Source organism: Spinacia oleracea, chromosome 3, assembly GCF_020520425.1.
Source record: "Spinacia oleracea cultivar Varoflay chromosome 3, BTI_SOV_V1, whole genome shotgun sequence".
Lineage (NCBI taxonomy): Eukaryota > Viridiplantae > Streptophyta > Magnoliopsida > Caryophyllales > Amaranthaceae > Spinacia > Spinacia oleracea.
This window is the reverse complement of record NC_079489.1, coordinates 122,082,199-122,154,287: the sequence shown is the minus strand read 5'-3', so window position 1 is coordinate 122,154,287 and position 72,089 is coordinate 122,082,199. Positions and strand designations below refer to the sequence as shown.

The 72,089-nt window shown below is 38.8% G+C and overlaps 2 protein-coding genes across 2 annotated transcripts; both read left to right on the top strand.

The window, feature by feature from the left end:
• The first annotated feature begins 43,754 nt into the window (after positions 1-43,754).
• LOC130470036 (protein MAINTENANCE OF MERISTEMS-like) lies at positions 43,755-53,313 on the top strand. The gene is made up of 3 exons (XM_056839594.1): positions 43,755-44,315; positions 44,399-44,480; positions 53,258-53,313. The coding sequence occupies exons 1-3, from the start codon at positions 43,806-43,808 to the stop codon at positions 53,311-53,313; spliced, it is 648 nt and encodes a 215-aa protein (XP_056695572.1). The 5' UTR covers positions 43,755-43,805.
• A 152-nt stretch (positions 53,314-53,465) lies between these two features.
• Positions 53,466-61,088, top strand: LOC110786262 (serine/arginine-rich splicing factor SR30-like). The gene is made up of 9 exons (XM_021990795.2): positions 53,466-53,477; positions 59,144-59,222; positions 59,321-59,423; positions 59,502-59,550; positions 59,702-59,765; positions 60,364-60,407; positions 60,501-60,557; positions 60,638-60,738; positions 60,821-61,088. The coding sequence occupies exons 1-9, from the start codon at positions 53,466-53,468 to the stop codon at positions 60,948-60,950; spliced, it is 639 nt and encodes a 212-aa protein (XP_021846487.1). The 3' UTR covers positions 60,951-61,088.
• The last annotated feature ends 11,001 nt before the right edge of the window (positions 61,089-72,089 follow it).

Sequence of the window (72,089 nt, the reverse complement as noted above, 5' to 3'; positions counted from 1 at the left end):
TAGAATTTAAGTTTATTAAGAGAAACTGTGAATGGTTATTTATTTGTTTATTCTTTTCAATTGTAGTTTTTAATATGGCAAACAACAATTCATTCAACATTCGATCAATTCTCGAAAAGGAGAAGTTGAACGGGAAAAACTTCCTTGACTGGCAAAGGAACTTGCAAATAGTTCTTATGCAGGAAGAAAAGGAGTATGTCCTAGATGAGGCGATGCCCGAAGCTGCAGGCGACGGGGTCACTCAGGTAGCCCTCAATCGTTGGATTGATGCCAACAAGGATGTGAAATGTCTAATGCTCGCCACCATGAGTGCGGATCTGCAGAAAACGTTCATAAACTCAGATGCTTTCACAATCATCAGTGAGTTGAAGAACATGTTCCAAGATCTGGCTCGAGTCGAAAGATTCGAGACTCATAGGCAAATTCTTGAGACCAAGCTTAAGAAAGGCGAGCCCGTAAGTCCACATGTTCTCAAAATGATTGGACTCATTGAGAATATGATTCGGCTGGATCAGCAATTTTCTCAGGAAATGGCTATAGACACCATCCTCCATTCTCTTCATAGCGGGTATGATCAGTTCAAACTGAACTACAGTATGAATAGTCTGGACAAAACGCTCACTGAGCTTCACGGTATGCTGAAGACCGCTGAAAAGACGCTCAAAAGTGATAAGCAGGATGTGCTTATGGTGCGTGGGGGCAAGTTCAAGAAATCTGGAAAGAAGAGGAATGCTAAGAAAGGTGGCAACAAGACCAGCCCAACTAAGCAAACTGGCGCCAAATCTGCAAAGAGGAAGGTCAGTCAACCCACTTCTGAATCCGAATGCTTCTACTGCAAGAAGAAGGGGCATTGGAAGAGAGATTGCTTGAAGCTAAAGGAAGATCAGAAGAACGGAACAGTCGTTCCATCTTCAGGTATTTTCGTTATAGACTGTATACTTGCTAATTCAACTTCTTGGGTATTAGATACAGGTTGTGGCTCACACTTATGTTCCAATCCACAGGGACTAAGAAGAAGTAGAAAGTTAAGCAAGGGTGAATTCGACCTACGAGTGGGAAATGGAGCACGGATTGCTGCATTAGCCGTAGGAACTTACTATTTGTCGTTGCCCTCCGGGCTAGTTTTGGAACTGGAAGAATGTTTCCATGTTCCAAGTCTTACTAAAAACATCATTTCAGTTTCTTGCTTAGATGCTAAGGGATTTTCCTTTTTAATCAAAGACAATAGTTGTTCGTTTTATTTTAAAGAGATGTTTTATGGATCTGCTAGATTAGTCAATGGACTTTATTTATTAGATCACGACAAACAAGTATATAACATAAATACCAAAAAGGCCAAAAAGGATGATTCAGATCTCACCTATCTGTGGCATTGTCGATTAGGCCATATAAACTTGAAACGCTTAGAAAGACTTCAAAAGGAAGGAATTCTAGAACCATTTGACTTAGAGGATTATGGTAAATGCGAATCATGTTTACTTGGCAAAATGACAAAGCAACCTTTCTCTAAAGTTGGAGAAAGAGCAAATGAACTATTGGGTTTAATCCATACAGATGTATGTGGACCAATGAGTACAAATGCTAGAGGTGGTTTCAGCTACTTTATCACTTTCACTGATGACTTCAGTAGGTATGGTTATGTCTACCTAATGAAACATAAGTCTGAATCTTTTGACAAATTCAAGGAATTTCAGAGTGAAGTAGAGAATCAATTAGGCAAGAAGATTAAGGCACTGCGGTCTGATAGAGGCGGTGAATATCTGAGCTATGAATTTGATGACCATCTGAAAGAATGTGGAATTCTATCAGAATTGACTCCTCCTGGAACACCACAATGGAACGGTGTGTCGGAACGGAGGAACAGAACCTTGCTAGACATGGTCAGGTCAATGATGGGTCAGGCCGAACTTCCATTAGAATTTTGGGGACATGCACTAAATACAGCTGCACTCACTATAAATAGAGCTCCGTCTAAAGCTGTCGAAAAGACTCCATACGAATTATGGTTTGGAAAGCCTCCAAATGTGTCTTTTCTTAAGATTTGGGGATGTGAAGTATACGTCAAACGATTAATTTCAGACAAACTTCATCCAAAATCTGACAAATGTATCCTTGTGGGCTATCCAAAGGAAACAAAGGGGTATTACTTCTACAATACATCTGAGAACAAGGTGTTTGTTGCTCGAGATGGTGTCTTTTTGGAGAAGGATCACATTTCCAAAATGACAAGTGGGAGAAAAGTAGACCTCGAAGAAATTCGAGTCGAACAACAAACTCTAGAGAATGCTCAAGATGACATTCAGGATGAAACTCAGAGATCTTTAGAAGAATCTGGTGAGAATCATGGTCAATCTAGAAATGTTACCCCGCGTAGATCGCAAAGATATAGATCTCAACCGGAAAGATACTTAGGTATTTTGACGAACGAGAGCTATGACGTTCTATTACTTGAAAGTGATGAACCTGCGACTTACAAGCAAGCTATGACGAGCCCTAGCTCCAAGCAGTGGCAAGAAGCCATGCAATCTGAATTAGACTCCATGTCTGAAAACCAAGTATGGGATTTGGTCGATTTGCCAGATGGCTACCAAGCCATTGGAAGCAAATGGGTTTTCAAACTGAAAAAGGACAAGGATGGGAAACTTGAAGTTTTCAAAGCTAGATTGGTCGCAAAAGGTTACAGGCAAGTCCACGGTGTGGATTACGATGAAACCTTTTCACCAGTTGCAATGCTAAAGTCTATTCGGATAATGTTAGCAATCGCTGCATATTACGATTACGAAATATGGCAGATGGATGTCAAAACTGCTTTCTTAAACGACGTTTTAACAGAAACTGTGTTTATGACACAGCCTGAAGGTTTTGAGGATCCAAAGAATGTTAAAAAGGTATGCAAGCTAAAGAAGTCAATCTACGGATTGAAGCAGGCATCCAGGAGCTGGAATATACGTTTTGATGAAGCAGTCAGTGACTTTGGTTTCATCAAGAACGCGGACGAATCTTGTGTATACAAGAAGGTCAGTGGGAGCAAAATTGCTTTCCTAGTATTATATGTCGACGACATATTGCTTATCAGAAATGACATTCCTATGTTGAACTCTGTCAAGATTTGGCTTGGGAAATGTTTTTCGATGAAGGATCTAGGAGAAGCACAGTACATATTGGGCATCAAGATTTACAGAGATAGATCTAAAAAGATGATTGGACTTAGTCAAAGCACTTATATCAATAAGGTGCTTGATAGGTTCAAGATGGCGGACTCCAAGCGAGGCTACCTACCCATGTCTCATGGAATGACTCTAAGCAAGACTCAGTGCCCAAAAACACTTGATGAGCGTAGACGAATGAATGGGATTCCATATGCATCATTGATTGGTTCAATAATGTATGCTATGATATGTACACGCCCGGATGTTGCGTACGCACTCAGTGCTACGAGCAGATACCAGTCAGACCCAGGAGAGGCGCATTGGACTGCTGCCAAGAACATTCTGAAGTACCTGAAAAGGCACAAAGATGACTTCCTGGTCTATGGTGGAGATGATGAATTAATTGTTAAAGGCTATACGGACGCAAGTTTCCAAACCGACAAAGATGATTTTAGATCACAGTCTGGGTTTGTCTTCTGCCTCAACTGCGGAGCAGTAAGCTGGAAAAGTGCTAAGCAAAGCACCCTTGCGGATTCTACAACTGAAGCGGAGTACATTGCTGCACATGAAGCAGCAAAGGAAGCTATATGGCTAAGGAAGTTCATAGGAGAACTTGGTGTAGTCCCCTCCATTAAAGGACCAATAGCCCTGTATTGTGATAATAACGGAGCTGTTGCACAGGCAAAAGAGCCTAGACACCACCAGAGAGTCAAGCATGTACTTCGTAGATTTCACCTTCTACGAGAGTTCGTTGAAACAAAAGAAGTCGAGATAAGCAAAATTGGAACTGATGACAACATATCAGATCCATTAACTAAACCTCTGCCGCAAGCGAAGCACAACTCGCACACTGCAGCTATGGGAATCAAGCATATTGGAGAATGGCTTTGATGTCTCTGTTTAATGTTTTAAAGTTTTAGAGTTTAAATCTTTGTAAAACATTATTGGTTAATCATTCACAATAAATGAAAAGAATTCATTTTTCCATTTAATTTGTGGTTTATTAAATGATGAGTCCCTTCAATTTGACGATATATTCAAGATAGACTGTCAGGACCAGTCCTGTGACTAAGAAATGTCTATCAAGTGAACTTGAATGTCAAAGGTTGAAAATGGTCCCTAATCGGAGTTTTCCATAAAATTGGACGCATAGAAAACGTTAGACGATTAGAATGCAAGATGACTAGTAGTTCTGTTTCTTGAACTATGTGGACATGGCAATGTCATAATCATTTGCGTAGATACTTACTTTGGGAAGACTAGTATCGGACAAGACCTATGAAACTTTACTGTAAGAGATGAAAATCTGTCATAAGTAAATTTCATTAAATTATTAGACACTAAATCCTCAATACCTGAGTGATTTGAGATTACTTGTTTGAGAACTGGTTGCTTTGACGTTGACCAACCGTCGCACCGTAAAAGGAGGCTATAAAGGCAACGCTCAGGTAATCACCTATCAAACGAAGTCTAATCTCAAGATCGCAAGATTGGGATTGTCCTCCCATAAATCGGGATGAGATGCTTAAAAGTTGTACAAGGCCACTCGGAGAGCTAGAAACTGTGAAATGCATGGCCGTGCTCGGATGAATCATAGGCTATGATTATCTGTTTATTTGATCAGTTGAACTCTAAAACCGAGGAACACCTCTGGACGTAATAAGGATGACAACTCTTACCTTATGTTCAAGAGCAAGCATCGAGCGACAAAGGAATTAGGAAATGCACACTTGTCCCTAAGGACAAGTGGGAGACTGAAGGAAATAATGCCCTTGGTCCAAGTATGCATTCTATGTTAAGTCTAATAAATGCGGTTCCGTATTAATTAACAAGTTAATAAATTCAGTGAGATCAAGTGAGCTGAATGCCTAGCTAGAGGCCGCTTCAGTTCAAGTGGAATTAATGATATTAATCCACAGCTTACTCTTGACTGAACCCGTAGGGTCACATAAATAGTACGTAAACGGATCAAGTATTTAAAAGGCATTAAATACTCCATCTATGAATATTCGGAACCGACGGATCTTGGTTTCAGTGGGAGCTAAGATCGTCACAGGCAAGAAATGAATACTCCGGAAACGATGATATTGCCGGAAACGGAAATATGGATCGTATCGGAAATATAAATATTATCCAAGTCGTAGATGTTGCCGGAAACGGAAACATGGTACGTATCGGAAAATATTATCGGAAATGGAAATATTGCCAGAATCGGAAATATTGCCGGAAACGGAAATATTGTCAGAATCGGAAATATTACCGGAATCGGAAAATAATTCCGGAAACGGAAATATTAAATATTTGTTCGAAACGGAAATTAATTCCGGAATCGGAAATATTAAATATTGTTCGTATCGGAAATGAATTCCGGAATCGGAAAATTCAATCGGAAGCGCATCGTACGAATAAGCATCGGACGAGGCCTGCCGGACGAGGCCCAGCACGAAGCCAGGCCATCGCCCAGCAAGCCAAGCGCGCCGCACAAACAGCCACGCCAGGCCCAGCGCAAGGCCAGGCCCAGCAGGCTGCGCAGCGCGCACAGCACGCGCAGCGCGCGCGGGCGCTGCGTGGGCTGCTGCTCGCGCGCACGCATGGGGCCCATCGTGGCTGCCGTGCGTGTGTGTGTGCAAGTGTTTGTGTTCGTGCACGTTTCCTAAAACATGCAGAGTTCGGTTAATGATTAAATTCCTAATTCTATTTGATGAATTAATTAAATTAGAGTTCTTGTAGGATTCTAGGTTTAATTAATTTGTATCTGAATAGGATTTCGATTCCCTTTCAATACCCCTATAAATATGAGGCTAGGGCTCACAATTTAAAACAAGTTTCAAAGTATTCAAAGTGAGTTTTTGAGAGAAAAATTCAGTCACACATTTGCCTATAAAGTGCCGAAAATAATAGTACCTTAAGGGCGATTCTAGTTGGTCAATCTTAAGGCGGATCCGGACGTGCTGTGGACTATCTACGGAGGGACGACACTTGGAGTCCTAAAGACTTGTTCTTGTTCGGTTCGGGCGCAGCTAGGGAAGGCACGCAACAAAGAGTATGCATCTAAACTATGCTAAATGATTATGTGTAAATAATATGTTTTCCTGGCTTTATGGTTTTTCCGCATGATTTATGAATTGTCATATGTATCATAACCTAACACTTAGAGGCATGAATCAATTTTGTTTGCAGTAGATCTTCCTTTCCTCACCTTTTTTTCGTATTTTCCGCAAATTAGGGTTTTGTTTTCGAAATGACTATATCTCAAAATTTGCGGATTTGACTGTTAATTTCCTATTTCCGATATGAAATTGCGAATTTTCTCACTATTTTCCCGTTGAACTTTGAGTTTCTTTAGTATATGTGACGCCTTGAAGGGGTTCAAATTGGTTAGCTTCTTTATTTTTTTCATATTCAATTTTTTTTTTGATTTATTGAATTAGGCATAGTATTCTAGATTGATTAAATTGGTCATAGTAAGGTTGACTATGTTAAATTCTTGTCGACCTTCATGATATTCAGTTTATCTATAAAATATGATGTAGATATATTTGGGAACTCACTGACTAGTATGGCAATAAAAAGGCATGGAGTATTCTTTTGTCTAAGTACATGTCATTGTATAGTACGTTAGAGCTCGACTATGTCATTATTGCAGGGGCGTTATCTATTTTATCGTTAACGTGACAATGGGAATTTTACAATTGGCTGGTATTCATCTTGCAGACTAAACCAGAATACGACAGGGAATGTAAGGTCTGTACAAGGCCTTTTACCGTTTTCTGCTGGAGACCAGGTCAAGATGCAAGGTATAAGACTTTGCCTTGGATTTATTTAGTTGTACAATACGCTTTGCCTTAGATTTATTTAGTTGTATCTACAACCAACTTAGCCAGCTTGTGATTATCGACTTATCGTGGTCCGATGCAACATATTTGACTATTATATGTTTTTCTCCAGTTCTTTATGGGATGGGAAAAGGGATAATACAACAAGTTTTCAGCTTTACAAGTTCTCGATCCACTCTATAAGTTTTTGTGTTCATTTCTCAGCATCCGTGGTTAAACTTTTAGTCCCTCTCACTCTGAGTTTGAAGATTTGGTTGTTATGGATTATAGATTGTCATCATAATGAATTTTCTTAGTGATGCAAATTGGAATTGTCCTGCTTGTAGATTTTATTTTTTCTTATGACTGATGATTAAGTGACAACTTTTTAGATTTTGGAGTTGAAAAGCAATAAGCCATTACATTGCTGCTCATTTGAGCAACTTGGATTGAATTGTCTATGATGTTGCTGAGCCAGTACTAGGTAATGTGCTTAATATAGGCCTTCTTTTTCTCTGATGTTATCTGGTGGATCATGAATTTTTGTTTTGTTAGCTAATTTTCTTAATCACTCTATTCTTGCTGAAGATCACAAATAATCCGTGTCAACAATGTTTCCCAAATTATTCGTCTCAAAAATTTATCATCTCAACCGAATTCTCTCTCCTCACGCTTAGTAATGTATATGAATATTTGGGTCAATTACATGGTTATATCCCAGGTAATTTAACAATTTCTCTAACTTTTTTAGTCATGCAAGTTCTTTGGCATTTCTTCAAAATTAAGAAATTTTTCAGCAATTTTTTTTTAATTTCTAAACCACTTAGTATTCTGAACTTGCTTAATTTCAACTAGGGTTTCATAGAAATCTCCTTTTTCCCGATTTTGGGTTTAATATTCCTGGATTTTGTAGAATTTATTAATCTTTTTGCCAATGGAAATGGATGAGTCGGAGCGGGTTCTTCCTTTTCAATTTCAATTTGACAAACCGGCGCATCTAAGTTTCTCTATCCTCTTACTATTTTTGAGATTTTGACAAATTTATATTCTTGACTTAGGTTATTCATGTATTTAATTAATCGCGAAAAAATTAACACTATGTTGTTTAAGAATTTGATTATCTTTATCCTTTTGATTAGATAATATTAGCGGAGTGGAACCCGGAGCAATATTTATTGGCAATCGTTACGGAGGCTCAAAAATTTTACTACACCGCTCCAATCGGCAATGATCGTGGAAAATTTCACATGGTATGTGTGATTACTTTTTTTTCCCTATTTTGAATAAGGGCATTTCTCTGTCTAGTACTTCACATTCTATAAAAATAAAGTTACGGCCATTGCCTTTTTGTTTTAGTTGTATGCTTGTTTTAAGGGAAGGGGAGAGTTCACGATGGAACAAGGGTTAAGGAAGAATGCCTTTTTGTGAGGTTTCGTAGGTGATTGCTCGGTATTATTCCCTTGAAAATCTGGGTGAATCTTGGTGAAGGACAGAACAAGCTTCCTGTTAAAAATTAAAAATTTGTTGCATTGTGTTGAAATAATGTTGAACAAGCATTTTGAGTTGATGCAATCAAACTAGTTCGTCTATTTTGGAGTCAAAATAAGTGAGAAAATGTTAAGAGATGTAGACCCATTATATTTTGGAATGGCAAGGTATTAAGAAACTAAACTGCAAATTACCTCAGATTTTGATTTGGTGTAGTTAGAGGTTTAGAGCTTCTCAGTTTCATAAAGAAAATTGTGGTTGCCTCTATCAATGCTTTGATCTTTAAGATTGGCAAAATAGAAAAACTCATTGTGGAATGGTTGTATAGAAATTATAGGTATTTTTGTAAGGAAGTTAAAGAGGTAAAATCTGGAGATATATGTGTAGAGATGGGTGTTATTTGTTACAGGCCACAGCTTTTTACTGTTCGCACCAAGGGATTATCGCCAAAGTGGACATCGCCAAAGTCTGTTGGTAATCCATGTAACTCTGTGTGATGATCTCTTATTGTTTTTAAATGACTCCTTGGTAAAATGTTTTAGTAGAAAATAAAATGAAATGTTAGTTCCACCCTCTTTTTTTTTCTGCTAAAAAAATACAATATTTGCAGACCAAACATGCATACTGGGTTTTCAACACTACATTGTAATGCTTGGAACAACTATCTTGATCACCAACTCCGTTGTCCCTTTAATGGGCGGTAATCGTGTAAGTTTACTTCACCTTTCTACTTTTGGTTTAAAATGGATGCTGATGGTATATTGTGCTGAACTTATTTTGTTGTTGCATTGAACTTTTATATCTTTTTTCTGTTCATTATATTGGGGGGATAAAGCCCGTGTGATCCAAGGCATGCTCTTTATGTCGGGAATCAACACACTTATTCAAACCTTGATCGGGTCTAGACTCCCTATGGTGATGGGTCCATCATATGTGTACCTCATACCCATTATGAGCATCATCAGTAGCAATAATACAGGAAATTATGATAGTGAACACCATGTAGGAAGTTATGAACCTCTATTTTTATTTTTTATTTCTTGCTTCTATATTTAAACCATATGATTATTAGAAGTGTTCTGCTTTGTACTTTTCAAACATATCTGTAAGAATGTTTCTGCTTGATTTAGTCCGTCTGTTGGATATATTGGAGCTACTTTTGAGTAGGGCATTGCTGCTAGTATGGGAATGACTTGACTACCAAACAATATTGTTATGATGTTGCTCTTAGCTATTAGTAAAAGTGACCTTTTCAACATACACTTATAAAGACATTATTTTCTAAAATGAATAATGAAAAACTTTAACAAATAAAAGGCATTTAAGTGATGTAATAAGAAATATCAGGAATGTAATTAACAGATTACATTTAAATGAAAATAGTGGTTGTGCTTGATATATTGGCAATACATATTTTGGATCTAAGTTAGCGGGTGATCCGGCATTTGATAGGCTAACTCATCTTTGTTTTTCTCTATGTAAAGAAGGCACATCTTGTGCTTATAAGGTACAACTGATAAAAACTTGAGTGCAGTGTTTTTCATGTTAGGCATCTGTGTTTATCGACTGTTCTGTACATATAATTAGTTCGTAACTGGATGTTCCATTCAGAGCAGGCTTCTGTTTAATTATTTAGATGATTTATACTTGAGCAATCTACATTCTACGTAAGTAAAGATGCTGAGGACTCTTAGGTTGGTTTTTGTAGAGATTTGTTCACAATATAAGGACTATCCAAGGATCTTTGATAGTTTCATCTTTTGTCAGCATCATTCTTGGAATTTAGCAAAGCATGGGGAAATTTCACGAGGTACAGAATGGTCTTCCTGTGAAAATACCTTTCTATTCTAATCTACTGATATGATGCTTTTAATTCGTAAAATCAATGGAGGCGCATACCAAAAGCTTTAATTCAGTTCTTTAGCCAAGATAACTTGTATTCATCTCTTTTTTCATAATAATACTATTGGCAGGCTCTTTAGTCCAGTTGTCATCGTGCCTATAGTTTCTCTGGTCGAACTTGGTCTGTTTGCGAGGGGCTTTTCACTAGTATTGTCCTCTTTTTATGGTTCAGAAACATTTATCTGAGTTCTTAGCTGTCAAATGTGGCTGATGAGATCTTTTGCTTCATCATCTTTGTCACAACTTGCAAACTGTGTGGAACTGGGCCTACCAATGCTAGTTTTGCTAGTTCTCGTGCAACAGGCAATTTCCATTTTGACTGGTATCACTCTCTTTCATCATTGAGGAGGACTGATTTTAAAGACATAAGTTTGTGTATGTTGGTTTTTCAGTATGCAAAGCGGCTCCACTCAAGAGCACACTCTATTTTGGAAAGATACGCGTTGCTTCTTTGCCTGGGATTAATCTGGGCTTTTGCAGCCATCCTGACTGCTGGTGGTGTCTATAATAGAGTCAAAGAGCAGACTAAGATGAGTTGCCGCAATAATCATGAGCAATCTTTTAGAGGTTTGCGCGTTGTACTAAAGGAATTGATGAATGACTAGTATCAGGTGCAACAATCGTGCTGTTATTATTCCTATAAATCATTTCCTTTCATTTAGTTTAAGATGATAAGATTAATACGGAGTACATACTTTGTATATGCTAACATCGATCATTTTTCTTGATGTCACAACATTTGAAGGCGTAACATGATCCATTAATATAATGTCTTGTTGATGACATCGAGAAAATGATAGCTCAAGGTCAAAAGGATTTGCCACTCGGTTTATGTTTTGCTGCTGCAAGAGGAAATGATATTAAATACGTCCTTCTATCAAGTCTGTGCTCAAGTTGTGTTTTGCCAACGATGCCGTATAACTAGTCATGTAAAGTCATAAACCTTGCAGTGTAGGTTGATTATGGCATACATGTTACTGCCTCCTGTATGAAAATGTTCTTCTACTTCATTTTTCACTGTAATCTGCCATCTTCTTATCACAATTATTAGTGAAAATTTCTGTCAGCTGGGAGGTGTGGAGGAAATATAATTCATAGTGGAAATGTTTGCGTTGTGGATGATTGTTACCAATTTTTGTAAACTACATTGTTGTTACGGTTTTTTCATGAAATACCCCTGAGGTTTGCAAAAACGCATCAAATACCCTCGCGTCTTTTGAATCACATAATATACCCCTATTTTTGCGTACTGTTCATGAGATACACCTTTGAGTTAACGGCGTTAGTCTGCCGTTAGTCGCGTTTTACTATTTTGCCCTTAAAACATGTTTTTTGACAAAATTCCCAAAGAAATCTCAACCATTTTCTCTATCTTTTTCTCTCTCCTCTCCGATGTTCTTCCTCCGGCTCTCTGGTCGTCGGCGGCATCCGATCTCCGCTCTTTTTTCGCCGGCGGAGGCCGATCTCTGGTCGCCGGCAAGCCTAACCCACGATTTTGAAGTATAGTGGCTACTACAAATGGGGGCAAGATGTTGGTGATCCTCGTGACCAGATTCCAAACCCAACAGCCTCACTTGCATCATCCTCGTGACCAGATTCCAAACCCAAATTATTTTCTCTCTCCTTATCAAGTAAAGCTCTACAAAGCTTCTTCTCTTTCCTTTGATAATTATAATTGCCCAGTAGAAGGAAGTTTCTCATTGGGTTTGAATTAGGGATGGGTTTCGGGTCTTCTGGCAAGGGATCGACAAATTTCGCCGGATTTTGATCGGTGGTTTGGTTGTGATTCTTGGGTTTGTTGTTGATTAGTTCTTTTGATTACAAATTGGCGTTTGATTTCTAGGCGTTTTTTATTTGGTTTGATTCGCCTGTTGAATGTGATGTGGTTATTGCAGTGCCTGATTCTGGGGTTGTTGCTGCTCTTGGGGATGCTGAGAAAGCTGGTGTGCCCTTTCAAAAGGGTTTGATTAGGTCCCATTATGTGGGGAGAACCTTTATCGAGCCTTCACAGAGGATTAGGGACTTTGGTGTGAAGCTTAAGTTGGCGCCGGTGAAGGCTGTTTTAGAGGGGAAGAGGGTTGTGATTTTGTCGACGATGGCTTGACTGGAGTTATTGCCCCCATTGATGGTGCTTGGGTTCAAGGCCCTAGGTATCGTAAAGCAGATGAAGTTGCTGGTCATTTGTAGTAGCCATTTCAGATAACAACTTGATGATGATGATTTCTACAGTTTTGATTTCTATATACTCTTTGGTTGTGCTTTCTAGTTGAAATTGGTTATATTTCACCCTTGAATTCATCATGACAGTCATGTTCCTTTCTTTTTCTTGTAATTTTGATCTCATTTTATTAGAGTGAGCTAAAGTCAGTTGATTATTAGCACTTCCCTGCTAAGTTGTTGCCCCACCTTGCTGTATCTATGGGATATGAAACTAGTCGGTTATTGTTTTTCTGTGAATTCAAGCCCAGAGGTGATGGTGAACTAATATAGAAATGAACCACTATGATTTGGTTTTCCGATTAATGTTTGTGGGTGGTGATTGTGTAGACGCCCCCCTTTTATTTCCATTGCTGGTCAAACAAAGTGTGATATTTTAGGTGAAAGATTTGAGTGACAATATTTTCTATTATTAATTGCATATCCTCAATCCCCATATTAGGTGAACGATTTATGGAAATCAAATTCTGCGGTTTAAAAATATTTTGGGTATTTGGTGCAACTTAGTTTATAAATAGGGGTATTCTGTGAATTATAAACACGACTTAACGGAGGCTTAACGGAAGGTCGGTTTAGGGGTATTTGGTGCAAACTTGGGAAAAAATAGGGGTATATTATGTGATTCAAAAGACGCGAGGGTATTTGGTGCGTTTTTGCAAACCTCAGGGGCATTTCATGAAAAAACCGTTGTTGTTAATTAGTATAAATGAGATGAGTTTTGTTTTTTTATGATATAATGTAGTGCATTAATATTTAAAATTTATTGTTCATTATATCTGATTAATATATATTTTTGGAGATAAATTCCATCATGGTATTAGTTTATTTTATTATTGTGCAAAGGAATGAAGAACAATGGTTTGCAATTGTGACGCTTAGAAGGGTCTAAATTTGTTTGGCGGTAAAAACATAGTATCAAATTGTGACCCTTATAAGGGTCTAGATTTGAGGGAATGAAAATGTAAACACGAGAAATGACGGAGCAAAGGGTCGTAAGCTGCATATGTATTGCGCGAAAGTGGAGTAAATAGCGACACAATAGAGAGTCGAAATATTTTGACCAAAAAAAGTGTCAATATATGGAAAATAGTGACTAAGGAAGGCGTCCAAAAAGTAGCAAATAGCGGCGCTCTAAAGCGTCAAAATATTTCGACCATGAATATTTCGACGCTTTGTAGAAGCGTCGATATACAGATTTTCGACGCTTTAAAGCGACGAAAAATGACCAAAAAAGCGTCGAAAAGTGTCTTGTTTTTCCGTAGTGCATCAAATCGAATTTAATCACAACATCAACATGAATTTCCCTATAATTTCCCCAAATTCATTCCCAAGCCTTCAACCCTAACCTCTAGACTAAGACTACTCAGTTAGCATGATTAATATCAAAATTAAACTAAAAATAATCCTAATCATGAAACTAATTGAATTAATGAAACTAATTAAATTAACAAAAATCAGAAAATTCAAATATCAAAATTGGGGGAAAAATCAAGAACATTCAAAATATGAAACTAATTCTAGAATTCAACAATGAAATCAAAGCTTAAACGAAATTAATGAAGCAATTAAAGAATGAAAGAACAAATTAAAGAGAAAAGTAGAATTATACCTTGAATTGTTGAAATTGCATCAAAATTGAAGAACAAAATTGAAGAACAAAACTCAAATGAAAGAGAAAAGAAATCTAAAATTTAGAGTTTTGAAGCTAAGAATCCTAATCCTAACCTCTAATCTAAGCCCTAATCTAATTCTCTCTCTAGAATTCTAAGCTAATTCTAAAATATGAAAATCTAAAAATGAAATTACATAAAATCTAATTTTTTTTCCGAACAATGCTGCGATTTTCTATTTATATTAGCAATCCCTCGTAGCTGTGCGATCGAACAAAGGGTATGTTCTGTCGCACAACTATACGTGTTCGGTCGCACAACATTCCTTGTTCGGTCGCACAACAAAACAGAAGCTACTGAATTTCAAATGGCAGTCTTGTGCGCTCGAGTTCTGTACCACGCCCGCATAGCAGGTCTTGTGCGAACGCACAACCTAGCTGTTCGATCGCACAGAACCATAGCTGCCAGTTCTTCTCGTGCTGATGCTGCGCTGTTCTGTTGTGCTGTTGCTGCGCTGATCTGCTGCACTATTCTGCTCGTTGCTGCTTGCACTGTGATGCTGCTGTGAAAGTTGCTATTAAGGTAATGCAAGGGAGCTAAGGTGAGCACAAGAGGCTGCTCGTGCTGTAGCTGCTCAAGTGCTGCTGTTCTGCTCGTGTGTGGCTGCTCAAGTACTCGTGCACAACTGCTGTTCTTGCCTTGCTAACTGTGTTGTTCGTGCACTTTGTGGGCAGCCAAGAGGATTGCTTCGTCGCTGCAAAGAGAAATTGTAGAGCATATTATTAAATCGCAAAGCACGTTATTAAAAATAGAAAATCGTGTTATTAATTCGCATCGCAATTTTCCAAATCGTAAAATCATTTTAAACATCGTCAAGCATAATGACACAATATTAACACGTCAGCACTGAAAACGACCCTTACGCAATGAGAATGTGCACAAAAGGCACGTTTAGAGCAAAAACGACTAAGGTATACGCAAGACGAGAAAATGTTACGATAAATGCAAAAATGCAATAAACGAACTAAAAACGATAAAACTAAGAAAAAATAATAATAAAATGCTAATAAAATGAACTAAAATCCTAATCTAAGAGCGACATAAATGTCGCTCATCAAAAGCCGACCAAATAATTATCCGATTCAAGCCCAAAATTACCTACTACAAATCCGGCTCAAACTCGACTCGAAAAGACCGGAACACTAAATTGTACCCAACCCGAATATGACTCGATCCGAACCCGACATGTACCTAAATTGAAAAGCCAACACGACTTGACCTGATCGGGTACCTGACCTAAACCTGATTGACAGAGTAACCCGAAAAGACCTGGCCTGATCATGATCAGAGATGACCCGACTCGAGTAACTGATTTGATAACTCTAATTGAGATGTTCGAGTTTAGGTACATTCTCCATGTTGGTGTAGGCTCCATTTTATTTGACTTATTTTGTCTGAACTTATTTTATTTGAAATAAACTTATTTGTGCGTGAAAATGTCTGAAAAAATCTCATTTTTTCGGAATTTATATTATCTGAAATTATTTGAACTTAACTGAACTTATCTAAACTTATTTTGTCTGAAATAAGTCAAAATAAGTCGAATATAACAGAGCCTTATTTGTGTCAAATTGAGAGCATGCATATTTTAAGACCTCAAGCCTCCTCATGTCTCAACAAGGTGTTTTTTCTTAAGTTAAATACACATACTAACATACAGAGTAGAGCTGTAAAAAAATGACTCGATCCAAGAAACCGACTTGAACCGACCTGTATTCGTAAAGAACCGGACCTGACACGAGATCCGAAATGTTGTTAAAATAGAAACCTATAACTCAACAGTATCCACACGTTAAAACCGACGATCGATTTTGACCCGTTAATGCATGACCCGATCCGGAACCCGACCGGAATATAACCGATAACAGAACTGATCCGACAATGACCCGAGCCGGATTCAACACCCGACCCGATGTCAACCCGAAACCGGTTATAACCCGATGAAACATGTTATTGACCCGAACCGTTACCTGATTTTACCCGACCTGTTGACAACCGACTTGTCATTGACCTCACCAAATAGTAACTTAAATCAAGTTTATATTATTTTTTATAATTACCTAATCTAGAACAAGTGAAAAATGTTAAACCAAATTTAACCCAAGATTAATACTCCCTCCGTTCCAAAAGGAAGATGATACACATACAACGGGTGTATGTGGTCCCAACATACAGAATCAGCCATAACTGTAACAACCCGCTATTTCGAGCTGAACACTTAACTTTAGTGATCACAATTAACTCTTAACACGCGACGAAACTTAGTCTTACAAACTCTGATCCTATACCTGTGGGTTATGGGCTCACAAATAACCTTATATAACCTTGAATGAATAATCCTTAAAATAAATATAAACCTTTAATTCACATTCAAACTTATCATAAACTATCTCACACATGAACACAACCTCAATTTATAACACACAATTTGCAATCACTTAAATAAAACCAAGCTCCATTTGAATTCCCACTTGAGCTTTCCATTCATTTTCGATGTTTTGTTTTTCTCTGTCTTTTCTTTGTAAAGCAATAAAATGAATTCTTTCAATAAAGTTTCACAAAACGATTTGTTATAAGGAACGGCGAAATGATTTTGAATTAACAACTAAACTATGGCGTTTTGAAACTAGTTAATCTATAAAAAAATCAATAGCTATTTTCTTACTCAATAAAGATTGTTTTAATATAAAGAATTGTTTAATAGTTTTATAAAATACATTTCAGGCACATTATGCTCACTTAGTAAACTAAATAGGTAAGGATAAAATAATGAATTCGGATTCGAGGGAAGTATATATAATCTATTAATAAGCTTAGAATATTAAATGAGCATCACTCACTAGCCATCAATCATTAGTCAATGGTCTACGAGTATAACCAAGGATAAGGAGTGGTTCTAGTTAAGGGGAACGTAACTAAATCGCAGTGCAAGTCTAATTGATATTTCCACTTAATGGAAAATGATATTGTTTCTAAGAAGTTTAATCTGGGAACTTGAGAAGAGTGTCTATGTGTTAACTTGGTTACTATGGTTGGAGCAGTGTAAGAACAAGTCTTGAGAATGATTAATCAAGATAAAGAACTATGTTGGGTTATGAAGACTTGGGAAACCCTAAGGCATACATTAGAGTCTAAATCGATGAGTGTAGACCGATGAAACTTCTTTAATGGATATTCATGGCTAAGTGAGAAGTATAGTGTCTTTGAGTGAAATAAAAGCAGATTGTCCAATAAGTGCTTAATAAAATACCACCTCATATGTTACCAAAATTAGCGGAAAGAAGTTGTGTATGTGTTGCGTGGTGCTCATATACATCCGTGATGAACAAACGGTGTGGAGCATGATGCTCAATTACTGCTAACGGGTTTAGTCCCAGTTTGTATGAGGGCTTAGTCCAATTTGTATGAGGGCTTAACCCCGGTCCGTATGAGGGCTTAGTCTCGATCTGTTAATGGGATTAGTCCCGCTTTGTATGAGGGCATATCCTTGGTTAAGTCTTGCAAGCATATATTTAAAGGAGGGTGACTACCCCCGCTAAGATAGTGGGATGAGGTTTTGGAAAACCATCCTTATCTGTGTTCTCTTTTCACCAAATGAATCTATGTTAAATATGAAGTAATAAGAACATTTGTTCTGGAATGTTATGTGAAAATACGATAAAGTAAAATTATATGACCTTGAAATATTGTTGTTATGGCTTTCGCCTCGAGTTATGAATTTCTTATGAATATGTTTTATGTAGTTGAATTGTGTTTGCGAGGATATTAGAAAGCAAAGTTATATGACTTTGGAAATGTTGTGGCAATGACTTTTGCATTGAGTTATATATATATATATATATATATATATATATATATATATATATATATATATATATATATATATATATATATATGTATGTATATATATATATATATATGTATATATATATATATATTTACACTGGAGAAATATTTGGTCTACCGTTATGAGTAAATGTTAGATGAAGTTATGATCGGAAGTAATCAAGAGTATGCAAATAACTAGGAGAGTCATAAGTTGTGATACTGACTTTTGATGTGATTGTGAATTGGGGAGTTTTGTGAGAAAGATTACGATAATATGGATGTATCGTATCTATCTATCTATACTATATATTAAAAGGCGTTTGTAAAAAAATCTATCAGCCATTTTGTTCTCTCCTCCTTCAATACACATGTTATCCACATACATTCTAAAATCTCAAAAATTTGAAACACGTACATGTATAGTTTATACAAGATTCGAACCCATGACCACTTGATTCAAATGTGAATGACTTATCTACTTGTCTATGTCATGCTACATGTTATTTCTTTGCAATTGAAATGTAATAAGTGATGATAAAATCAATAATTTAATAAGAGTAGCAGTTAATTATGATTGTTTTTTTTTTTTTTGCAAAAGACATAATTAAAGTTATCCAAGTAATAACTCGGGGCATCACACGAGCCCAAAAACTAGTTTTAAATTATTGTTTGAATGATAATGTCTTTGCAAAATAAATTTCAAAGAAATAAGTACGCTTTTAGCAAATAATATTTTTCTAAGTGATTTGAATAAGTGAAGTACTTTTCAAAATGGAACATAAAAACAGAAACAAAAACTATTTTGAGCCACCTATCAAAATAGGTTGGATAATGTGTACTCAGATTTCCGCTGACTTTGTTCTTTGAACCTGTCCTAGTGAGGGCAGAGTCATATTTTGTCGGATTAGATGATCCAGTTTAAATTAATGGCTAACGATGCTTGGTTGTTAATGGGCTCCTTATCTGCTTCAAGGTGGAAGTAACTTAGAAGATGTGTTTTGCCTTATTGTTTAAACTTCATTTTTAAGATGAGTGTAATTTATATTCTTTTAAGGGGCCATGTGTTGTATTATTGTGGTTTCAGGTGTAACACATACTTAGGTTGTGAGTTGGTTGTTTGAGTTAAATTCCTTTTGATGTGGGAAATTTTGTTGGTATTGACGTGTCACCCTTTTCCGCGGACGTATCAGGTATGCGCTAGCACAGTCTTCTTACAACCTGCAAGAATATTCCCGTAGTAATATTTCTTTCGATGCCTAAGTAAGTATTTGATAGGGAGAGAAAATGTTTTAGAGAGAAGTTAGATCAGAATAATTAAGGTAGGTGAGAATGAATTGATTTTCCCCTTTTTTCCTTGGGATCTGAGCTATTTATCAGGTTAGGGTTTTGGTATTTGTTCCAAAAACCTAGCTATCTGATTGGTTAACCTTGGAGATGAGGACATGTGTCCTTATTAGATATATATGGAGGTAGAGGACCTGGATGGCCCGTTAGTATTTTAGCCTCTTATTGCCTTAGGCCATTATTATCTTGTAATCCATTTACAAAGTTTATAACATATCCAAAGTGTATGACACTGGGTATGGAAGGTGCCACATGTCGCTTACGATTGGTCCAAGGTGGACAATTTCTTTTAGCCACATCATTTTCCCCTTAAGAAGGATGCTCTGTACCGTTAGTGCATTTTTCTTGACGTTTGCTGACTTGCATGAGCACCACGTGTTGATATCTGTCACACTTTAGATTTTCTTTATAAATCGGGATAGGGATTCATTCTACTCTTTCATTTCCTTTTGATAACTTTTGAGAGCTAGAGAGATTTTTGAGAGGATTCTTCTGTTCTTGCCAAAGATCAAATTGTTCTTCGTGCATTCTTGTTCATTGCCTTTTCTTCGCATCATATTCATGGGAGCCAAAATTTAGCAGTTACCTTTCCTATTTTTTTTATCGTCATAGGTACCCCTTTTTTTTCACTTCTTTGTTTTTAATTTTTCTTTTCTTTCCTATGCATTCTTATCAAATTTGGGGGAGGCGTAGTACCATGGATGTGTTCCTCGACCATTTTATTTGACGAGGCTTCCACTGCCTTACTTCCCTTTTAAGTCAGACGCCATGATCCTTATGTAGGAAGTCATCGCTCGAATTAAGAAAACGGCCAATGTGGGTGCATGGGAGGCACCCCGGGGAGACCCATGTTTCCTTTTTGAATCTTCCTCACGCAGCGAGGAGGGGGGCATAATCTTCACGGAGCCCAGAGAGAGGAGGTACTATAATGACCCATCCTCCAAGGAGACGCAAGAGCATAGTCGTCGTCCAGTTTTGAGAGAGGAATTTGAGGATGATTCGTCTAGCTCCTTGGATAGTGAGGTAACTAGGGACCTCCTCCCATGATCTCTGGGAGAGAGGATTCAGATCTTCTACCGTCTGACATTTTTTCTAGTGGGAGATGGCTTCGATACTTGGCTGAGCAGGGGCGCAAATTTCCGCAATTTCTTTTCTTGCCTTGCGGCTTCAGCTTCAAATGTCCTAATACTCGTAGCACTGTGGACCGTCTATTCCCGGGCGAAGTCGTCGTTTATACTGCTGCCTTTAGACTTGGACTTAGGTTTCCCTTACATCCTTTCGTGCTCGATGTTTTGAAGGGTTATGACATCGGCCTGGCCCAACTAACTCCTAACTCCTAGGCCAACATATTTGGCTTTATAGCCAAATGTGAGTTAAGTGACGTTGTCCCGTCTTTCCCGTCATTCGTTAGACTGGTGGACATTGTGCCTTCCACTCGTTTACCACATGGATGATGGATGGTTCACCCTTTATAGTCGAAAAGGCTTCAAAACAGTGGTAGGGAAGTCGTCCAGTGATATATGCGTTTTATATAGAATTTTTAGCCCCGTCCCTTAGTACTTTTCTATGTTAAATGAGCTCTTATGAGCCATTTTTAGTACTAATATGTGGTATTGAGTGTGCCTTGAGTTTCAGGTTTGTTTAATGGGAAATTGGCCTTTTTAGGCTCGTTTCGTGTTATTATGGGCCACTACATGATCCCGAGTGGGCTCGAGACGATTATTGTCAACTCTTGGGACCTAGGACGTTCATGATCGAGCCCTAAGGGTTAGAACTGGTGTTATTGCTGATGTTGGATGTGTCGGGCTAGCCGCCCTACGACCGGAGGTCGAATGGAGACCAATCGGGCGAGCAAAAAGGAGATTTACCCCTTCAGCACGCGCCCGATCGGACGCCTGTCGCCCGGTGCCTATCGGGCGCCCATCCTACAGCAGTTGTTGAAGACTTTTCATCCGCCCGATCGGGCGGGTGCCTGCCTGATCGACTTGTTTACGAGCTGTTCACCCGATCGGGCGACCCATTGCCCGATCGGGTGACGACAACCTATGGGGGCGTTTACTTAGTTTATTTTCCGTTTTTCTCCTTTATTTTTGGCAAGACTATAAATATAAGCCCTTAGTTTTTATTTCAGCATCTTATTCTCTACCTTTTAAGCATTTAGTTTATTTTGCACTTAGTTATTTTGCTCTCAAATTATCAAACACTTTCATTTTATTACAATTAAAGTTCCAACCTTTTAGTTCTTCATTCGTTCTTCGTTTAGGTAATAATTCAATTCTTAGCTTGTTTATTCAATTTCAATCCATTTACTTGCCTTATTAATTGTTCCTAATTATGTTGTTTCCATTTTGCTTATTTCAAATATGTGTGAGTAGTTTTATTCTAGGGTTTGGGAATCCATGAACTAATATGAAGGGATGATTGAATATTGTTGATGGTTGGTATTGTTGGTATTGTTGGTTAATTCCCATTGATTGCTTTCATTTACTATGCGATTGGATTTGCGCAGGTCTAATTATATTAGTCTAGCAATATCAAGTTAAGATTCGACAGATGCAATTTGAAGTTTAGGCTTGTTTCAATAGGTAGAATTGGGATTAATACATAGCGAGAGCCTGTTAACTCTGAGTCTATGATTAGTATCGATTCGAGAGAGCATGCTAGTCTAATTAACTGCTTTATTGATTATTCGTTTTTTTTATCATCCTGGATTATTTTTCATTGGTGAACCTATGCCCTAGACCTTTTATTGTCTGACTTATTCCCTTTTTATTATCGTTGTAGTTTTAACATACAAACCAAACCAATTTGATTGTTTCCCGATAGTCTAGACCTTATTTTAATAGTAGAAAGAACGTTGTTTCCCTATGGATACGATCCTGACTTCCCTTGCTACCTTGTTAGTGGAATTAGGTTTATCTTTGATTAGGTGATACGACTTTAGCCTGTCACCCAGCTGGGTGTGGTGGAGGATAAAATGGTCCATTATCCATGTGGAGGACGCCACCCTTTGTAGGCGTCTTAACCGTTGAAACATTAGGCCGAGCTTCATCTCAAACAATGAGAGTCGAGGGAGTGGAGGTTGGTGAGGCCTTTGTTTCAAGCGGAGGTGTACATGATGTCTCCCAATCATTATGCATGGGTGCCAAATAGTTGGCTTCCTCACATAGCTCAGTTTACTAATAGAGTATTTCTCTCGGCCACTGGCCTGTGTCCATATATGCCTAGAGGTAGCATAGTCTTGTGTTCTATTATGATTTTTAAAGCTCTCTTTTCTTCTTTCCTTCTCTTACTGTTCTCATTGGGTTGTGCAGAGCTAGCCATGAGTCGATTTTCCCCAGAAGACAAGGGGTAAGTTGACGTACCTGAGTGGTTGTCTCAGGTAGGTATATGCTGACGAGGTCCTCCGTGTCGTTGCGTCCAAGAAGAAAGTGACCTCAAAAAAGAGTGATGAGGTTGCCCCAGGTGATCTTCCCAAGGTATTTCAGATGCCATTTGCATATTTATGTTTGGTTGATTATAAATTCGACGGTATGCTACACTTAATCTTTTGTTTTCTTTTGTAGGGGTCTGCGACGTCCGCCTCCATGAGACGACCGGGTTCTACCCTGGCACCGCATCAGGCAAAGCGGCCTTCTTTCAAAAAGGAGGTACTCAAAGCATTAGGGCGACTGATGCCACTCTGACGGCACCACCCGCCGTTGTGGACTTGGGGAATTCTTCGCCCGAGAAAGGGAGTCTTTCTGTTACTAAAGCGGTTTGGGATATCAATCCGGCTGTGGTGGAAGAGAAAGGCGAGGTGTCCCTGGCGGGTAGCGTGGACGTCAAGTAGGCGTCTGCCGAGGCGAAGGTAGAGGCCAAGTTGATTGCTGGTGCAACCAATGAAGCGGTGGATGACAAGGACGTTGGCTAGTCTTCCAAGGGAGGGGAAGGCCCTCACCAGGAAGAGGGCAAACCGGTGCCCCGTTCTCCCTCTACCCCTCAAGCGACGACTCAATGCGGTAAGTCTCCTTAAGAAAAACGTTTTTTCCGTGGTTAGTAAATGTTTACTAATAGTGGTTTCTTACTTTTGTGCAGGTGGGTTCGATCCTTAGAGGATGAGAAAGGCTGAGACTGCAGAGATCCCGCCTTCCGGTGGTTTTAGCTCGGTGGAGAAGAATACAATTATTTCCTCCGTGTATGCTTTAATCCCCAAGGAGTATGTGGAGTCTCTTCCTGGAATAGAGAACGCCTACTTTGGGGCCATGCAGTTTTGTGTTGGACGTGATTTTTCAATTATATTATTTAATATTTGTTGTCCCGACTCCGTACTAATAGTCCTCCCAATACATTAGTTTATCAGGCTTGCGGAGGCTAGGAGGTACCGTGGGGACATGCACCTTGAGCTGCTCAAGCATAAAGATACAATAGAGAACCATGAGAAGTATGCTGAAAACAAGGTTGAGGAGATCCGTTCCGATATGCAAGTAACTATCAACGCAGAAGCGTCCGCTCTATGCCTCGCTGAGGCCAACGCCAAGGAATACGAGGATAATCTCAAGGATCATGAGGATAGGCTAATTACTCCAGATCTGAGTATACGGACGTCTCCACTCGAGTTGCCAATTTTGTGAAGAAGGTGGACGCCCTCGAGAAGAAAGTGCAAGAAACTCAAGAGGAGGTGGGCACTATTCGGCGAGAGGCAGCCAGCTCTTTTAAGCTCGACGAAGAGGCCATGATGGAGGGTGCTCAGCGAGCTTGGGACCAAGAGATGGAGGGTACAAATTTCCAGTGGTTTCAGGCTCGAATCTCACATCAGATCACCGTTTTGGTGGCCCAACATCTTGGTGTGGACCCCCCTAAGTTCCTTTCTGATGGTGAAGAAGAGGAAGTGAACTCCCCGACCGAGCAGGACGCCCAGGATGGTAACTCGACCGCCCATGTCTTTAGTTTATGCTTGTTTTTATGGTTTTCTGCGCTTTGAGCGCATGTATTAGCATTGGTGCCTTATGAGCACTCTTTATTTGGTTTTCCTGCGCCGTGAGTAGGGATGTCAATGGGTAGGATCTGGACCGGATCCTACTGGATCCATATCCAGATTCATTTTCCACACATGGATTCAGATCCAGATCCGAATCTACGGGTCTAAAATTCTTGGATCTAGATCCAGATACGCATGTAGGATCTGGATCCACATGTAATTTTTTTTCTTCAAAAAATATTATTTTTATGCTACTTTTTCCAAAAAAACAAAATTAAAATTATGCATTCACCCTATGATGTAAAATATATTCTAACAGAATAAAGAAAATAAATATTAAAATTATGAAAAATATAATTAAATTCATATTATTTTATACATATTTTTTTTATTGAATTTTTTTTTTTTAAAAATGGATCCAAGGGCAGGATCTGGACCGGATCTGGATCTCAAAAACGGGATCCAGATCCATATCCTATCTGCCAGAAACGGATCCGGATCCAGATCCGCAGGGTCCAAATTTTGAAGATCCAGATATTGTAAAACGGATCTGGATCCATCGGATCTGGACAGGGTCCAAATCCATTGCCATCTCTAGCCGTGAGCGCGTGTAATAACATTGGTGCCTTTTGAGCACCCTTTGAATGTTTATTTGTATGTTTCTGTTTTATGACGTGTTCGTCTATAGTTCCAATAATATGATTGACTGAATTAGTTACCCATAGATGGGTACGTCAACTAAGGTTTATGTATGCGGCCCTCTAGCGGCTTTTAGGGACGCTTCACCGCTTTAAGGTGAGGATTTTGCTCAAATTAGTTTGAGTATGGCCTATACGCCCGAGTTTGAAAAGTAACCCTTGTGTTTAGGTGATTAGTCTAATAGGGGCGCTAATCTAGGCCACTCCTCAGGCCGTGATTAGGCTTTCTGACGTGTTTGTCAGCAGATTGGGGTCAATAATTATCGACGTCCTTTGTAATTTGGTGATTAGAAAATATTTAGTTAAGCTTTGCTCTATTTATGATAAGCTTAGTACAGAATAATTGGCCGTTTTGGTTGGCACTTATAAAGGTTTTGGCCGTTTAGTTGGCACTTACAAATTTTTGGTCGTTTAGTTGGCTCTTACAAATTTTTGGCCGTTTAGTTGGCGCTTACATAATATTCTATCAAAAACGGCTTTTAGCCACTTTTTTCAGTCTTGCCAATAATGTCTTCGACGGGCTCTGTGGGGCTTAACACTTTTGCTCGAGGGGTTACTTCTTTGTGTTTCCTTTTGACCCCCCACTTGACTTGTTCTTTCTTCCACACCGTCGGGTTGAGGGTAGTTAGATAACAATCTCGTGCTTGTTGTTGATCACCATGAATGGTCCCAATCTTCCCGTCGTCGCATACATACTTCAATAACATCAGATGGATAACTACCACCGCCTTGATTTTGTTTAATGTAGCACGCCCCAAGATGACATTGTATGTCGTTAGATCTTTGACAATCAGGAAGTTCACATTCATCTTTCTACCGTCATTGCGTCCTCCTATCCTCACGGATAATGATATGACACCTACCCGGTGAATGATGCTTCCTCCAAAACCAATGATGGGGTAATGGATCCTTTCAATAGTCTTTGGACATGAGCTAGACGACTCAAGCACTCAACACTCTTAATGTAGGATGATCTTCCAGTGTCGACAAGTATATGCCTTACTCATATTAAAGATCTTGATCTCTATGACCAATGGGTCATCATGTGGGGTAGCTACTCGTCTACCATCATACTCGCAAATTTCGATTATTGGGAACAGGTCCATTGGTGACTTTCCTGAGAGTATCACCCGTCAATTTGATTACCTCCTAGCATAATCTCTTTTTCCTCTCATGGTAGGTCCTCTAGAGGCTGACCCTCCTTATATGACTGCTACGAACCCTCCATCAATTTGATTACCTCCTCCTGCTGAGGTGGGTGATTTGTTCTTTTTGTAATGATTCTTTCCGGAGCCAATGATATTTTTCTGCAAGTGTGAGGGGGTCGAAAAAGCACGAGGCTAATGCATGACCTCATCCCTCGTGGGCGTGACGTCGTCAGATCAAGTGTATTTGGATTTCCTGTGAGTTTACACCCAATCGACTAGTAATATAGGAGTCGCCATTCAGTTTTTAACGACAATGAGAAAAACTGACAAAACCCGGTTATCGTGACATAAAGGGAGTGCAATTATGTTCGACCACGACGGCCATAGGTTCCCTTGTGATCCCTGGTGTGGGGATCGCTCAACGTACACCCACAGGGCAGAGATTGAGAGTTCGGGGGACTGTAGCTACCGAGAGGAGTGCTCATCGATAATACTCCAGAGGCAGGTTATCCTTAGTAGCTCAGCATAAATAATTGAAGGGACATGCGTTAAACTATTAAACTATTCTGAATTGATTTTAGCAATATGCAACACATAACACTAAATCGATCGTGATTATCTTATTTAGATTGATTTAAGGTACCTAGCATGATAATTCAATTGTCCAAGGTATTATCTTATTAGGCGTGATAGATCAATCAAGTTAATAGTTTGACAATTTTATAAAAGGGTGATAAAAGCGATTAAATCATACGAGGGACACATTACAACGCACCCTTGAGAGGTGCGTTGTGGTTCTCAGAAAACTAACCACTTGGCTTTGCTATTTCTCCTTTTATTTAACGAATCTCGGGTTTCTAAGCAACGTTCCACTATTTAGGCTTAATTCATCAAGCTACAAGGGGCAGGATGCGTTCTGTTCGACTTTTGGGTCGATTGCGACAGAACGCTGGATCAATTTTGCAGCGTGAGGCTTAGGCTTAAGGCTAGAGTCAATACTCGGGTTTATGAATCGTGTGTGTTCTTTTTCACGTCGGTTTTGAGGCTGTATTTATAGGAAAAAAGTTGTGGAAAGATAGATTTTCAAGATACGGATCCAAAAAGAATCCTGAGATAAAACGGCCCCAGGCATTTTCAGCGCCCAGGGCTGGGCGCCGAAGATTTCGGCGCCCAGATCCAGGCGTTGAAAATGGGATCTGGGCCGAGTTCTTTGTCAGATTTGGACTCTTAGAATACGGAGCTTTTGAGATTTATCCGTGTCTTTTAGTGCGTATTAACTTATGACGGAATGCGTCTGGGCCCGTTACGAACTCTAGGTTCGTTAGGATTTTAATTAATACATAACTCTTATTTTCGAATTACACCAGGAATGCAAATTCTATCTCTTTTAGGATTTATGTTGGAGTGAAACACCTAATTTTGACAGGTTTCTATCTTTTATGACTTGCCACTTTTAACAACTACCTTTTACGGCAGTTACTATTCTTAGCAGGTTTCTATAAATAGCAGTTTTGGCTGAAATGAAAGGGTGATTGAGATTCGTTGTTTTATAGGAGATGCGTTGCCAAGTGGAGATTTATGTTCTCATCATCCAACCTTCCCTTTCGGGAATGGGGACAAAAGTAGGTGTCTACAGTTAGCCCCCACTTTGACTGAGTCTCGAGATGAGACGATGGTCAAAGTACTAGACGGAGTGCGTCATACAAGCCATGGTGTATGTGACCTGTTTTGCGAGGGTCTCACGAGCCCCCGAGTTATAACATTTGACTTAAGGGTCATCACTTGAAGTGTTAACACATTCCTCACGTGTCATTGGAATTTGTTAACTGATAGTATAGAAACTCCCTCACTTTGTCATTGGAAGTATCTAAAGATGTTTTCGAAATCAAAGCTATAAAGTGTAACTAGGCCTGGCCAAGCCCAATCACGAGATAAAATGTTTAAAGATTCTCATTTTCTGGGTTAGCTAAACGAGAAAACCCCCTTGTTTTTATAGGACGTAAAACGAAGGAAAATCCAGCGCATCGCTCTTTTTTGGAAAAGCGGAAAACCAATCCTTTGATTTTTGGAAAAGGGGAACCATCTTTTGATTTTTGGAAAAAGATAAACTATCTTTTGATTTTTGGAAAAAGATAAACCATCCTTTGATTTTTCGAAAAAGATAAACCATCCTTTGATTTTTGGAAAAGGATTAACCGGGAAAAGTTATTGCTGCAACGACTAAGGACCTACGCGGTTAGTGACGTAGACCCCGCCCGCTGAAGGTAGGCGAGCTTGTCCGCTGAGGGTGGACGCCCCGTCCGATAGAAGTGGACGAATCTGTTTTGATGTTTTTTGAAAATAAGGACCTACGCGGTTTGTGACGTAGACCCCGCCGGCTGAAGATGGCGAGCCTGTTTTTTTTGTTCTTGAAGAATTTATTTTCTTTTCATTTTCGAAAACTGAGGACCTGCGCGGTTAGTGGCGCAGACCCCGCCGGCTGAAGATGGCGAGCCTGTTTTTATTTTGAAGATTTTATTTTCTTTTCATTTTTCCTATATACATTTTTTAATAAAAGGCTTTTATGATTACAACCTGTTGGTGGGTCGCAATATTTTCCAATTGGTCGTGTCCTATAAGTGGGTCCACACTGTGTATGTCTCTCGTTAATAAGTAACGAGATTTTTGGAATACCATTGTTTTTCCGCGGGAAAGGAATATTAAGACAACAGATAATCTTACAAAAGGAAACTCGCGCATGCCGCGACAGCGAATATTCGCTGTCTGGGGAAGCATTTTCAGCGCCCAGCACTGGGCGCGAGAATTTTTAACGCCTAGAGTTGGGCGTTGAAAATGCAAGGGGAGGCTGGCCTTTTAAAAGGCGCGATCCGTCTCCTTCTTCCCCCATTCTTTCGCCATTTTCGTTAAGACTTCCTCCTTAACTTACTCATTTTTCACTCGTTTCTTTCATTTTTCTTCACGAATTCCACTCCAAGTCACTTCCTAATCCTCCCAATGTAAGTAATTTTCAGTAATTTTTAAGCTTTTGTCAAATTTGAGTATTTTTGTTGAGTGTTCTTGAACTTGAAATTGATTTGGGGGGTTTTGATTTTGTGCCCCTTTCTTTCAATTAGATAGTTGAAAATGTTCTATATGACATGTTAATTAGTTTGTGCATGTCAATTTTCGCAAGTATGTTGGTTTTTGTTGAATTTGGACATATTTATACTAGCCCCCAAGTGCACCTACGATTCTAGTATTTTCTTGCAATGTAGGTGTTCTTGGTATACTGCTTGCATTCTTCATAATTCATGAGTGACAAATTATGAAAGAATTTTGATTTTGTTGGAGTTAATTTTGTTTAAGGAGGTATTTGCTCAATTTGAACTTAGTACCATGTTTTTAGGGAACAAAATTGTATGACTCCATTTTATAAGCGGAATGCACTCTTTTAGAGATGGTAAGTGCCATCTTGTTAAAGGTATAATGCCTTATGGTTGTGTAGTTGACCAGCATGTCTTGCGAGACATCACCGTCTTCTGGCGACCACGCGGAGCGCGGTATGACACGTTAGTCTACCGGTGCGGGACCCCTATGGGTGGGTCCTGGGTATTACGACGGTCGGGACTTACATTACGACCTGGAGCACCACGTGACTACTCGTCTTCATGCGAGGAGGGATACTACAGTCCGTGGTTACGGTGCGGCGATGAGCGAGACCGTTTTTGGTTTCCTGAGTTCGGATGCCCAGGCTTTGGTGAGGGCGAGTTCGCTGTTCCCGGTAGTTGAGACTTTCTGGGAGATACTGGGACTCAACATCTCCCTATCTTTCTTACGGTCATTTATGAGGTGGTGGTGGGACACTACCAACACCTTCCATTTTCCTTGGGGCGAGATGACGATTACTCCCGAGGACTACACCGCTTTGACGGGCTTGACCTTTACGGGGATTCCCGTTCGACTGAGGTCTGATGGCCCGCTATCGACGTCATAATGCTACGTGTTGAAACCTCATTTGATAAAGGCAACCTAGCAAGCCCAATGAAGGCTCAAACATTCTTGCACCAAAGATTCGCAAAAAAATAATAAATCATATATACATGCGAAATACGAGAATGAATAAAATACAAAGGTGGAAGTAAGCCTAAGACTCGTCCTCGGCTTCACCCCTCCAAGCCTCACCGGTCCATCCCGTCCACCCTCCATGGTGCGAGGATCCCCATGCTGAACCTCCCCAATGCTGAGGTTGTGGCTGCAACTCGGGGCTAGGCTCACGAGCCACTGACAGGGAACGTCGCCCACGCTCCGGCCCAGGTCGATCCCTAGAAGTGCTCGTCCCCACGTCAGAACGGCGATGCTGTAGGGGGAGTACCGTTCCCGTTCCCTCTCCTCGGGGCCGCGTGCCCCAAACCCCGACGGCCCCGCGTTATCGCCCCCGGCTCGCCCTGGCTCCGTCTGTATAATCAAAAAGAAAAGTAAGTGACAGAAAACCAAAGGAAATGTACATCTCAAAAAGCAGGCACATTACCTGAGTAGAGCGGGGGCTCCTGCAAGAAAGTGCGGATCGGGCCTGAACCAACGCGGACTTCAACCGGTTGATCACCCCCACCATCGCATTGGCCGTACGGGGCGGGACCTGAAATGGGAATGTCAGTAACAAAAGAAAACAAAAAAGAGAATAAGAAAGATGCATAAATGAAAGGTGCATACCGCCTGTACTCCCTCAGGGAGCGGAGCATGGAAAACCCGGCCCTCCGGGATAATCTCCACAAACTCGGATCCACCCTCCCCAATGTATGAGATCCGAGCATCGGGAGGCACCCACCCCCCTAACGCAGGATCAGGATGCTCTTGCACGAAACACGATAACATGAATATATGGGTACGAGCATAGGAATGCAGCAAGAAATGAAAATAAAAAAGAGCGACTTACAGCGCCAGGCTCCGGGAGACGAACAAAATCCAGGATGAACTGATGATAGCTAGCTCCCGCTATCACCAACTCAGTCGCCAGGACGCCCTCTCTCGAATGAACCCTCCAGGCCTCGCCTATCAAACGGGTGGCCAACATGGTCGTAGGTGGAGGATGAGGCACCGAGAATACTCCAACGGTCTGCATACGTACCCGCTCCCCTAGATACCAGACGGGGTCACGGCGACCAATGAATAAAACCCGCATCTGGCTCAGGGCATAACTATCCCTGACCGAAGCGTAGGCACCCCTAAAAGAGATCCATGGGGTCCAGACCACCTATTTGTGAATGCAAAAACAATCAGATCTCACACCAAAAAAAAATATATATATATAAAACGAGATAAGGGTAAGGTGCTTTACATGCTCGGGGTTCCCGTCCCGAATAAGATCCCACACGGTATCAGACGGCGGACGCGCCGTCAGCTTCTTCTTCCAGCCCCAACGACGACCAGCAGGATACTCCAAAGGCCTGTGCCCCTTTTGAGGAGCCAGCCAAGGTAAGTGCTCAAAGGCCCAAAGCTATAAAAAAAAGGAAGAGAGAGAATGGGCAGTGAAACAAAATGTACATCAAAAAGCCCAATAAGGCAAAAAAGCAAAAGAAGGAGCGAGGCACATACCTCAATCAAGCGCGGCACCCCCGCCAACGCAATGACGAAATGATGTCTACGGGGATCCGACTCTCGCACCGCCAAGCTCATCTGGCCTACAAGCATCGCATAGCCCAAGTCGCCTCAGCAATACGCGCCTAGCGAAGACACGTGCTCCACCAGGTCTATCCACCTCGGGTCAAAGGTGTCAGTAGGATCCGACAGAAAAGTGGAAGTGATGAAGTGGAGGTAAAACAACCGGGCCTGTCTCAAAGGCTACTCCTCCACTCCATGCTCCAGGCCCCACATCAAATCAGCATAGGGTATCCCACGGGCCTGGTACGAGGGCAATCTCCGACCCAGCCACGAACCCATGAGCCTGGTACCATCAGCAACGGTAAATAATAAATAATAAATAATAAATAATAAATAATAAATAATAAATAATAAATAATAAATAATAAATAATAAATAATAAATAATAAATAATAAATAATAAATAATAAATAATAAATAATAAATAATAAATAATAAATAATAAATAATAAATAATAAATAATAAAGAATAAATAATAAATAATAATAATAAATAATAAATAATAAATAATAAATGAATAAATATAAATAATAAATATACATAAATAATAATAAATCATAAATACATAATAATAAATAATAATATAAAATAATAAAATTAACTAAATAATACTAATTTAAAAAAATAAATTATAAATATTAAATAATAATAATAAATAATAAATAATAAATAATAATAATAAATATAAATAAATAACTAATAATAATTAAATAATAAATAATAAAATATAATAATAAATAATATAATAAATAATATAATAATAAATACTAAATAATAAATAATAAATAATAAATAATAATAATAATAATAATAATAAATAATAAATAATAAATAATAAAATAATAATAATAAATAATAAATAATAAAATAATAAATAATAAATAATAATATAATAAATAATAAATAATAATAAATAATAATAAATAATAAATATAAATAATAAATAATAAATAATAAATAATAAATAATAAATAATAAATAATAAATAAAATAATAAATATAAATAATAAATAATAAATAATAAATAATAAATAATAAATAATAAATAATAAATAATAAATAATAAATAATAAATAATAAATAATAAATAATAAATAATAAATAATAATAATAAATAAATAATAATAAATAATAAATAATAAATAATAAATAATAAATATAAATAATAAATAATAAATAATAAATAATAATAATAATAATAAATAATAAATAATAAATAATAAATAATAAATAATAAATAATAACTACTAATAATAATAATAAATAAATAATAAATAATAACTAATAAATAATAAATAATAAATAAAATAATAAATAATAAATAATAATAATAAATAATAAATAATAAATCATAACTACTAATAATAAATAATAAATAATAAATAATAATATAATAATAAATAATAAATCATAATAATAAATAATAATAAATAATAAATATATAAATAATAAATAATAAATAATAAATAATAAATAATAAATAATAAATAATAAATAATAATAATAATATTAAATATAAATAATAAATAATAAATAATAAATAATAAATAATAAATAATAAATAATAAATAATAAATAATAAATAATAAATAATAAATAATAAATAATAAATAATAAATAATAAATAAATAATAATAATAAATAATAAATAATAAATAATAAATAACAAAAAATAAAAAATAAATAATAAATAATAACTAATAAATAATAACTAATAAATAAAAAATAAAAAATAAAAATAATAAAAAGAATAATAAAAAATAATAAAAAAATAAAAAATAATAAATAAAAAATAATAAAAAATAATAAAAAATAAATAATAAATAATAAATAATAAATAACAAATAGTAAATAGTAAATAGTAAATAGTAAATAGTAAATAATAAATAATAAATAATAAATAATAAATAATAATAATAAATAATAAATAATAAATAATAAATAATAAATAATAAATAATAAATAATAAATAATAAATAATAAATAATAAAAATAAATAATAAATAATAATAATAATAATAATAATAAATAATAAATAATAAATAATAAATAATAAATAAATATAATAATAAATAATAAATAATAAATATAAATAATAAATAATAATAATAAATAATAATAATAAATAATAAATAATAAATAATAAATAATAAATAATAAATAATAAATAATAAATAATAAATAATAATAATAAATAATAAATAATAAATAATAAATAATAATAATAAATAATAAATAATAAATAATAATAATAAATAATAAATAATAAATAATAAATAATAAATAATAAATAATAAATAATAAATAATAAATAATAAATAATAATAATAAATAATAATAATAAATAATAAATAATAAATAATAAATAATAAATAATAAATAATAAATAATAAATAATAAATAATAATAATAATAATAAATAATAAATAATAAATAATAAATAATAAATAATAAATAATAAATTAAATAATAAATAATAAATAATAAATAATAAATAATAAATAATAAATAATAAATAATAAATAATAAATAATAAATAATAAATAATAAATAATAAATAATAAATAATAAATAATAAATAATAATAATAAATAATAAATAATAAATAATAAATAATAAATAATAAATAATAAATAATAAATAATAAATAATAATAATAATAATAAATAATAAATAATAAATAATAAATAATAAATAATAATAATAAATAATAATAATAATAATAATAATAAATAATAAATAATAAATAATAAATAATAAATAATAAATAATAAATAATAAATAATAATTAATAATTAATAATAATAAATAATAAATAATAAATAATAAATAATAAATAATAATAATAAAATAAAAAATAATAAGTTATAATAATTAATAATAAGTTATTAGTTATATATAATAATAATAATAAATGATAATATAAATATAAATAATAAGTAATATAGTAATATAGTAATATAAATAATAATAATAATAATAATAATAATAATATTATTATTATTAATATTATTATTATTATTATTATGATTATTATTATTACTATTATTATTATTGATTACACAAAGTTGGAAGCCTAACAACCAACTACGCCCCGACACCCTTATTCAAAGCAAAACATAACCGTTGAAAAAGAAAAGAACGGATATTATCATTGACCGCGTTGCTCTGAGGAGCTCGTGTGACCCTAGACATAAACTCGAGGGCATCACTCCCCAGTTCTCCAAAAGTTGAGAAGGCAAAAGCAATAAAACTATACCCGTTATCTACGCACTTCGCTTCATACTTCTTCTTCTTCCTAGCAACAGCATTAGAGACAGCGGCTCCAGGGACGAAAGCATCGACACCAGGCTCGGTGAAAGGAGAGACACCTGTTACATCCAAGCATACATTTTTCCCTCTGTCCCAAGAATAAACAAGAAGGTCCGCGGGACGGAGATCTTTCCCTTCCTCGGACAAAACACCTAAAGGCACCTCCTTTTGCACAACAACCCCAGCCTGAGTACAAATATCCCCCAACACATCCCGAACTAAATTGTGGCGTAATTTAAGGCCAATATCATTGCCACAATGCACAGCGTGATCCCCGAAGCGATCCTCGATTTTGGAAGAGCAACAAGGACAAGTAAAATCAGCAGGATACATAGGAATCACAAGACGATAACATAGAACACACCTGAATTGGCTTGGGTGCATCGTCTGCCCGAACCCCTCAATTGGAAGTGCTCTCAAGAAATCCATAGAGTGTGTCGCTCGGCTGCTAATGAGTATAGCCTTTTCTCTAGCACTTGGGTTGTACTGACTCACCATGTTCTTCTCTACCATATCAAAGTACACTGTAGCCAACTTTTTCATAAACGGGGGGACTGGTACAACACGGCAGAGGTCAAGAGGATCGAAATGGAACAATTCCCGAAAGCTAGACAAAGCTAAATCACATGCATTCCCCAAATCAAAGGCGCCACATTGGCCAAGCAATCTGTTATGGAGGTCAAGAGACTGCAAACACGAGGCAACAAACGCATACTCGGATGAGTCTAGCGCAGTATAGACCCCGAACCCCCCAAAACAAAAGGGCAAAGTGGCACAACGCCACTTCCAATCACCAAAGCCAGCGGCCCCACTATTTATTATTTATTATTTATTATTTATTTAAGTTAAGTTCAGTTCAGTAGCATTCAATTCAGTTCAGTTCATTTCAATTCAGTTCAGTTTAGTTCAGTTCTAAAGAACATGGCCTTATACAACTTGTCACCTCATGGGTGAACTTAATAGGGTGTATTGTGCCCTTCCTCCATAAGCTTTTGCTTCAATTACTCAAACTTTTGTGGTATATACCACCTTCCCTTGTATCTCAAACTACCATCCTCGTGGGATTGAATTCCAACTCTTGCCCTAGCAAAATCTTCTCCTTGATCTAACATCTCCTATTTGGTTTTCCTTGATCTCATCAAAGATTGTTGGTTGAATAGTCAAAACACTCAACATATTCGCCAACTCTTCACCTTCTACAAGCTCTAGGCTTAGCCTTTCCATATCCTTACACAAATCGTAAAGTACTACTACCAGAGAGTTCACTCCATGGCTTGATTTTCTACTTTGAGCATCCGCAACTACATTTACCTTTCCTTCATGGTACTAGATGTCTAAGTAATAGTCTTTTATCAACTCTATTGACGCATATTCAAGTCCTTTAGCGTAAAGATATACTTCAAACTCCTGTGATCTGTGTAGATCTTACACTTCACACCATAAAAGTAATGCCTCCATATCTTCAATGCGAAGCCAATTTTTTCTAGTTCTAGGTCATGGGTAGGGCAATTTTCATCATATCGCTTCAACTAACGAGACTCATACGCAATCACCTTCCCGTTTTGCATCAAAACACAACCCAGTCCATTTACCGAAGCATCACTATACACATCATAACAACCATTTCCATCTGGTAAGGTTAACACGTACTGGCCTAGAAGTCAAACTAGTAAATTTTCAGAATCTGAAATTCCTCCTCACACTTCTCACTCCATATGAACTTAGATTCTTTCTTCATCAACGAAGTCATGGGCTTAGCTATTCCTGAGAAATCCTTTACAAACCTTCTATAATTAACCTTTTAAGCCTAAGAAAATTCGAATATCCGACACACTCTTTGGTGTAGGCCATTCACTAACTACTTTGATCTTTGTCGGATTTACTTCAACTCCTTACTTAGACACGAATTGTCTTAAGAATGCAAGTTTCTCCAACAAAAAATTGCACTTGGGGAACTTGGCATACAATTCATTCTTCCTTAAGGTAGCCAACACTGACCTTAATTGTCCTACATGCTCTTTTTCAACCTTCGAATACACGAGAACATCATCAATGAAAACCACAACAAACTTGTCCAAAAACACGTGGAAAACACGATTTATCAAGTCCATGAATATCGCTAGTGCGCTAGTCAGACTAAAAGGCATAACTGTGAACTAGTAGAGACCGTATCGAGTCCTAAATATCGTCTTTGGTATGTCCTTATCCGTATTCCTCAAGTGATGACATCCGGACCTCAAATCAATATTTGAAAAGATACATGCCCCCTTCCATTGGTCGAATAAATCATCTATTCTAGGAAAAGAGTATCTGTTCTTGATTGTAACCTTGGTTATCTCTCTATAATCTATGCACAACCGCATACTTCCATCCTTGTTTTTGACAAACAGGTGCTCCCCATGGTTATGCACTAGGTCTGATGTATCCTTTCTCAAGCAAATACTCTAGCTAAGCCTTTAACTCACTCATTTCTGCAGGTGCCATGCAATAAGGCGCTTTGGAGATTGGTGTTGTTCCGGGGACTAGGTCAACTGTAAAGTCGATTGGTCTATTGGGTGGCATACCCAAAATCTCTTCTGGAAATACATCCAGAAACTCACTCACTTCTTGGATATCCTCTAGCCTTAACTTTTCCTCATTTTCTAGGTCTCACACACTGCATAGGTACAATGGACAACCCTTCTTTATTAATGACACTAGCTTCATTGTAGAAATAATGCCAACACTTCGTGGCTTCTCAAAACGACGATATGACATCACCTTTCCTTTGGGACTTCGTAAGTAAACCTTATGTTTCTCCCAATCTATCATTGCCTTGCAATGACTCAAACAATACATTCCTAAGATAACATCAAGGTCTCCTAATTCAAACTCAATAAGGCTTGACGGAAACACCGTCTTTTCTATGGTTATAGGAATATCCTTGTGAATTTTGGTACACTTAACTATTTCTTCTGTTGGTATTACTATGGGGATGTCTACTACTTCCGGGACACTTAACTTTAACTTTAACTTTCCCAATATAGAACGAGAAATAAATGAATATGTTTCACCAGAATGAAATAAAACTCTAACTGGAGTCGAGTTAATAGAAAAAGTACGTGCAATAACATCCGAAGATGCGTCTGCCTTCTTCTTGCTGATTACATTGAGCTTCCATGGTGCACTTCCCTTGTTATTCCCATTATTATGGCCATTTGCATTCCCATAGCTACTTCCATTGCCACTGATGTTCTTATTGGTTTCGTTCTGCTATTGATTCTCATTTGGCTTTCCATTCTGGTATCCTTTCTTGTAGTTGCCATTTCCAGAACCATTCTCAGACTCTTTATGAAAGTTTCTATTCTGGCCTTGCTTAGATGAGTCCTTAGAATAACACTCATAAGCCTTGTGCCCTAACTTGCTACAATTAAGGCATTCTACCAGGTTACCATCACAGTCTTTTCCAGGGTGATACTTGGGATATCTTTTGCAATGGTAAACCCTTTCAAACCTGCCATTTTCTGCCTGATTTCTGTGATCACCTCCATTCAAGTTTTGGTTCCCTTGGTTACCTCGCTGGTGGAAGTTGTTGTTCTTATGCTTCTTAAAGTTCCCATGATTTCGTTGGCTTCTCCCATTTCCATGGTTCCCAACATGCTTTCTCTTATCTCCAACAGATTTTCCTTCTTCAGCCTTTCTCACTCGTAGACCATACAAATGGGCTGCTCTACCATATATAGTATCTAGAGATGTGAAGGTCTCTCCAGACAATCTCAACTGCAAATCCATGGTCAACCTATGCTCAAAACGATCTGCTTTCATCTCTTATATGGCTGCTATTTTAGGTGCAAACCTGGACAGATCTATGAACTTAGAATAGTACTCACTAATTAGAAATACTTCCCATCTTCAACTCAATAAACTCTTAAGCTTTCTGTTTCTTAAGGAACGAAGGGTAAAACTTGTCCTTAAGTTACTTCTTAAACAAATCTCATCCAAATTCTAGGAGAGCTCTAAGTCTATCTTCATTGTGCTGCCACCAAAGGTCAGCTTCATATCTTAGGTAAAACACAACACTTTTTACCTTCAACTCTTTTAGACAAGTTACTGCGTTGAACAAGTTATCAAATTCCCTAAGCCAGTTCTCTAGAACGGTACGGTTAGACTCTCCTTGGTATATGGGTAGTTTACTTTGAGCTATTTTCTTAAACATCTCCTAAGTTGGGTTGCTATTGGAGTTGCCCCTAACTTGGGCTAACTGTTGGGTCACTGAGGTCAACTGCCTTAGCACCGGCCTCTTCTATGGCTTGACTTCCTGCCATCCTTCTTCTGAAGGAAAAATAAAATACTCACTATTAGGTTTGGGTTTGAATGAACACACTATTCACAATCAAACTCACATAACCACATAAATGCACATAAGGCAGAAAATTTTGAACCAGGTCACAAGGGTCTAGATTGTCCCTAATTCCTTTTATTCATTCAAATCACTTGTTATTTTTGTGGCAATTAAATTGAATCACAATTCACTTTGAGTAAATACAAACAATAGAAAAATAAAATAATCCCTTTGTGTGCTACTTAAAACTTAGAGTATTAAGGAACTACAATGAATAAAGAATATTTCAACTTTTATTGCTAACTCCTTGAAGTTTTATTACATCCTTGAAAATAAAAAATAACTCAAAACTACTATTATTGCTTACAAACTTTAAACTATTGTAGTATGGCTACTTAATCTTTGAATCATGGAAAGAAATTAACTATTACAACTCAAAACTTAAGGTATCACCATGACTAGTAAGGACAAGTATCATTCGCCTTGTCTCTATTTTCCTTGTATGCCCTTTGGGTGGTGTGAGGGGGTCGAAAAAGCGCGAGGCTAATGCGTGACCTTGTCCCTCGTGGGTGTGACGATTCTTTTTATTCAATCAAGTGTAATTGGATTTCCTGTGAGTATACACCCAATTGACTAGTAATATAGGAGTCGCCATTCAGTTTTTAACAACAATGAGAAAAACTGACAAAACCCGGTTATCGTGACATAAAGGGAGTGCAATTATGTTTGACCACGACGGCCGTAGGTTCCCTTGTGATCCCTGGTGTGGGGATCTCTCAATATACACCCGCAAGGTAGAGATTGAGGGTTCGGGGGACTGTAACTACCGAGAGGAGTAATTCGCTCGTCGATAACTCCAGAGGCAGGATATCCTTACTAGCTCAGCATAAATAATTGAAGGGACATGCGTTAACTATTAAACTAATCTGAATTGATTTTAGCAATATGCAGCATATAATACTAATTCGATCGTGATTATCTGATTTAAATAGCATTAAGGGACCTAGCATGATAATCCGATTTCCCAAAAATATTATATTTATTAGACGTGATAGAACAATCATATTAGGTTAGTTTAACAGTTCATAAAAAGGGCGAGGAAAGCAGTTAAATCATCGAAAAGGGACACATTACGACGCACCCTTGAGAGGTGCGTCACGGTTCTCAGAAAACTAACCACTTTGACTTTGCTATTTCTCCTTTTTATTTAACAAATCTCGATTATGGGACAGGATACGTTCTGTTCGATTTATGGATCGATTGCGACAGAACGCGTGAACAGTTTCGCAGCGAGAGGTTTAGGCTAAGGGGTTTAGAGTCAATACTCAGAATATATTATGTGTTGTTGTGTGTTGTTTCACGTCGAAACTAGGGGCCTATTTATAGGGAAGAGTTCGTGGAAAGATAGAATTGCAGAGTTCTAATCCGCAAAGAATTAGGAAAAGAGACGTACCCAGGTACTTTCAGCGCCCAGGCCTGGGCGCTGAAGATTTCGGCGCCCAGAGCCAGGCGTTGAAAATAGAGTCTGGGCAGTTTTGTTTAGTCAGATTCGGATTCCTAAAATCCGTAGAGTTTGAGATTAATTCGAGTCTTTTAGCGCGTATCAATTTTGTGACGGAATGCGTCTGGGCCCGTTACGAACTCTAGGTTCGTTAGAATTTTAATTAATACGTAACTGTTATTTCCGAATCCTATTAGGAATAGGATTCTCGCGGTTTTCTATTTCATTTAGGATTTATGTTGGAGTGCAACACCTAATTATGACAGGTTTCTATCTTTTATGATTTGCCACTTTTAGAAGCTACCTTTTACGGCAGTTACTATTTTTAGCAGGTTTCCATAAATAGCAGGTTTCGGGTAAAATGAAATGGGGAATCGAGATTCGTTTATTTTATAGGAGATGCGTTGTCAAGTGGAGTTTTTATGCTTTCATCATCGAACCTTTCCCTTGCGGGAACGGGGACAAAAGTAGGTGTCTACAGTTAGCCCCCACTTTGACTGAGTCTTGGAGTAAGACGATGGTCAAAGTATTAGACGGAGTGCGTCACACAAGCCATGGTGTATGTGACCTGTTTTGCGAGGGTCTCTCAAGCCCCCGAGTGATAACATTTGACTTAAGGGTTATCACTTGAAGTGTCGACATATCCCTCACGCGTCATTGGGATTTGTCAACTGATAGTATAGAAACTTCCTCACTTTGTCATTGGAAGGATCTAAGATGCGTAGAAACTCCCTCACTTTGTCATTGGGAGTAGCTACAACTGTTTTCGAAATTAAAGCTGTAAAGTGTAATTGGGCCTGGCCAAGCCCAATCACGAGGTAAAACGTTTTTAAAGATTCTCATTTTCAGGGCTAGCTAAACGAGAAAACCCCCTTGTTTTTATAGGACGTAAAACGAAGGAAAATCCAACAAACCAATCCTTTAATTTTTGGAAAAAGGGAAAACCAATAAAAGTTATCGCTGCAGCGACTAAGGACCTGCGCTGTTAGTGACGCAGACCTCGCCCGCTGAAGGTGGGCGAGCCTGTCCGCTGAGGGTGGACCCCCCGTCCGATAGAAGTGGACGAATCTGTTTGATGTTTTTGAAAATAAGGACCTATGCGGTTTGTGACGTAGACCCCGCCGGCTGAAGATGGCGAGCCTGTCCGCTGAGGGTGGACCCCCCCGTCCGATAGAAGTGGACGAATTTGTTTGATGTTTTTGAAAATAAGGACCTACGCGGTTTGTGACGTAGACCCCGCCGGCTGAAGATGGCGAGCCTGTCCGCCGAGGGTGGACCCCCCGTCCGATAGAAGTGCACGAATCTGTTTTGAAAGTTTATTTTGTTTTTTTTTGAAAATAAGGACCTACGTGGTTTGCGCCGTAGACCCCACCGGCTGAAGATGGCGAGCCTATTTTATATTTGAAGACTTTTATTCTTCGAAAAACTGAGGACCTGCGCGGCTAGTGACGCAGACCCCGCCCGCTGAGGGTGGGCGAGCCCATTTTGAATTTCTTATTTTGCCTATGTATAAGGGCTTTTGTGATTACAACCTGTTGGTGGGTCGTAATATTTCCTGATTAGATGTGTCCTATAAGTGGGTCCACATTGTGTATATTTTTGTTTAACGATATTTTATTTTATTATTTTTTATTTTTTATTATTATTATTTTTTTTCAAAATACCGTTTTTTCTTTTTTGGGATAGAAATAAGATAACGGATATCTTTAGACAAAATAGGGGAGTACGCGTGCCCGACAGCGAATATTCGCTGTCTGGGAAGCATTTTCAGCGCCCAGGCCTGGGCGCGAGAATTTCTAACGCCCAGAGCTGGGCGTTGAAAATGCGAAAGGGGGACTGGTCTTTAAATTCGCGGACCGTCTCCTTCCTTTCCCATTTCCACCATTTTCGCTCAAACTTCTTCACTTCTCTCTACTGATTTTTGCTCGTTTTCTTCACTTTCCTTCACGAATTCTACTCCAAATTACTTCCCAATCTTCCCAATGTAAGTAATTTTCAATAATTTTGAGCTTTTTTTGTCAATTTCAGTATTTTTGTCAAGTATTTTCGTGCATGAAATTGATTTGGGGGTTTTTGATTTCGTGCCCCTTTTCTCCAATTAGATAGTTGGAAATGTTCCACATAACATGTTAATTAGTTTGTGCATGTTAATTTTTGCAAGTATGTTGATTTTTGTGGAATTTGGGCATTTTCATGCTAGCCCCCAAGTATACCTACGAATCTAGTATTTTCTTATAATGTAGGTGTTCTTGGTATATTGCTTGCGTTCCTCATAATTCATGAATGACAAATTATGGGAGAATTTTGATTTTGCTGGAGTTAATTTTTACTTAGGGAATTTTGCTAAGTATGAACTTAGTATCATGTTTTTTAGGGAACAAAAATTGTATGACTCCATTTCATGAGTGAAATGCACTCTTTTTAGGGATCGGTATGAGTGCCGATTTTGTCAAAGGTATAATGCCTTGTTGTATTGTTGATCAGCATGTCTGACGAGTCGTTACCCCCCCTGGTGGCCACGAGGTGCGTGGCATGACGCGTCAGTCGACTGGCCCGGGTCCCCTATGGGTGGGCCCTGAGCTTTACGATGGTCGTGATCTGCACTACGACCTAGAGCACCATGTGACTTCCCGCCTTCACGCGAGGAGAGAGACTACGGTTCGCGGCTATGGGGCCGCGACGAGTGAGACTGTTTTTAGCTATCTGAGCTCGGACGCCCAGGCCTTGGTGAGGGCGAGCTCACTGTTTCCGGTGGTTGAGAACTTTTGGGAGATACTGCGGCTCAACATCTCCCTGTCCTTTCTGCGGTCGTTCATGAGGTGGTGGTGGGATACCACCAATACCTTCCATTTTCCTTGGGGCGAGATGACGATCATTCCTGAGGACTACACAGCTTTGACGGGTTTGACCTTTACAGGGAACCCCGTTCGTCTGAGGTCGGACGGCCCATCGCCGACTGTTGCTGAGGGTACCAGGCTCCTGGGCTCGTGGATGGGTAGTAGGTTACCTTCGTACCAGCCCCGTGGGATACCTTTCGCTGACCTGATGTGGGCTTTGGAGCACGGGGTAGAGGAGTCGCCTTCGAGACAGGCTCGGCTGTTCTACCTCCATTTTATTACTTCCACTTTTCTATCGGGTCCGACTGACACCTTTGACCCGAGGTGGATAGGCATGGTGGAGGACGTGTCTACACTGGGTGACTATCGCTGGGGCGATTTGGGCTATGCGACGCTTGTCGGCCAGATGAGTTTGTCGGTGCGCGTCTCGGACCCGAGTATACGTCACTTTGTGATTACATTAGCGGGAGTGCCGCGTTTGATCGAGGTATGCGCCTAGACTTTCTTTTGTTTTTCTCGCTTTTACCCGGCCTCTTTTTTTTAACGTTTTATTATCCTTTTCTTTTGCAGCTGTGGGCCTTTGAGCACTTACCCTGGCTGGCTCCCCGAAAGGGGCATAGGCCTTTGGAGTTTCCTGCCGGTCGCCGTTGGGGTTGGAAGAAGAAGCTGACAGTGCGTCCGCCGCCCGATACCGTGGGGGATCTTATTCGGGACGGGAACCCTGAGCATGTACAGAATCTTATCCTCTATCTCGTATTTCGTCATTCTTTTCATGTGCGAGATCTGACTGCGTTTTGTACGAAAACAGGTGGTTTGGACCCCATGGCTCTCTTTTAGGGGTACCCATGCTTCGGTCAGGGAGAGTTATGCCCTGAGCCAGATGCGGGTCTTGTTCGTTGGCCGCCGAGACCCTGTCTGGTACCTGGGAGAGCGGGTATGTATGCAGACGGTCGGGGTTTTTTCGGTGCCCAGCCCTCCGCCTGCGACCATGCTGTCTACTCGCTCGATAGGCGAGTCGTGGAGGGTCCACTCGAGGACTGGTGTGCCGGCCACAGAGTTGGTGATAGAGGGAGCTAGCTATTACCAGTTTATCCAGGATTCTCTTCGTCTCCCGGAGGCTGGCGCTGTAAGTTGCCTCCTCTCTTTGTATTGATTTTAGTGTTTTCATGTTCGTGCCCATGTGTTTATGCCTACTGTGTTTTGTGCAGGAGGGTCCTGACCCTTTGTTGGGGGGATGGGTGCTTCCCGATGCTCGGATCTCGTATATCGGAGAGAGTGGATCCGAGATTGTGGAGACTTTCCCGGAAGACCAGGTTTTCCATGCTCCGCTCCCTGAGGGAGTAGAGGCGGTATGCACCTTTCATTTGTGTACTCTTCTTTATATTTTTTTTCTTTCTTCTTTTACTGACATTCTTGTTTTAGGTTCCGGCCCGTACGGCCAATGCGATGGTGGGGGTGATCAACCGGTTGAAGTCCGCGTTGGTTCGAGCTCGGTCTGCACTTTCTTGCAGGAACCCCCACTCTACTCGGGTAATGTGCCCTCTCTTTTTTTCTTTTGATCTGTACCTTTGGTTTGGCTTTCGGTTATTCACTCTCTTTTTTTTGTCCCTTTTTGCAGACGGCTACTGGGCGTGCTGGGGCCGACGACGCGGGTCCCTCGGGCGGGGGACACGGTCGTCGCGAGAGAGAGAGAGAGCACAGCACTCGCCCCTACGGCATCACCGTTCTGACGCGGGGGTGAGTTCTTCCGGGGAGAGGTCCGAGCCGGAGCGTAGGCGGCGTTCCGTGTCGGTGGCCCGAGAGCCTAGCCCCGAGTTGCAGTCGCAACCTCATTTTTGGGGTGACTCTGGCTGGGGTCCCTCATACCACGGGGAGTGGAGTGGATGGACCGGCGAGGCTTGGAGACATGGAGCCGATGACGAGTCTTAGGCTTACCTCCTGTTTTATACATATTCATTCTTGTGTTCCGCATGTATATATATGTTTTTTGCGATTTTTGGTGCAAGAATGTTTTGAGCCTTCCGTGGGCTTTGTTTTAACATATTATAGCAATATTAGCTTCCTAAACCAACGACGAATTTTTAAAAGGAAAAGACTTTCGTAAAAATAATGAGTTCATATAAGAGTGCACATATATTTTTAGACTAACCGACTACTTGGGGTATTACATATGCATGTTCACTATTTTTGTTTTTTGCCGACTCGTGTCATACTCCTTTGTTGGGCTTTTTCCTGGAAACTCTTGTGGCTTTTTCATTTTATTTGGTCTTGCCCGTGCATGGGTTAGGGTAGAGTGCCCTTTGCGATATCTTTTCTTCTTGATGCGTTGCATGACTTTATTATTTTATAATTTTTTATTGGACCGAATCCTTGAGAAGGATTGCCTACGTATCTTGTCAGAATCAGGTAGCGCGTAGTTCTAGCTTTTTGGAAAAAAACTTTTTTGAAAGGGTGTTCATTACTCGTCTGCTTCCCCCCCAAGTGTTCGTGGTTCTTTTGAGGGTTAGAAAAAGGAGTACGAACACTTTGTAGAAGCGGGAGGGTAGGTGGCAAGAGAGAACAACGCCCGATTTAGGGCGAAGGAAATATCGGCGCCCAGGCCTGGGCGTTAGAAATAACAGCGCCCAGTCCTGGGCGTTTAAGTTTTGTCCTTCGCTTTTTCTACTTTATCGAGTTTTTTGCCGTTTGTTTAGAGTAATGCGCAGAATGTTTGCTTATGAGTTTTAATGTATTTTATTAGATGCCTTAACTCCGGACTGAATTTTATTAAATATAGTACTTTTTCAATTGGTCTAAGTTCGTGAGGTTAGCGAATTCCGCTCCATCTATGTTGGCTAGTTGGACTGCTCCGCCAGGTAGGATGGTCTTTACCAAATATGGTCCTGTCCAGTTAGGCCGGAATTTTCCTCGAGGGTCCGTAGTAGGTGCGCGGACTTCTTTTAATACAAAATCGCCTTCTTTGATGTTTCGAGGTTTGACTCTTTTGTTGAATTGCCTTGCGATGCGCTTTTGATACACTTGCACGTGATGTAGAGCTCTCAACCTCCGTTCGTCTAAAAGGACGAGTTCGTCGTACCTAGCTTGAACCCAATCAGCTTCGGGTAGCTTGCTTTCTAGGACGATCCGGAGGGAGGGAATCTCCAACTCGACCGGTTGGACTGCTTCCATTCCGTATACCAAGGAGTAGGGTGTTACTCCAATGGAGGTGCGGATTGAGGTTCGATAGCCCCATAATGCGAAGTGTAATTTGTTGGGACAATCCTTATAATTTTCGGCCATTTTTTCGATTATGACTTTAATATTTTTGTTGGCCGCCTCTACCGCGCCGTTCATTTGCGGCATGTAGGGAGAGGATTTAAGGTGTTTGACATGATATTTTTTGAGCAGGTCTTGGACTTCGGCCCTGAAGTGGGAACCTTGGTCACTTATGATTTCATGTGGAACCCCGTATCGACAGAATATGTTCTTTTCTAGGAACCGGGCGACATGTTTGGTTGTTAACTTTGCATAGGAGACTGCCTCTACCCATTTAGTGAAGTAATCAATTGCAACTAAAACGTACTCGTGTCCCCCTACGCATGTTGGTGTTACCTTGCCGATTATATCTATACCCCAGGTGGAAAAGGGCCATGGAGAAGTGAAGGTGTATAGTTCTGAGGGAGGTAAATGGTTAAGGTTACTGAAGATTTGGCATTTTGGGCAAGTTTTTATAAAGTGATGACAATCGGTTTCCATAGTGGTCCAATAGTACCCTGAGCGGGATATTTTTCGGGATAGCATTTTTCCGTTCATATGGGGTCCGCACACGCCGTTATGGTATTCTTCCATTAGTCTTTGGGCTTGGTTTTGATGGACACAAAGTAACTTGATTTTATTCGGCGTGTATTTGTACAGTTCTCCCAGAATTATGCTATATTGTGAAGCGAGGAGGCGCAGGGCCTTTTGTGCTCGCGGGGAAGTGTTTGGGGGGAATTCCTCACTTGTTTTGTAACGAAGGATGTCCGTGTACCATGGTTCTTCCTCAGTGTTTTCAGGTTCGGAGTCTATGGCACAACAATAAGCCGGCTCTTTCCTTCGCTCGACCCGAAGGGTCATTCCGTCCCATTCATTCGGGATGTTGAGCATTGAAGCTAGCTTCGCTAGTGCATCCGCGAATTGGTTGTCGTCTCTTGGCAAGTACGTATACTCGATTTTTTCAAATTGCTCGACTATTTGGTCCAAGTGAGCTTGATATTTTGAGAGACTAGTGCTTCGGACCTTCCATCTTTTGGATATATGGTTGATTATTAGGGAAGAATCCCCGAAGGCTTGTAGGTATTTGACTCCGAGGCTAACTGCGGCCTCTAGCCCAACTATGCAGGCCTCGTATTCGGCGGCATTGTTTGTGGCCTCGAAGTCAAGTTTGACGGAAATTGGTATATGGGCTCCTTCGGGACTGACTAGGAGGACTCCGACGCCGCATCCTTTTTGGTTAGACGAGCCATCGAAGTATAGTGTCCAATAGTCGTCTTGTATCATCAGAAGTTCCTCGTCGGGGAGGAGGTAAGCTTCCGGGGTTTCCTCATTCGTGGCATGTTCGGCCAGGAATTCGGCTACCGCTCTTCCTTTGATTGTTTTTTCCGGCATGAATTTTAGGTCGAATTCTGAGAGCATCACTAGCCACCTGGACAGGCGACCACTCAGGGCGGGCCTTTCGAACACGTATTTTAAGGGATCTAGTTATGACACTATATGAACAGTGTGGGCCAATAGGTAATGCCTGAGTTTTTTGGATGCCCAGACGAGGGCGAGACAGGTTTTCTCAAGTTCTGTGTATCTCGTCTCGTACTGTATGAACTTCTTGCTCAAGTAGTAAATGGCTCGCTCGGATCCATGTACACATTGTGAGAGCATAGCTCCTGCTGCAGTATCCGTGACGGTTAGGTATAGGCGTAAAGGGATTCCAGGCAAAGGTGGGGAGAGGACGGGTGGCTTGCTTAGGTATTCTTTGATTTTATCGAAGGCAGTTTGGCATTGTTCATCCCATTCGGCCTTTTCTTCTTTTCTTAATTTTTTGAATATTGGCTCACAAGTCATAGTAAGCTTGGAAATGAACCTACTAATGTATTGCAGCTTTCCTAGGAAGCCCCTTATCTGTTTTTCAGTTTTTGGCGGGGGCATTTCGGTAATGGCTTTGATCTTAGATGGGTCAATCTCGATTCCTCGCGTACTAACAACATATCCTAGCAATTTTCCGAGGTTACCCCGAACACACATTTTTTTAGTCTCATGTTATATTTCAAGATTCGGGTGAAGAACTTTTTAAGTGCCGGGAGGTGACCGCGCCGGTCTTTAGATTTGACGATCATATCGTCCACGTAGACCTCGATTTCTTTATGTATCATGTCATAGAGTAACGTGGTGGCTGTTCTTTGATAGGTGGCCCCCGCGTTTTTCAAACCAAAGGGCATTACAGTGTAACAATATGTTCCCCAAGGGGTAATGAAAGTTGTTTTTTCCATGTCTTCTTCTTCCATGAGTATTTGGTTATATCCGGCGTACCCGTCCATAAAGGAGAGGAGCGCGTGTTCTGCGGTGTTGTCTACTAGTATGTCAATGTGAGGTAGAGGGAAGTCGTCTTTAGGACTGGCTTTATTGAGGTCTCGAAAGTCTACGCACATTCGCACTCGTCCATCTTTTTTAGCTACGGGGACAATATTGGCCACCCATTCTGGGTAGTTGGAGCCGGCGTCTAATTGTTTAGTGACTTCTTCTTTTATTTTCAAGGCTATCTCTGGTTTGAGCCGCTGTAGCTTTTGTTTTACTGGCGTCATTTTGGGATCTAGCGGAATTTTATGCTCAGCGATTTCTCGATCTATTCCCGGCATGTCTTTGTACGACCAAGCAAAGACACCCTCGAATTCCCGCAAAGTGGAGATTAGATCGGCCTTTTCAGTGGGAGTTAAGGTGAGGCCAATTTTAATAATTTTAGGATTTTCTTCTGTTCCAGTATTTACCGATTCTGTGTCTTCAATTATAGGAGTTTTGAGTTCTTGTTCATTTACAGCTTTTATTAGTTCGGTATATTCCTCTTCTGGCTCTTTTTCGTGCTCATTAGTGGCGAGACATTCTGCATTATTACTCTGATTTTTAAGCGGCACAAACTCAAAAGTTTTGTTTATCTTATTAAAGTCATGAAGCATTACATCAAAAAGATCTCCCGGAGTAGAGATTTCCGGATCTAAACTATTTTTGGGAGGGGTTACAATTTTGCTAGGTTCGGACTCGGAGTCAGACTGGGATTCAGACTCTAATTCTTCGTACATCGGACACTCTCCCGCAGATATCTTGAACTTTATCCCACGAGCATTAGTCCATTTGAAAGTCTTGCGCCACCCTCGTTGGATTTGGTCATCTTTTGAGGGTGATGGAGCGATCAACTTAGTAGGATCAAACACTTCATCTTGGAGAGCTAGTGCCATAATTTCTGTTTCTCTCTTCGCTCTTTTCTTTTCTAACCCAAACAATAGCCCGAAAGCATGTGAGTTGGGGAGCGTTTTTGGCATAGCATGGTTCTTTGGGGCGAGTAGCCTTTGAGAACGTAAAGGGTCGTGTCCCAGAGCATGCATCTCTTGGGTTCGTGCGACCTCTAGGTAGAGATGTTCGGGATATGCTTCTTCCATCGTGTTTCTTGATGGCTATCACGGGCAAGTACTCAGGGGCCCTGCATTATTGTTGTGGAGTAGGAGACACATTAGTTTGTTTCGTGAGTCGGTTTTTTTAGGCATTCTATGACTACCCTTAAGTCGGACTAGTATATTTGGACTGTTATGTGTGAACTTTGAACTCTTTATGTTTTTGAAAATCTCTGCCCGTGTGACATTCATGATTATTTGCATGGTCGACTTTTGGTGTCGAGCATTGCCGTCGTAGGAGGCCTAACAACGACGCAAGGAGTTATTAATTTTTCTCGAGTCGCTTTTGAAATCAAGTGCTTTTCTTACGCCCTCGTAGCAATTCCTTTTTTATGGATATTTTTTGCTACGTATTTTCTTTTTTGCTTGGGCACCGAGGCTGCTGCGCCTGACCAGAAAGCCAAGCAGCAACTTCAGCGCCCAGCAGTGGGCGTGAGAAATTTTGGCGCCCAGCCAGGGGCGTTGAAAATGCGTCCCTGGCTGGTTCTCGTTTTCTGTTTTCTGTTTATGCGACTTCGATTTGCGTGCTTGCCTAATAACGTCCTTTACGCGTAACAGCGTTTGTGGGATTCGTTACAGGCCATCCCGAGCGTCGCTTATTTTGTGGCGATCATTCGGGTTTGCGGAACACGTGTTTCGATATAACTCTTTAGCAAATTAGTCTATGAATGTTTGGGCAATTCTTAAGGTCATTGGTTTTCTAGGATAGTTTGTCACACACAATCACATATTTCGCTACACATAACTACATTACAAACATGGATTTGAAAATTAAATATGCCACGTAGTTTATGATAGGCTTCTATGGGTAGTATTTGCGCCTGGCTTGGTACCGCTTCTATCGTAGATCCAACACATGCCCCGGTCGAGGTAGTGTCTTCAACAAACGAATTTCGCTCAAGAGGCCAACCCGCAAGTGCAAGCCAAGGGGGCATGCAGGCGAGAGGGGCCTAATGAGCGAGCGATTGGGTTCGGGATAGGTGTACTACCTGCACAAGTACCGAGTGGGAAATTAAACATGCGCGGCGTATGCACCCCCCTGTTGGCGAAAAAAGGTATCCTTAGTCCCAACTCCCGAGGGAGCCGAGATTCGTTATGATGTTCTGCCCGTTCACATTAATATGCTGATTTTCAGGTCGTCCCAACTTGATGGGGAAATAAACGCGGGGTAGGATCGTTTCACCCTTCGGCTACTTTGATTACCTACAAGCACGAGTATTTCCTTCACTATCCCTAGTGGAGTCGCCACTGTGAGGGGGTCGAAAAAGCGCGAGGCTAATGCGTGACCTTGTCCCTTGTGGGTGTGACGATTCTTTTTATTCAATCAAGTGTAATTGGATTTCCTATGAGTATACACCCAATTGACTAGTAATATAGGAGTCGCCATTCAGTTTTTAACAACAATGAGAAAAACTGACAAAACCCGGTTATCGTGACATAAAGGGAGTGCAATTATGTTTGACCACGACGGCCTTAGGTTCCCTTGTGATCCCTGGTGTGGGGATCTCTCAATATACACCCGCAAGGTAGAGATTGAGGGTTCGGGGGACTGTAACTACCGAGAGGAGTAATTCGCTCGTCGATAACTCCAGAGGCAGGATATCCTTACTAGCTCAGCATAAATAATTGAAGGGATATGCGTTAACTATTAAACTAATCTGAATTGATTTTAGCAATATGCAGCATATAATATTAATTCGATCGTGATTATCTGATTTAAATAGCATTAAGGGACCTAGCATGATAATCTGATTTCCCAAAAATATTATATTTATTAGACGTGATAGAACAATCATATTAGGTTAGTTTAACAGTTCATAATAAGGGCGAGGAAAGCAGTTAAATCATCGAAAAGGGACACATTACGATGCACCCTTGAGAGGTGCGTCACGGTTCTCAGAAAACTAACCACTTTGACTTTGCTATATCTCCTTTTTATTTAACGAATCTCGATTATGGGACAGGATACGTTCTGTTCGATTTATGGATCGATTGCGACAGAACGCGTGAACAGTTTCGCAGCGATAGGCTTAGGCTAAAGGGTTTAGAGTCAATACTCAGAATATATTATGTGTTGTTGTGTGTTGTTTCACGTCGAAACTAGGGGCCTATTTATAGGGAAGAGTTCGTGGAAAGATAGAATTGCAGAGTTCTAATCCGCAAAGATTTAGGAAAAGAGACGTACCCAGGTACTTTCAGCGCCCAGGCCTGGGCGCCGAAGATTTCGGCGCCCAGAGCCAGGCGTTGAAAATAGGGTCTGGGCAGTTTTGTTTAGTCAGATTCGGATTCCTAAAATCCGTAGAGTTTGAGATTAATTCGAGTCTTTTAGCGCGTATCAATTTTGTGACGGAATACGTCTGGGCCCGTTACGAACTCTAGGTTCGTTAGGATTTTAATTAATACGTAACTCTTATTTCCGAATCCTATTAGGAATAGGATTCTCGCGGTTTTCTATCTCATTTAGGATTTATGTTGGAGTGCAACACCTAATTCTGACAGGTTTCTATCTTTTATGATTTGCCACTTTTAGAAGCTACCTTTTACGGCAGTTACTATTTTTAGCAGGTTTCCATAAATAGCAGGTTTCGGGTAAAATGAAATGGGGAATCGAGATTCGTTTATTTTATAGGAGATGCGTTGTCAAGTGGAGTTTTTATGCTTTCATCATCGAACCTTTTCCTTGCGGGAACGGGGACAAAAGTAGGTGTCTACAGGTGGAAATCTTTATCACCTGGGACTTTCTGTTCTCCTTCAGAATCATCTTCAAAGTTTTCGTCAAAATATGGAGTCATTGACTCCTCACTTACTTGACTAGAACTGACTTCATCTTCGTCCATATATTCAATTTCAGAATTACTGGACAATACTACTAAGGAAATCTCAAATGGTTCATGATTTGATCTTCTCCATCCTTCCTTAGATTCATAGGCTCATCCTCAATAGGGTTCTTATCACTCTCAGAAATGGGATCAAAGGTAAGGGGTTAGTTATCACGTACGTGTTGTCTTTCCTTAAACTCTATGTACTTTTGCAAGCTTTCTAAGATACAAGAGCCTACTTTAGTCACGTACTCAAACAAAGTACTTCTAGGCTTTGCACCATTAAATATAAAATCACAATATTTCTCTTTTATCCGCCTATACGTACTCCCTCCGTTTTTTAATTGCATATATATCTTGTTAGGATCTCTCTTTTATTCCCCCCATACGTACATGGCCTTTTATTTTTTAGTGGAGAATAAAATTGGAAGGGTAATTAAACAATGTATGGGCTTTTAATTATTGCATTTTGTGGGTAATTAAAAGAGTGAACATTATTGAATACGGAGTAGTACTTTGTAAAATTATTTAGACTTTTTTTTTGGTTTTCAGAGGTACTTAATAAAATACAAATAGTTAACCAAATATAAAGTTTGATCTCGAGAGTTTGAGTTTCTCGGCCTTAAGACCATTACACTTATATATTACAATCCGATTGATAAATGTCCTTGATGCTACCTGGAGGAGAGGCAAATAAGTAGGTGATTTGCGCTTTTATTTTATTTTTTAAAATTTATGGATACATGCATCTACCTTGGAAATTTAGTGTAGACTTGAGACTAACAAAAGACTAGAGGACCACAGAATAAAGGGACATTAAGCGTTACATTGAGAAAAAATGGGATCAAATATCAAATTAACAAATGACTGGTGATGAAGATAATAGGGTTTGACGAGAAAGGCAACAAGGACTTGATAACTAAAAAATGTACCAACCAATTGAAATTCTTTTTTACCACATGAGATTATATCTTTTTTATTTTTTGAGGGAAACATGAGATCATATCTAATAAGTATTTAAGTAGTATATACAAACATTTAATGTAAGTTGGTGATTATTATGCTTTCATAATTTCTTTATATTTTACAGATACATGCATTAGTGTAGACGTGAGACTAACAAAAGATTAGAGGGCCACATAATAAAGGGACATTAAGAGTTACATTGAGAAACAATGAGATATGGATTACAATATGAGTCCTAATAGAATTAGGTACATTAATATGACTAGAAGTCTAATATACATCAAATATCCTAAGGCAAAATCCTAAGAGATTTCTATCTCTATCAAGTAGTTCAAACCCAAAAAAAAATATCATGGAAAATAGTAGGAGTTACACTAAGTCTCGATATGATTACAAATAGTTCATACACTTTATTAATTAAACAAAAAATCACAACACATACTAATTCCTACTTTTGCTGAATCTAATTTGTTGGCTATGATAATGTATTAAAGATATATGTTACTGATTTCACATAGGGCGAAGCTTCGTAAGCAAAGCGTAGAAGAAAAATAACAGAAAAATAACAGCTGCAAATAGGCTTACAATTGGTCAAACTTCATCACATCTCAGATTTCACATAGGGCGAGGTTTTGAAAGCAAAGCGTACAAGGAAAATAACAACTACAAATAGGCCTACAATTGGTCTAATTAGTTAGCACGCTTTTCTTTGGTCCAGGTATACATTTAACGCGAAATCTAATAAAAGCTGTTCAGTATTAATTAAAAAAGTTAATTATTCAGTGAGATCAAGTGATCTGAATGCCTAGCTAGAGGCCGCTTCAGTTTAAGTGGAATTAATAATATTAAAGCCACAACTTACTCTTGACTGAACCTGTAGGATCACACAAATAGTGCGTGAACGGATCAAATATTTAGGTGAATATTATATTTTGTAAATACTCTAAATGGATATTCGGAAATGATGAATGTTGGTTTCAGTGGGAGCTAGACAAATCATCAAAAGGAAAAATGAGAATATTTGTCTGAAACGAATATACTGCCGGAAGCGGAAATATGGTTCGTATCGGAAAAATTATCGAAGTTATAAATGTTACCGAAAATGAAGATATAACTGGAAATTGAAATATGGTTCACATCAAAAATATAAATATTACCAGAGTCGAAGATATAACCGGAAACGAAAATATGGTTCGAATCGGAAATAGAAATATTGTCGGAAATGAAAAAATGTTAGGAATCGGAAATATTGTTCGAGTCGGAAATAATTCCTGAATCAAAAAACAAATCGGAAGTAAGACAAACGACAGGCCGACGCGGAAGCGCCAACACATCACTCGACGAGCCATCCCGCGAGCAGCAGCACAACGCCGAGCACAAGACCCAGCGCCAACGCCACAATGCAAGGCATAAGGCCCAGCACTGCAGCGCCAACGCGCGTGCCCAACGCTCGGCGTGTGCGCGCATGCTGTTGGGCCGTGTGCAAGCTTGGGCGCCAAGCTTACTTGCACGGCAAGTAAAGTTGGGCCACAAGCTTCCACAAGGCCGGTTGCCTTAGTAAATTAGGGTTTTGGGATTGTTCCTAAAACTGCCTAGTTCTAAGCTAGGGTTTGGCCACCTAGGGTTTTCCTATTTCCTATAAATATACGTTCTATGGCCATAGAATACACACGAATATTTATACTTTTCCTGTCACATTAAAGTGATATCCCGAATTATTTATACCTTAATATTGAATCCTAGTTGGCTGAATCTAAGGCGGATACGAACGTGTCATGGACTTACTACGGAGGGACGACGTTGAGTTAAACAACGGAGTCCTAAACTTGTTCTTGTTCGGTTCGGGAGAAGCTAGGGAAGGCACGCAACTTTAATTGTGTGTATACTCAACTATGCTAATTGATTATGTGAATTTAACATGGATTCTGGCAATTATTGTTTTTCCGCAAGTCAATTGGATTGTTCGTAACCTAACAGCTTGGATCGAAGTTTGACGGTCAATATCTGCTTTTTAGGATTTTCTAGCATTCAACAACCCCTTTGAAAATGACTTTGAGTTAAACTGCCAAGGAAGAAGAGATTGACACTCAACAAGGTCTCATGGAGTCAAACGTTTGGAGCTTCTTGCTTTTCAGAGTAATCAATTGATCTCATTTGCCTTCCATCCACTTTGCAGTTACAAACTCTTTCCAACCCTGTCCGGCCAACAATCGAAGTATGTTACAAATATTTTTCAGCCATGACCAGTAGGTTAAGTCCTAGCTCCCGAGAACCAACGTGCAAAAGATGAATCCTCGTATCGCAACGAGCATCGTCATTCTCTGAGAAGGATAAGAGTTGTTAGTAAATACTTCCGAAGACAATAATAGATAAATCGATTTCCCCCTCTCCACAAATTATAATAAAGGGTAAGAATGAGAATAAATATCTATATTTCCAAACACAATAACATTCATACCCTTATAACAAACAAAAATTAATTAATTTCAAGAAAATCATAACAAAGAAAACCGACCATAATTTATTATTGGGGTACTAATAGATAGATCAATTCCCACTCTCCATGGACTTATAATTTCTACACAATGAAATATCCAAACCAATGTAAATGAAGTGCCACAATAATGAATAAAAATATACTAATAGTTACAATTAACAATTACGTACATGCATGATACATGCACAATATACAGTATGCTAAAAATGAATTGAGAAGTTACCGAAAAAGCAAATCGAAAAGACGCTTCAAGGATCGGTGTTGGATCCTAGAAGTTGAAGGCAATTTAGACATAGAAACTACGGTCGTGTTTTTGTTAAACATAATTTTTTTTTCTGATATGGTGGGTGATATTTGTATACAAAATCTTTCATGGTTAAGAAGATATTCATGGTGTTGTGATGAATAGAAAGGAAAAAAAAACTGGGTTGTTGAGTAGAAGAAGAAATATGGGAGTATTGAATACAAACCAAGATATAAGAGAAGGATATTGGTCTAACTCTTTAAGCCAACCCCTTGTGTTTATATAGCCAAGGAAGATGAGTTGTTTTCCACATCTCAATGTCCTCATTCAATGCTTAGAAGATTAAGGAAGACCAATTTAAATATATTGCGTCTAACATGCAACTTGTATCTAATACCAATATTTTGTATTATTTAAATTCAATGGATAATTAAGACCCATCATATACTGAATGAGTCTAGCTTGAACACATCATGGTCCTTATTGCCTTGACTCAGACGAAGCTCTTTTACGTCCTCTTATCTAATTAATTAGACGAGTATGACCACCAATTGAATTTTGTTAAATAATACTTGGATGAGCTTAGGTTGAACAAAATATTGAAGCTAGTTAAAAGAAGACTTCGATGAAGCTCGTTTACTTTCGTTTATGAGACGAGATAGAACACAAATTGAGGCTCGTTAAATAAATTAGTTTGAGCATGATCTTAACGTAGACATGCCCGTTCATGTTACAAGCTCGTGAACAAGCTCGTTTATGTTCATTTATTTAATTAATGAGATGGGCTTGAACATATATTGAAACTTGTTAAATAAATGAGCTTGAACATGAAATATTGGACATATTGGTAAGTATAACCTACAAGCCTAGCTTGAACATAGATTTAATCTCATTAAACAGACTCGGATGAAGTTCGTTTACGTCCGTTAATTTATTTTCTTAAATTGAATAAGGTCGAGATACGTTGTTTCTTACATCTCAATGCTTGAATAAGGTCGAGAAGTTGTAAAAGAACTTGACATCAAGCACTTTGATTTACATTTAGATGTTGTGTCACGATATTGTTACTAAGTTAGCTTATATGTCACGAATTATTTTAGCTTATTTAATTATTTGTCAATTTACACCTTATTGATACTAAGTTAGCTTATGTGTTACGATATTTTTTGCTCACTAGGTCCCACTAGTAGAAAAAACCCCTGTTGCAGCCCCCTTGTTGCAGCGTACATGTATTAATACGCTTCAACAACCAGTTGGTCAACGCGGGTCAATCCCTTTAAAGGGTTGTTGCAGCGTACAAATAAATTGCCCCCTGCAAAAGAGTTTTTTGCAGCGTATAGAATAAAAGCCCCCTGCAATAGCCCATTTTTATTGCAGCGTACATTTTAAAGCCCCCTACAATAACTCTGATAAAAAGTTTATTCGCTGCAATATTGATGGAATAACTAATTCGAACAAATTAATCATCTCATGAATTTCGCTCCCCGCGCTCAACTCCTTCTTCTTCCCTTAAGCTTTCCCTGCGTCGTCCCCTCGAAAAAAAACCTTTCTCTGCATCGCTCATAAAGCTTCCCTGCGTCGTCAATCTAGCTTCCTCGTCGGTGGTTCTGGCCTCCTCGTCAGTCGTCGCTGGCTCTTTTCTCGCCTCCTCTCCAGGCGCTATCTGTTAGCTTGCTCGACTGGTGGGTCCAAGAAAGAATTTAGTTTGCTCGCGCCGGTGGTTCCAAGAAAGAAAGTTTCTTGCGTCCTTTTCTCCGTCAACCTCCTCGCCGTGGCTAGTAATCCTCCTTGTCCCCCCTTCTAGGTTTGTTCAATTCGTTTATCTGTTTTTTGTTTTAAGAATTAGGGTTTGTTCAATTCGGTTTTAGGGTTCTGTGCGTTTGTTCAATTCACTTTTAGGGTTTGTTTAATTCGTTTGTTCAAAACGTTTTTATGGTCAATTCGTTTGTTCATTTCGTTTTTAGGGTTTGTTCATTTCTTTTTTAGGGTTTGTTCAATTCGTTTTTAGGGTTTGTTCATTGGCCCAACTTGTGTTATTTATCGGACATGTTTAATATTGTGTTATTTCTGTAATTTGTCGGATTTTTATTGTTTATTCTTAACCATCTTTTACAGTTTGAAGATGAACGAGATGTTGAAGATGCTGTGCAAGGTCGAAATGGTTATGATTTTGATGGACATCGTTTGCGGGTAGGTATTCTTGGAACCCTGTTTCTGCTGCCTGTCTACATGTGCTTCTTTTTTTGTCTGATAACTCTTGCATCATTTACATTGGTGTTATATACTTTCAAGTGGAATTCGCTCATGGTGGACGAGGATCATCATCATCAGACCATCAGAGCAGTTACAGTGCTAGTAGCTATAGAGGTGGAGCACCTAAGAACACTGACTACAGAGGGGTAGTCTTGCTTCTCTATTGGCATATTTTTGGTAATTTCACTGCTATATGAAATTCTTGTATTGTTGTTTCTGCAGTTATGGTCACTGGACTGCCATCATCTGCTTCTGGGCAAGACCTGAAGGTCAGTGATAACAGTTTTTTAATCTAGAGGAGATTTGGGGATCATTGTGCTGTGCATTTTGTGTCTCGCACGAGTTCGATGTTCCTATTCCCATTATATGTCTTCTATCTATTATTCATGTTGTTCTGCTTTGTATATGTATCAATATCAGGATCACATGCGACGAGCCGGTGAAGTTTGTTTCTCAGATGTATTCAAGGATCGTCGTTATGGTGGTTAGTTGGTGCTTTTGATGATCCTTGAGTTGCTGCTTTCCTAGTGTTTCTTGTATTAGTGGCACTGATTAATTTTATCATATCGTTCTGTAACTCTAGGTAGCAAATGTGATATCTGGTCCTAAAGTTTAATCGGCTTAAAAACTCTCTAGCATTTTACTTGTGTTAATATTTTTACCCCTTTTGGTTTTGAGGATTTCCTAGTATTATCTGGAATGCATCATGGTACTTAAGTTCCACAATGATTACTGCCTTTACTGGGTATATCCATATCTCTACCCGCCCTAAAAAGCTCATAGTCCTTTATGCAAGCTAGCATGTGACAGATGCCGACGACCATGCATATTAGAAGATGAGCTAACTATCCGCATTAAATTGAATTCAAGGCTAAGTCTTGAAATTTGGACCAGAAAATATGAAAGTTCTTATCTTTTTGAACTTATGTTGGTTCTCACATTGTGTAATCATTCGGATTATTGTTTAGTCTAATATGTGGTGCAGGCCTTTAGGGTCATCCTTAAAAGTTGCGATGTTTTGTTCACTGCATACTTCTAGTTGTAAAGTTGCCTTTTGACCCGATAAAGCGTTCTTTTTACAGGCACGGCTGCAGTTGTTGAATATGCAAATTATAATGATATGAATGTGCTGTAAGATGTTTTGTTCTGTTATTTGTTTAGTGGTAATTTTAGTGTTCTTTTTTTCTAATAGAATAATCAGGCGTTGCCTTTTATGCAGTTCAGGAAGTTGGATGATTCTGAATTTCGTAATGCATTCTCTCGCGCTTATATCCGAGTACGTCTCAAAAAGAGTTGATTATCAAACTGGGTATTACTGTTTTCTTATAGTTATTCACATTTATTTTACATCTCCAGGTGAGGGAGGACTCGAGGAGTCTGAGTCTAGATGATAGGTCGAGAAGCAGAAGCTACAACCGTGGTTGTAGTTATAGTCGAAGCCGCAGCCGCAGCCACAGGTGCTGTTATTTGTTTTAAGATGGATTTTGTGCTAAGGTTTTATGATAATGAAACTATGCTGAAAGGTCTCCTTTGATGCAGTATATCTCCGCGAAGAAATTCACGCCGTTCTTATTCTAGATCTCCTTCGAAGTCCCGCTCGAGATCTCCCTCTCGTTCTCGCTCTAGGTATGTTGTTGCTCCTGTTACTCGTACTCATCAATCACCTTAAGGAAGTATAATGACTAATCATATATGGTTAACAAGATTGCATAATATTGCGTCATATATCTGGTTCATTTCAGTAAACTGCTTAGCTTATACCAACATCTGGTTATAGTTCTTCAACGAAGCTAGGTTGTATATGTCTAGCTTCTATTGGCAATCCAGATTCATGTGGCAGCATTATTTTGTATTTAAGAAGTATCCCTGATTTAACCTTGGTTGAAGGATACATATGTTGTATGATTTAGCTTTTAGTGATGAGCCAGACATACCAGTCGTTTTACACTAATTCCCCCTGATTTGACCTTGGTTAAACATGTAATGTAATTTATTTTTTCCTGATATACGGAGTAAGATCGTTCTATTACTTTCGGAAGTACAACAGCCTATTGACGGGAATACAGTAGGCCTTCTTACTTGTTTCTGTGTGAAAGATGTTAAGAGGGTATAATACCAGACATCCAGTTACAGACAGCCAGTTATAGACTTACAGAAAATGGAATAAACTAGACTGGAGCAGCATTAAAACCGTATGCACCTAGTGTTGGTCGTATTTTTTGGTCTTGGGTGCTGCAACAGTGGATCGTCGAGAATATGTGGATCTTTTTACGAAGCCTTAGAGGAAGGGAGAAGTCAGAAAACCATTATTTAGCAATTCTTGTTAGATTGTTCCTATTTTTTGAAACCACTTCCGAGGCTTCCTTCTTCATTTTGTCTATTTATGCTCACATTTTGTCTGACTTTATTTGGAAATTTCCCTGTTCACATTTTTCTTCAAGCAACTGCATAATTGGTGCTTCTGGAGTGGAATATGGAAGAGTATGTAGATTGGTTATTAAGACCATAGAAGAATGATCTACCATTTTTATTGCCTTTTTTTTGTTCTCTATTTTATCACTTGACTTCTGCTGCATGGAATCAGTTTGCTTCCTCTTGTCTTTCCCCTTCTCGGATTATCTTCGTCCATCTTCAAAGCATTCTTGTTAGATGATTTTATTTGCAGTTGGGTAGTTTGGAGTCTGGTAGTTAAAGTGTTGACCTGTTAATGTTAACAATGGTTGCATTTCTTCTGTCAATAAGTAGAAAAGACAGGGAGGTGCCAAGTTACTTTTTGATTTCTAACTTATTTTGTAGTGTAATTGGTGAGAAAAGAGGGGTTATTAAAGACATGAAGGTAGTTCATTTGTATATGCCATACATGTATGTATCCTAAATTATGCTAATTGACTATGTGGCAATTAATTTGGATTCTTGGCTTTATGGTTTTTCCGCATGAAATCTATGTTTTATATTTGTCATAACCTAACACTAAGATATAGCTGGAAAGTCTTCCATATATCCGTCAACTTCTTGGATAAGAAAATCCAAAAAAAGCATCACTAGCAACCTATACAGTTGAAGTAAAAGTACTTATTGCCTAAGAAGCAATAAAACAGGGTTGTTTATGTTAAAGAGTTCTTCACTGAACTTGGGTAGATCGCATGTCTGCTGACTTGATGGTTCTTCATTGCAAAATGCGTAGAACCACTATTGTTGAAAGAAAGACTAGATCACAAAATAAACATACTCAAAAGATCTTATCATCCTATCTCGAAGAACATTCGATGAAAAGGATATTAAGATTGGCAAAGCATGATAACTAAACCTATGCAACAAGTGAGAAGCAACACTCACATTGTGGCACTGGAAATCAAGCATAGCTTTGAATTCCATTAATTGTTTTAAAGATAGGTTAGAGGCCCATGGTTGTAAAACATTGGGGTTGAACATTTATCATATATGAAATGTATTTTCATACTCCATTTAATCCTGGTTTAGTATTAAATGATGAGTCCTTTCAATTTGACAATATATTCAAGATAGACTGTCAGGACCAGTCCTGTGACTAAGAGATGTCTATCAAGTGAACTTGAATGTCAAAAGTTGAAGATGGACCCTGGTCGGAAGTTTTCTATAAAGGTGGACGCATAGAAAACACTAAACACGACTAGAATGCAAGATGACTAGTAGTTCTGTTTCTTGAACTATGTGGACATGGAAATGTCGCAATCATTTGCATAGATACTTACTTTGAGAAGATTAGTATCGGGCAGACCTATGATACTTTATTGTAAGAGATGAAAATATGTCATAAGTAAATTTCATTACATTATTAGACACTAACCCTCAATACCTGAGTGATTTGAGATTACTTGTTTGAGAACTGGTTACTTTGACGTTGTCAACCGTCGCACCGTAAAAGGAGACTATAACGGCAACGCTCAGGTAATCACCTATCAAACGAAGTCTAACCTCAAGATCACAAGATTGGTATTGTCCTCCCATAAATCGGGATGAGATGCCTAAAGTTGTACAAGGCCACTCGGAGAACTAGAAACTGAAAAATGCATGGCCGTCCTCAGATGAATCATAGGCTACGATTATCTGTTTATTTGATCAGTTGAACTCTGAAACTGAGAAATACCTCTGGACATAATAAAGATGACTACTCTTACCTTATGTTCATGAGCAAGCATCAAGCGACAAAGGAATTAGGCAATGCACACTTGTCCCTAAGGACAAGTGGGAGACTGAAGGAAATAATGCCCTTGGTCCAAGTATGCATTCAATGCTAAATCTAATAAATGCGGTTCAGTATTAATTAATTATTGATAGTTCAGTAGGTACACTTGACAAGAGGGGGGGTGAATTGTTTCTTGGGAAATTGGGTAAGTTTCTTGCGGAATTTAAACAACAAAGAGACTGAGAACAATGAGCGAAGAAAGATATAAAACGGAGGAACCTTCTTGACCCTAATCAAGAATAACCTCACTACTCTTTTGTATTAATGCAATAACTCTATTACAAATACACTCTTTAACCCGATTTCCTCTCGAACACGAGTTCCCCACAGCAATCCCCTTTGATTATTGTGCTCCTCTTTCTCTCTCTGACTTAACTCTAAGTCGCTCCTTTTCTCTTTGACTTAACTCTAATTAAGTCGCTCTTTTTCTCTTTGACTTAACTCTAAGTAAATTAAGGATCACTCAACCCTTAAACCCAAAATACAATTTGATATAAAACTCTAGTACGTAATAAAGCTTAAAGTAATAAGGAACTCAAGGGACACTCTTTTGAAAACTGATTCTCTTTTAAAACGTTTAAGCTCTTAAGATATATTTTGCAAAGATCAGTTGTGTGTTTTGAAAAGCAAAAACTCTTCTCCTTTTATATGAGAGTTTTACCTAGGGTTGGGTACCCATGTTCTCCTCAACTACCCACTAACAGTTACTGCTCAGTAACATGGGCATAGTTGGAGAGAAACAAGGGAGACCAAATCAAAACACTCAATGCACGTTTAAACGGAAATACGTGGGAGAGCTTTAAGGAACATGGAAAATATTTTACTTGAGAAACAAGGAGAATAAAATCAGAATCCTATGTTTACATTTATTAATTAAATTCATTTTATTTATTAAAAAGATTTTCCAAGTTAAAACTCTTTTATAATTACATTTAATATATTTCATTTAAAACGTACCAAAATACTATGTCCCTTTCATTCCAAATTACGTTTCAACTTTATTAAATACTTACATAAATCCTAAAACATAAACTCATATGTTGTAGTCTTTATGTTGCACCTTTAGAAGCTTCACTCGAAGACTTCCCAATTTGTTCCTTCTCTGGAACATCGAGGATCCACATAATATATGAGGATCTCGCCTTAGGAACTTGCCTAAGGATCTCGCCTTTGTAAACTTGCTTAATGATTATTTCTTCAATGTAGTGTCTGACATGGATCAATTACTTTCTTATATTCCACGTTGCTTATTTTTTCCAACTCAGGATCTCCTTAACTTAGCATTATCCCTCTAAGGATCTCGGAACCTATTATGCAACATAACTTAACCAATTGTCAGGAGTTTGCTTTGTCATCATCAAAACTTTAGGGTCAACAATATTCCCCCTTTTTGGTGATGACAACAAAAGCAAACTTTCACTAAATGTAACAATAATCAATTAGCCTAAAATATAAAGCAATAAATTAAATAAAGTATTTTTATAAAAATTAATCTAAACTTCCTAAATGAAGTTAATGAAAATTGAAATTAATTTTAATAAACGAAATTAAATTAAAACGGAAAACAAAATTTTAAAAAACTTACATCGAGAAGAGAGTAGTGAGACGGACTCAAGTGATCAATTTAAGTTAAGTTTGCATTCATTTCCCCCTGTTGGCATTAACAAAAACTAGAAATACACAATACTAATATATACCGATTAGAGCGCCCTCCGATCAACAGTTGGCAAACTAAGTTAGCCTCAAAGTTAAGTTCCAACGTACTAGATTTGAATAGAAAACATAATAAATAACTAGTCATGATTTTAGAGATACGTTCATTTATGAGTTCCACTAAAAATAAAAAGATATAATTGTATCCCAGTAGAGGAGTACAAACCAAAAAAAATAAAGAAAAAGTTCCAAAATAAACATAAAGCGTAATGTAGCGCACACACACACACACACACAAAATTTGGGATCTGGGAAGATGGGATGGAACAAGGTTAGAATTTGGCAATGAGATCCTCAAGCATGGGAAGGACTTGAATCCATCGGTTGAACTCCAGACAGTAATGCTTTAACTTGTTCCTGGAGTTGTAGTATCTTAGCATTTGTGGACTCTTGAAGCAGTATCATTCTATCCATATCCTTTCTCAACTTGATAACTTGTTCCTTGAGTTCCTCCTTATTGGGATCATGAGATCCTAAGGAACTCGAAGAACCAAAAGCAGCAAACCCACCAAAGCCAGTAAAGGTAGAAGGAACAGTAGGAGTGGGAGGAACAGGGATGTACCTTGGTTGAGGAACAGGGTTATCCACCTTTGGTGTAGGAAAAAGGGTGGATATTTTTTCAATCATAGAAAGTTCCTTATCCTCCTTTTCAAATTCAACAGTGTCCTCTAATACTTCTACGTTCTCATCATCATCCTCAGTGTCACAAGATATATCAACAAACACCGGAGGAACAATGGCCTTAGGAACTCTAGTAGCTACCCTTATGCTCCTACGTTTACCACGAGGAACACCCTTTGACACCTTAGGAACCACCTTAGGAGCCTTTTCTACTTTCTTAGGAACCACCTTAGGAACAACTTCTTTTTCCCCCTTACTTTGAGTCCTTCACTGTAGCCATGGCCCAACATAATCTCCCATTAGCTACCTCTAGATTCATTCTTCTCAATAGATCACTTTGCACAATTTGTTGACTAGTGACCGTCAACTCTCCATAGTCACGCAAATCCACAGAGAAACTCCGAAACACCAAAGTCAACAACGAAGCATAACCAACTTTATAATCTGAAGGAACACAGTGGGACAAGTGCTTAATTATTAAGGCAGGAAAGTTGATTGGTATTTTGTGTTCAAGGCAGTACATTAATGAAGCATCATAGAGGTTGGCCAAGGTTCGCTTTTGAGTGCGAGGAACAATACCTCTACGAACAAGGTTGAACAGGAGTTTTTGAAGAGGGGTGGGGAACAAGCTTTGGTTAGTTAAAGAGAAAATTTTAAGATCTCCACCTATTGCTTGCACAAGTTGTTCATTAGTCATCACACCAATCTTAATTTGAGAAGTTGCTCCTTTCACATACAAATCAAATCCCTCATTAGGAACATCCAATAACTTCGCAATATAAGCAGCATTAAACTCAAACGAAGTTCCATTCACAGAACTAGAACAAACACCATCCACATATTTAAAATTCGCGCGAAATTCATTCATAGCATCCGGAAATATGGAGGTTTTTGAATAATCACAAAATAAGCTTACCCATCCCTGATGTTTAAGAATTACCATGAATTCCTCTAGATTAGTTTCGCACCAAGTCTGATTTATTGCAAAAGCCTTAACCAAATTCGCCTCATCCGCCGAAAGAACCCGGGTTGGAGTAATTTCCCCCTTAGAACAATCCACTTTTTTCCGGGATTTCACAACCACCCCACCACCCGACCGCCGCTACCGCTTCGCGGGTCGGTGGTGGTTCGACGTAATCTCCTCGGCGGACTGACCAACAGCACAGGAGGTTCGGATCTGGGTTGGTTCGGGTCTGGGTGGGTGGGCGGTAGCAGCGCAGGGGGGTTCGGTGGTGGGGGTGCGTTAGCAACCGGGTCGGGGAGAGTTGGGAGGGTCGCGAACTGGGCGGGTGGGGGGATTTTGTTCGCGAGCGGTTGTTGGGGGGAAGGTTTCGGGTTTGTCGGAGGCTGTGGTGCGGGGTTCGTCGACGGTGGAGTCGGACAGTTGGGAGGGATGGGAGCCGCCGTCGGTGGGTGTTTTGGATTGGAGGGACGTGGCTGGGATTTAGGGCGAGGAGGGTCGTTGGTTGTGCGGTTGCCGGTTGGTCGGTGGTCGGTCAGTTGGCCGAGTTAGGTCCGGTCGCCGAGCCGCTGCCGCTGGTGGCTGCTTGAGGCTGGCCGCCGATCATGGTGGCTAGGGTTTCAGAATTTGAATTTTGAATTTCTAGGGTTTTTGGTGATGGAATATGGGGATTTGTGAGTTGTGGGATTTGTTGTGGAATGGGTGAGATATCCATAGGAGTAGGGGATGGAGAGTTTCTTTTCCTTTTCAGATTTGTATTCAAGCTTGTTCTCACCATTGTTGGAGATGGTAGAGAAGATGAAGGAAGATGGAGAGGAGGTGTATAGATTATTAAGGCTTGTTCCTTTGGTGTATGGTGTATTTGAGGTGGACTAGGGTATGATAGATCCATAGGAGTGGGTGTGAGTTCCATTAGCTTTAAAATTTGGAAAAGAAAAAATTCGGTGGAATAATAAAAATTTAAGGATATATTTATAAGAGGAAAAAAAATTAATTTGTGGAAAAATTAAAATAAATAAATAAGAGAAAAAAAAATTTGTAACAGAAAAATATAACCATGATCCTCCTATTTTAGTGGAACTGTTTGAATTACGTATCTCATATTACTGACTAATTAAATACACATTTTAATTCTAAATTTTTTGTTGTTCCTTAACGATGGTAAACTTCAGTTATACTTTACGCGCATGTATTTATAATGGTATACAGTAGTAATGCATAAATCTATAAAAGTCATACCTCATGAGGAACTGTCCAGCTTACTTATCTTATTTTGATCATCCCGAGTTCCATTCTCATTTTCTCATGCTTCTCTCTGCTTAAAGGTTTAGTCATAATATCTGCAATTTGATTCTCAGTTTGACAAAAGTCCAACTTGATTAAACATTTTTCAACATTATCCTTAAGAAAGTGATGCCTAATATGAATATGCTTAACCCGGGAATGATGTACCGGATCCTTAGAAATGTATATTGCACTAGTGTTATCACAATAAATAGGAACACAATCATATATGATGCCAAAACCCCGTAACTGTTACTTTATCCACAGTATTTGAGAGCAACATGCAGCAGCTGCTACATATTCAGCTTCTGCTGTGGATAAGGCAACGGTATTTTGTTTCTTGGAACCCCAAGAAACCATGCAAGATCCTAGGAATTGAACCATACCTGATGTGCTCTTTCGGTTTACTAAGTCACCTGCATAATCTGCATCCGCATATCCTTTTAAATCGAAAGTTCCATTCCTTGGATAAAACAGACATAGATCGTCTGTTGCTTTGAAGTATCTGAATATCCTCTTCACTGTAGTCATGTCGGACTCCTTTGGGTTTGATTGAAATCTTGCACACAACCCTACACTGAATGATATGTCTAGTCTGCTTGCAGTTAGGTATAGCAGAGATCCAATCATTCCCCTGTACGTCGTTTGATTCACACTTTTTCCTGTGGGATCCTCATCTAGTCTTGTGGTTGTTCCCATGGGAGTGTGATTTGTCTTCACTGAATCTAGCTCGTACTTTTTGAGGAGTTCCTTCACATACTTTTGTTGGTGGGTCATAATTCCTTCCTTAGTTTGTTTGATTTGCAAACCAAGAAAGAAATTGAGTTCCCCCATCATACTCATTTCAAACTCACTGCACATTAAATTAGCAAAATCCTTGCACAAATTTTCGCTGGTAGCACCAAATAATATATCATCGACATAAATTTGTACAACTAAAAAGTCAGATCCTTTTGATTTTTAAAATAGAGTTTTATCAATTCTTCCTCGTTTAAAATCCTTTTGTAAAAGAAACTTTGATAATCTCTTGTACCACGATCTAGGAGCTTGCTTTAACCCATAAAGAGCTTTGTCAAGCTTATAGATGTGGTTCGGAAATTTGGGATTCTCAAAACCAGGGGTTTGTTCCACATAGACGTCTTCATCAAGAAAACCATTTAAGAAAGCACATTTGACGTCCATCTGATACAACTTGAATCCCATAAAGGCTGCAAAAGCAATTAGAATACCGAATAGCTTCTAATCTAGCAACAGGAGCAAAGGTTTCTTCGAAATCAATACCTTCCTGTTGATTGTAGCCCTTGACTACTAACCTTGCCTTGTTCCTGATGATTGTTGTATGTTCATCGAGCTTGTTCCTGAACACCCACTTTAATCCTATGACCTTCTAATTCTTTGGTCTGGGTTCTAGATGCCATACCTTGTTCCTGAACACCCACTTTAATCCTATGACCTTCTGATTATTTGGTCTGGGTTCTAGATGCCATACCTTGTTCCTTTGGAACTCATTTAACTCATCTTGCATGGCAGTGATCCAATCAGCATCTTCCAAAGCTTCAGTGTGGTTCCTTGGCTCGATTGTGGAGAGGAACGCATGAAAAGCACAGAAGTTCTTTAGTTGAGACCTTGTTTGAGTTCCGTTCCTAATATCACTGATAATTAGATCCATTGGGTGAGAACTTTGATGTTTCCAGGGCTTAGGTTGAAATTGTGCCACTGGAACATCTAAGGTATCCTCAGTTCCTTCTGTTTCCTGAGATCCTTGTTCCTCTGCATCAGAGGTTTCTTGATCTTCTTCCGGTTCCTCAGAATCATAATTTTCTGGTTCCTCAGGATCAGCATTTTCTGGTTCCTCAGGATCAGCATTTTCTGGTTCCTCGGGATCAGGAGCTCTTGGATTTCTTCTTCCAGGAACTTCTTGGTTAGTAGCAGTTTCTTGGGTTTCTGGATCTGCTATTCCATTTTGCTGTCTTCCAGGAGAGATTTCCTCATCATTATCTGTAAAACGAGTTAAGCCAATTTCGAAATCTTCCTGTTCCTGAATTTCATCAACATTGTTAGCTTCATCAAATATTATATGTACACTCTCTTCAATACACATCGACCTTTTATTATAAACTTTGTATGCTTTACTGTTTAAGGCGTATCCTAGGAACACAGCCTCATCACTTCTTTCATCGAATTTCCCTAAGTTCCTTTTGCCATTGTTGTGAACAAAACACTTACACCCAAAGGCTCTAAAGTAAGAGATATTGGGTTTGATTCCTTTTAATACCTCATAGGGAGTTTTGTTTAAAATGGCCCTGATCATTACTCTATTAATAATATAACAAGCTGTGTTTACTGCTTCAGCCCAGAAGTTCCTTGGTAAGGAACTGGAAATTAACATGGTTCTAGCCACGTCTTCCAAGGTTCTATATTTTCTTTCAACGACTCCATTTTGTTGTGGAGTCCTAGGTGCAGAAAAGTTGTGATACATACCTTGTTCCTTGCAGTATTCATCAAACTTGTGATTCTCAAATTCAGTTCCATGATCTGACCTTATATGTATTAGCTGACGTCCTGTGGATCTTTGTATTCTCTTAGCAAAAGCAACAAATTCATTAAACGTTTCATCTTTACTTGCTAAGAAAATAACCCAGGTAAAACGAGAATAATCGTCAACAATAACCAAGACATAACGTTTTCCACTTCTACTTTGAATTCTCATAGGTCCACACAAATCCATATGGATGAGTTCCAATGGTTTGGTTGTGCTGACCATTTTCTTAGGCTTGAAAGAGCTCCTGACATGCTTTCCTTTGGCACATGCTTCACAAACTTTGTCTTTAAGGAACTTGATGGAAGGCAGACCTCTCACTAGTTCCTTTGATCTCAGTTTGTCAAGCAATGAAAAGTTAGCATGTCCGAATCTCTTGTGCCATAGAAGTGGATCCTCCTCAATAACACTAAGACAAGTTAAGTTGTTCCTTGGAACTTTGTTGAGATCCACAGTGTATGTGTTCCCTTTGCGAGTTCCTTCCAAAATAACTTCCTTACTGTTATTGTTAATAATTCGACAATTTTCTGAAGTAAAGCTTACCGAGTTTCCTTTGTCACAGAATTGTGAAATACTAAGCAGACTGTGCATTAAACCATCTACCAGGAACACATTGTCAATTAAATGGGAACTTGACCTTCCTACTTTTCCAATGGCGATGATTTCACCTTTCTTGTTGTCTCCAAAGGTCACAGTTCCTCCGTTGTAGGCCTCTAGTGAGAGAAATTTGGTTTTATCTCCTGTCATGTGCTTGGAACACCCGCTATCAAGATACCACGAGTTGTTCCCCCTCACTAGGACCTGCAATATTATCAATTGTTAGATACAGGAACTCGGGTTTCCTCGAGTTCCTTTTCTACTAAAGGATCAGCTTTCTTAATCCATATCTTCTTGACAATGTTCTAGTTTTTATTAAACAGTTCCTTCTTTTTGGAACACTCAGTCACAACATGATCATCAGTACCACAAAAGGAACAAACTTTGACACTAGGCAGTTCCACATAATTTTTCTTTTTAACATTGTTCCTTTTATAGTAAAAACCTAGGCCTTCAGTTCTTTTAGATTGAGCCTTCTCAATCCACTTAGGAGTGGTTCTAGGAGCTTGTTTCCGTGCATTAGCTAAGGCTAGTTCCTTGTGAAGGAAATAATGCCCTTGGTCCAAGTATGCATTCTATGTTAAGTCTAATAAATGCGGTTCAGTATTAATTAACAAGTTAATAATTCAGTGAGATCAAGTGAGCTGAATGCCTAGCTAGAGGCCGCTTCAGTTCAAGTGGAATTAATGATATTAATCCACAGCTTACTCTTGACTGAACCCGTAGGGTCACACAAATAGTACGTAAACGGATCAAGTATTTAATGGCATTAAATACTCCATCTATGAATATTCGGAACCGACGGATCTTGGTTTCAGTGGGAGCTAAGATCGTCACAGGCAAGGAATGAATACTCCGGAAACGATGA

Bases quoted from the DNA above. Each gene is read 5' to 3' on its own strand.
- LOC130470036 (XM_056839594.1), top strand. From the start codon at position 43,806: ATGAGGTGGTGGTGGGATACCACCAATACCTTCCATTTTCCTTGGGGC. The intron at 44,316-44,398 runs GTATGCGCCTAG...TTTCTTTTGCAG, and splicing joins GAGTGCCGCGTTTGATCGAG to CTGTGGGCCTTTGAGCACTT. The intron at 44,481-53,257 runs GTTGGAAGAAGA...GTTCTCCTTCAG, and splicing joins TCCTGCCGGTCGCCGTTGGG to AATCATCTTCAAAGTTTTCG.
- LOC110786262 (XM_021990795.2), top strand. The intron at 59,551-59,701 runs GTCAGTGATAAC...TATCAATATCAG, and splicing joins CTTCTGGGCAAGACCTGAAG to GATCACATGCGACGAGCCGG. The intron at 59,766-60,363 runs GTTAGTTGGTGC...TTCTTTTTACAG, and splicing joins CAAGGATCGTCGTTATGGTG to GCACGGCTGCAGTTGTTGAA.